The sequence below is a fragment of the Meriones unguiculatus genome, chromosome 6 (assembly GCF_030254825.1).
Source record: "Meriones unguiculatus strain TT.TT164.6M chromosome 6, Bangor_MerUng_6.1, whole genome shotgun sequence".
NCBI lineage: Eukaryota > Metazoa > Chordata > Mammalia > Rodentia > Muridae > Meriones > Meriones unguiculatus.
Window position 1 is genome coordinate 51,300,884 of NC_083354.1, and position 71,063 is coordinate 51,371,946.

General features: G+C 48.6%; 1 protein-coding gene across 3 annotated transcripts; it reads left to right on the forward strand.

Moving 5' to 3' along the window:
- The first annotated feature begins 3,003 nt into the window (after positions 1-3,003).
- Positions 3,004-53,579, forward strand: Mras (muscle RAS oncogene homolog). 3 transcript variants are annotated; one of them, XM_060385448.1, is made up of 6 exons: positions 3,004-3,182; positions 28,083-28,293; positions 45,899-46,052; positions 47,486-47,585; positions 49,297-49,376; positions 50,572-53,579. In XM_060385448.1, the coding sequence occupies exons 2-6, from the start codon at positions 28,101-28,103 to the stop codon at positions 50,669-50,671; spliced, it is 627 nt and encodes a 208-aa protein (XP_060241431.1). In that variant the 5' UTR covers positions 3,004-3,182; positions 28,083-28,100; the 3' UTR covers positions 50,672-53,579. The 3 variants fall into 3 exon arrangements, with proteins under 3 accessions (XP_060241431.1, XP_021492279.1, XP_021492278.1); XM_021636604.2 differs by having other exon boundaries at positions 3,004-3,171; XM_021636603.2 differs by lacking the exon at positions 3,004-3,182 and adding an exon at positions 3,442-3,828.
- Positions 53,580-71,063: the final 17,484 nt, after the last annotated feature.

The window sequence follows — 71,063 nt, forward strand, 5'->3', positions numbered from 1 at the left end:
ATAAGAAACTGTTCTGGCTCCAGAGAGCAAGAGGGTGCCTCTGGGAGGTGTGGATTATGAATGTCCCAAAAGGAACTCCTGTGAGGCTGGGGGAGGGTTAGAAGGGATTGGCAAACCCCACAGAAACTCTGAAAGCAGACTCCAGCAGTTCCTGGTACTACATCTTAAGTAGAGGAGGTAAGACCTCACCATAGCACAAAGGCCAGTCAAGGGTTAACTGGCATGGGGCTCTTCAGACCTCTTTTGCTAGCCTACACCTGGTGCTTCTGGGTCACCAAGATTCAATTCTGGCCACAGCCTGAAGACACTGTACCTGGAACAAGGATTGTTTGCTTATTCACCTTCCTGCACCTCTAGCACCAAATGTTCACGAGTGACTTGCCTGTCCAGGCCACAGGCATGGCAGGAGGTGTGTAGGCTTTGTGGGTGGAAGAGCCTATCTTTAGGTCCATGGGCCGTCCATGGGCTGTGTGTGTGTGATTGGACCTGCAACCTCTTTACATCTAGACTAAGTCTGGTCAGGCCTTTTGCACTTGTGGGCCTGCAGAAGCTCCCAGCCTGGAGCCTAGAGAAAGACCTGAAGGTCCTGCCCACTCCAGCTGACCCATTAGCTCCTGTCTGTTCCCATCCGGGGGTGGGGGTGGGGCAGTGAGAGCAGCATACCTGCTGTGTCATTAGCTGGGTGGCCTCATTGTGTATCAGGCCATCAGCTCTGACCTTTCTTCTAGTTCAGAAATTGGCTCTTGGCTCACTGACTGGCCTCAGCCCTCCAGGCATGAAATCTGGTCTGAGCTCTTTCTGGATCCTTGGCCAGAAGTCTGGTGTGTCGTGCTTCAGACACACCTGATCAACCATGCAGATCTGCTGCAACACTTGGAAGGGCTTCAGCTGAATCATGCCTCAGTATACAAGCTCTTGTCTCATATCTCTTAGCCTGGGCTGGTGGATTTAGTTTTACACACACACCCATCTTATGACCTGGCTGGTAGATCTACATTTACACACACACACACACACACACACACACACACACACACACACACACACATCTTGTGACCTGGCTTAGTCAGATCTCACTTAATCCCTCTGCATCTTGGGCTAGACGCTTTTCTCTGGACTCCCGCACAGCCCCGAATGCCTCTCCATTGCCTCTCCATTGGGAGGTAGGTCCCCATTCTAAGCCCAACACTCAGTGATATATCAGTTCCTCCAGAACAGACTTTCATAACTAGCTTTTGCTGCTCTCTCAATCCTGTTCTTAAAAGGCTGTCCGACAGCTACTAAGCCTCAGCTTTATCTCGGGGTTCAGGGAGCAGGGGAGACAGCCTAAATGAGATAATCCATCCTGAAAACTCCAGACTCACTGTTGAAGGCTCCCAGGAATGCACCAACTAAGGTACATGAGTCCCACTTCTGGGGAGACATGAGAAGGTTTCTGTATGGAAACAGGATAGACCTAGCTCTGCCCTTATGAAACACCCACCTTCCCTGAGGCCTGTGGTAAATCAAAATGAGAGGCAACGGCAGGGCAAGACCCAGGCATTCAAGTTGGACTTCTGACCTTTAAGCCCCCACCCACTTTATTTACTCCCTACTGCCAGTGAAAGACACTTTTGAAGGCACCTGGTGAGTTCCCTGCCCTGGGCTTCTTGAGAGCAGCAGATTACACTGGAGGCCTGCCCTACACAGAATCTCAGTCTGGCTTGGAGGATACAGGGATTTGAGGTCCCCTAAGGCCTGGGGTGAAGAGAGGCACTCAGAATGTTAAGGCAGTCCTGGATGGGAAAAGCCCGCTCCAAGTCATCAGGGTTCGTGTGTGAAAGAATTTCCTCAACGTGACCCTGGAGTGGAAGTGGTGCTACTGGAGACCCTCTCTCAGGGGTAGGGGATGAAATTGGATTGAGTCTTAGAGCAAGAGACGGCTTCACCCCACCGGCGTGGCTAGCACCTAGAAGACACACAGTCACAAGTGTTGGTAAAAAGAGGAATGGAGACAAAAGCTGTGTCTAAAGTCAGGCAACTCCCTACCTGGGAACGGAGGCTGAGACAGCCTGATCCCCTCACAGCTCAGCCTACTCAGCAGGTTCCAGGTCAATGCCACCCCATCACAAAATAAACAATGGCAAAACCCAGAACAACCACAACCCCCAGCCATACATCAGAACCAGGCAAAACGGGGAACCGCTCATGAAGAACAACGCCCAGTGTCGCCCTCTGTCTTCCACAGACAGGTGCGTGTGCGTGTGTATGTGTGCGTGTGTGTGTGTGTGTGTGTGTGTGTGTGCACACAATCCACACACAATCCACACACATAAAGACTGGGGAGACAGGTGGGAAAATAAAATGCTGTGGCTGCTTAGGAAACAGATCTCTTCCCCCACCCTCAAAGTTACCCAAGTGACCTGGCAATTCCACTGGAGGCGTATGAAATCAAACTGTTACTCTACAGTTTACATAAAAACTGTAAAGTAACACTCTCGCCACTTTATTCCTGACAGCCCAAAGTGGAAGAGCTGATAACCTTCGACTGTGAACGGCTAAACAAACATGCTTCACGTCCGTACCGTTGGAGATGAGTCTGGCTCAGGCGCTTCTACACGGGACCACATACATACATCCAAGCCTGAAAACACCGTGGAAGAAGCCAGCCACTGAGATCACATGCTGCATGACTCCATTTATAGAAAATGTTCTGAATAGGCAAATCCACCGAGGCCGAAAAGCAGATTAGAGGTTTCCAGAGGCTGGGAGGAGGCACGAATGAGGAGAGGTTACCCACAGAGGTTTTTATTTATTGGGGAAGGGAGTAGTGACCAAAATGTTCTGGAATTAGATAATAACTACGATTGCACAACTTTGTTATACCCAAAACTCACTGAAAATGTGCGCTTTAAAAGCGTACATTCAGCGTTATGTGATCATATCTCAAGTCTTGTAAAAGGGAGGGCTAGGGTGGTGCTGGTGGTGAGGATGCTCCGACAGGGTGGAACAGTCGCGCGAAATGGTGCACGGCTGTCGCCTCCTGTCCAGTCTGCTGGCCAGTTCGCAAGAACTTTGAGGCCTGAAACCTTGCACCTAGCTAACACAGGCCCTAGGCCCTCTTAACTCTAGGGTCCAGGGGACAGGAGTCATCTCGGACTGGGGAGGCGTCCCCAAGTCCTGAAGTTGCTGGTGAGTTAAAGGTTAGAGCTCCGACTCTTTTACAGCCTGGGGGGTGGTGGTGGTGCGAATTCCCGTTAGGTGTCCCAGGCTCATCTGCGGCTCACGGGCTAGCAGGTTCCCTCGCCCGGTGCCAGCTGTCCCAGCGCCCCCAGTGGCGCCGTTCTGGGGTCGTGGCGGCCCCCCAGAGGCGTTGGAGGCGCGGGGTGCGCGGTCGCTTTAAGGCGGCGGCGGGGCGGGGACGGCGGCGGCGGCGCCCGGGCTAGCTGGCAGGGAGCCGTCAGTCGGCGGCGCGGGGCCCGAGGCGGGCGCGGGCGCGGCGCTCCCTCCTCCCGGTGCGAGCCAGGAGGCGGCGGCCGAGGGCCGGAGCCCAGCCCGGGCGGGAGCGCGCGGTGAGCCGCCAGGCAGCCCTGCGGGGAGGAGGCTGGCGGGGCGCTTTGTTCCGGGGCTGGAGGTGTGGCCCGTTCGGCGCCCTCCGCGCTGCCGCTGCGCTGCAACCCGGCGCCCCGCTCCGGGCTGTGCGCGGCCTCTGTCCTTCCCACCGCGCGTAACGGTGTGCCGCGGACAAGTCGCTCACCACCCCGACCTCAGTGGGGAGGGCCCGGCCGCTCGGGTCCGTTGACTGTAGTCACCCATCCCAACCCTCAGGGGTTCCTCCTCGGCTGCCCGGTAAGGACTCGGCGGGGAGGTGGGCTGCGGGGTAGGTAGGGTAGGGGCTTAAAATGGCGTTAACCAGGGTAGGGGGTCTACGGCGGGTTGGCACGCTCGTGTGGCAGCTTGCTTCACGGACAACTCTGGACTGCGCCCCCGGGTCGGGTTGCTGGGGCCTGCGCTCACGCACTCAGATGATGCGGCCCGGGTGCCCACCAATGTGTCAGGCTCAGTCAGGCCAGCTCCTGTCCCGCCCGGAAGGCAGGGGCGCAAACGGAGTGACAGCGCAGTGTGGTCAGCGCAAGAGCTCGACAGCCCCTACTCCAGGGTCAGGGAGGACTGTCTAGAAGAGCAGATGTGGGTATCTGCGTGGACCCTTGACGTCCGGTTAGAACCCCCTGCAGAGCTCAGGTGGCTTGGAGCTTGGGGTGAAGCGGGGACGAAGGCAGCTTCACCTGGGGTCCGATGAGAACGCTGGGACACGGGCCCCCGGTGGTGGGGAACCTGCTTCCGCTAGGATGGTTTTTGCTCTGGACCCAATGAGAGAGCGTGACTTCTGAAGCTCAGAACTGTGGCCTTCAGAGGTCTACCTGGCCGAGGAAGTAAGCAGAGGAGACTTAAAAAGCAAAGCTCACAACCACGGGGCGCTGGATGGGGGCTGGCCAGTCTTCAAACAGGACGCCTCAGAGAGGGGCAAGTGGATAGACAACCTACCCAGGGTTGTGCTTTTGACCCTGGGTCTGTTCTGGCCTCTGGTGAGTGAGGGTCCGCGGTGCTGGGGTTTAAGGCTAGTTCAGCCCGTGTTGTGCATTCATACAGCTCAGCAGTCTCCGCATCCTGCAGGGGTGGGCTGATGTGTGAGGTGGCGGCTGTGTATATTATTAATAACTGACACATGTCAGGGCTTAGCTACGAACAAAGCGCCTTCACTGAGGCGCTTCTTAAGAGTTTCTCCTGCTCCTTTTCCCAGAGAAGAAATCTGAGCTGCTGACATTCTGTAAACCTTATTTCCTGTAAATTGCAAGTCCCTGCTGACTGGGGCTGAAAATGTTTCAGGCCGTGGTGGTGTTTACTCTTGGGTCTGCACACACTACCCAGCAGGCAGTTAGCATCTCTCTCTGTGGTTTATGGCACGGTCTGGCCTTTCTATGCCAGGGTAGGAGGTATGGGGCTCTGACGCCCCCTGGGGGGGGTGTTTCAAGGTCAATCTCTTCTTTGGTGGGAGGTTTAGCAAGTCCAAGGCTCTGATGGAAACTGTCACCCCCAGATGTGACCTTGACATTTCTTTGTGGAGAGGAAAGGCCCTCTGGGGAGGCAGGTGACTGACTAACCTCTAGAGCCGTCGCCCTTGCTCTTGAAGAAAGCAGTTTCCATAGCCCCGGCTGGCCTGGAGCTCTGTGTAGACCAGGCAGGCCTGGAACTCACAGACATCCTCCAACCTCTGCCTCCTGATTGCCAGGATTAAAGGCACACACTACCACACTTGGCTGCATTTATAAGACTTTGTGTGTGTGACAAATGTTAACTTTTATTACTAGTTTTAGGCACACGTAATCACATCCTTTTATAAAGTGACAAGTCACTGTCGCCCTGAGATTAGTCCCTGTGTTCCAGGTTTTATCCAGAGCTGGGGAGGACTCCGGTGAATCGAGTCCTTTGAGTCACTGGTCCTAACAGCACGTGTTTACCAGCCTCCTGGGTCTCCTCGGTTCTCAGAAAATTGTGATCTCTATCCTGTATTTGACACATGTTGTTATCACTATAATCTTGTCAAACAATGAAAAGTCCCAAACAGTGTGCCTCCCTGGTTCCTGAAAACATACTACTCCTGAGTATTGTGTAGTTTGTAACAACCGTACTAAGTGGAGATTAGGTTCTCGTGCAAAGCTTGAATGTTCTCTGGTGTCTAGAGGGTATGAGTTCCAGCTCTGAAGTAGCATCACCTTTACTTAGAGATGGGGAAAACAAAGGAGATGGGCGTGAGCTCCTTGCAATTTGGAGCACCTTGTGGGTGCCTATTACACAGGCGCTGAGCAGCGTACTTTGTTGATAAACTCTAAAGCCTTACCCTTCCAGTTTAATATGATGCTTCTGGGCCCTATGGTCCAAACCCACGGAGATGCATTGGGCTGCAGGTAACAAAACTCAGATAACAGGAGGCTAGACACAGCTCAGCTCTACCGAAGACACTCTCTGCTCTTGTGAGATCATTGTGCACGTTCATCAAGTTATCCTGTGGGACAGATAGTGAAGAAGGCTTTGGCTCTGGAGTTTACAGTCATGCCTATCATAGGCCTTGAGATGCCACTTTTAAAATATGTGTGTGAGAAGTCAGAGAACATTTGCGTGTGTTGGTTATTGAAACTGAAGGAAAAGTTCATTTTGATTCACAGTTTGAGAATACAGCCCCCCCCCCCCCACTTTCTATCCCTACCCCTACTCCTCCCTGGCAGAGAAGGATGTTAATGAGAATGGTTCTAGCTGGGATGGCAAGAATATGAGATGGCTGGTTACACCACAGCCATAGTTAGTGAGTAAGAGAGATGAATGTGGGCTTTCTGCTTCCTTTTTAACTCTTTAGTTCAAGGGCATCAGCCCATAGGGTGGCATTGCTTGGGTATTCTTTCCTGCATGAAACATCAATAGAAACACCCTCCCAGCTGTGCCCAGAGGTTAGATTCTTAGATCACTCCAATCTTGTCAAGTTAACAAGACTAACAGTCATAGCATATGACTGGGGGCGATTTGAATATTTGAAAATGAGTCATGAATTGGCCATCCCCGGTCAAATGCCCATTGCTTCATCAGTGGTTTTTGGAGAGTTGTCCTGTGGCCCTTTATCCCAGGTAGGCACTATTCATCTCTAGAGTGTCCTGAAAGGACAGAGATGGAGTCCAGAGAATCTCCAGAGACTAGGATACTACCTCCAGGCTGAGATAAGGTCTGTGCTCACAGCCTGCAGCCTGCCATGTGAGGCTCTGAGAAAGGGAGCTGTGTCATCACTGCAAAGGCAAGGGCTAAAGTCCTTACTGCCTGCTGCGCAACCCACAGTGGCGTCTCTTGTCCTCTAGGTAGAATTCGTACTCCTTGAGAGCGTCACCTCACCAGGCCCTACGTACTCTGTCTCCCTGCGTGAAACGTTTTAGCTGGCCTGTGTGCTCCAAGATAGTTTTCTTCAGGCATTTCTCTCACGGGAGTCATGAGCAGCCATGTGAATTTAGCCTGTTACTGTTCTTTAATATGCCTGGCAGCTTCATCAGATGGGCTTGAGGATGGCCAGATGGCCAAATGAAAATATGGGTCTCCCCAGCTGCTAAGGTGACACAATAGGTCTCAGAAGGGCTTATTTATTCTCTGTCTGGAGAGCCTGGCATGAGGCTACCTCTCAGTGGATGAAGGTCACGGTTTATATTTGGGTTGTTCCAGTAGTGAGATTTCTTGAAGACCACCAAGATTGGAACTGATTCGGTGGCAAGCAGTGGTGGGCTAAAATGGACAGGATGGGGAGCTCTAAGCTCGGCCCTGGTCCTCTGAGCCTGTCCAGACGGCTTGGGTGGATCTTGTGCTGTGCAGGCCCAGGCTCTGTCTGTGGCTTCTCTGCCCAGGGTTGTCATGGGGATTAGATGAAATACACAGATGAAATATGCTGGGAGGCTGTAAAGGGCCACGAGAATAAAAGCATAATCAGGGCTGTAGCCATATCTCAAATAACAGAATCCTGACCCAGCAGGCCTCTCCGGCATATTTACTGCAGAGTCACACCCAGCACAGCCATTTCTCATCACGATGGGAGAGATAATTTATGATGTGGCACGGACAGGTCTCCCTTTTGAATAGTTACATAGCTGCTACTATGCTTTATTAAAAAAACCCTGCAAGCAGGTATCACATCAGACTTGTTTTTTTAAATGGATATTTTGGTCAGATTAATGCTACAGAAAAACTTAGAGCCAGGTGTGGTAATACAATCCTGGAATCCCAACACATAATGTAGAAGCAGGAAGATCATCACCCTAAGCTTTGGGCTACATGAGAGCAACTGAAAAACGACAAAGAGGGCCAGTAAGATGGCTCAGTAGGTAAAGGCACTCGCTGCCAAGCCTGTTGGCCTGTATTCAATCCCTGAGAGCTACATGGTAAATGGATAGGACTCATTCCTGCACATTGTCCTCTGACTCCTGCACATGCACACACCCATAGACGGATAAGCAAGTAAACAAATGAAATGTAACCAAAACAAAAAAAGAAGGAAAGAAAATTTATTGGGGAAATAGAGTACTTTTAAAAAGTCTAAGTTTAAGGTAAAGATTCTCAGTGGACAGATATGGCCGTTGGGGAAGTTGACCCCCGTATAGAGGCTATGAAGCTTTCCACAGAAGAGTGCTACATCTGTGACAGCTCTTGCTTCAGCTGGACCCTTGTGGAGACAGGGCACGCACTGCCCATTAGGGTGGTCTGCTCCATTGGGGGATACACTCACTGGGTCAAAGTTACCCCTTACCCCGTTCCACACAAACCACTCACAGTCATGCGTTTTTATAGAACGGACAGTTTTGCTTTCTTCAGCTTCTCTTCAGTGGCTTGGTTTAAAGATATCCTGTCTGTATGGCCATCTATATATCCACCCACCGACCCATCTGTCCGTCCATCTGTCTGTCTGTCAGTCTACCTGCCCACCCATCTATGGACCCATCTTCCCTTCAGCAAAGACCTGTGGACTTGCCCTGTCCTGTACCCTTCGAATTTACCGTCCCGGAACCTCATGACGGTGTCGCTGGATGCTGCTAGCCTTTCACGGTTGTGGAAAGCAGGATTCGGAAGGGTTAAGCGGGTCTCCATAGCCATGAGCTTACAGATGCAATGCCAGGGTGGAGTCTGAGTGTGTTCTATTTCAAGCATACACTACTTCTGTTGCACCTGCTGTTCCCAGAACTGGAGGACCAAACAACAGTCCCCTCTCTGCTGGAGCTCAGAGGTCTGATTCTACACAATCAATACCACAGGGGCAGGGGCCTGTAAGGAGAGCGGTGGAACACTTTTTTTTTTTCCTTTTTCTTTTTATTTTTTTCTTTTTATTTTTTGCATGAAAACACTGTAGGCAGTAGAAACTACAAAGGTGAACCCATGGCTGAGTCACAAAGGGCAGGGAGGATTGACTGGCAGTAACCCTGACTCCATTAATCCTACGGCCACTGAGGAACCCCTAAACCACCTGCCTACTTTATTGTTTTTAGTTTTGAAAAAGAAAATATAAAGGCTAATGGAAATAACACTCTGAAACCATGACTCAGACCGAACAGGTCTGACTATTTTATCTGCACTTGATCCTTTCCATGGTAGCACAGGACATAAAGCAAGAGCCTGGTCATTTGGCCTGGTGAGTTTGGGCCTAGCATGTGCCTGTTGAGGGCTGGGCCTGGTTTCAAGGAGTTAGACCTCTCTTTGCCCTCATACCTAGGCTAGGGAGGCCTCCACTGAGGACGCTGATGGAAGCATAATTCTCCTCAGGTGACCCTACTGGGAAGTAAGGTGTGTGCATTGCTGGGCTTTGACCTTTCTCAAAGGTCTTTTTCAAGCCCATCCATCCATCCATCCATCCATCCATCCATCCATCCATCTGTCTGTCCATCTTCACAAACACCTGCTTTGATCACTGGGTTTTGGAGCATAATTTAGTCACCAGTGTTCTAAACGATCTGTAATTTAAATGGAGACTGGAAGGGGAGGTTGGAAAAAGAGGGGAAAGACTGTGATTCTCTTTTTATAATCTAATGATTTGTGAAGTCCATATAAAACAACTGGTGACAAAGTCCATAGTATATATAGGAGTGAGCTGGGCATGGCGGTACATGCTTGTAATCCTGTCACTTGGGAGGTCAAAGCAGGAGTATCAGGGGTTCAGGACCATCCCAGTTACATAGTGAGTTCAAAGCCAGCCTGGACCTCTGAAAACTCTGTCTTGAAACAAAAGTATAAGGCCGGGTATAGTGGCTCACACCTTTAATCACAGAACTTGGGAGGCAGAAGCAGGTGGATCTCTGTGAGTTTGAGGCCAACCTGGACTACATAGTGAGTTTTAGGACAGCCAGGGCTCTCTAGAAAGAAGCTGTCTCAAAAAACCAAAACCAACCAACCAAACATATAGGACTAGCTTTAAGGAAACAGACATAGTGGAGGCGTTTTCTGATCGCCAGCTCTGCATGTTCCTGTTTTTCCTTTAGAATGGGCCCCCGGTGCCCTGCAGAGGGCTCTCAATTCTGCCCAGCCCCATAACCAGCTCCTCAGCTGCAGGGAGTGGGAGCTCCTGGTGACAGCTGGAGGCAACCTCTCCTTTCCACCCACAGGCTGACTCCGAACTGGAGACTGGCAGGATCCTGTTAGCGTTCAGCTGGGGATTGAGTGAGAACAGCGGAGCGCTGCTTCGTGAAGCTGTGTGCTGGCGACTCAGACTGTTGGAGAAGGCCTTCCTTAGTGGCAGCTCTTTTGGAATGTGTCACTCATGGGGGTGTGGGGGTGGGAGCTGAGGTTTGAACTAGTTTCATGATATGCCATGGGGACCTGAGGGGGCTCTCAAATTCTCATTATATTCTAATGAAGATAAAGCACCTTATTATTATGTTTTTTGAGTTGCCAGCAAGAGCTCCTAATGCTGGGTCCTCTTTCACCTGATGGAAAGGTTATAGAAGACGCCAAGGCTGAGGGTGGAGACCTCAGGAGGACCTAGAGTTTGTCTCACTGTACAAGTGGCACCAGGGAAAGCAGGTTTCGTGTATTATAGAGCTAAGTTCTATCTGATTATACAGAAATACATGAATGTCAATTTTCAAAGAAAAAGTTTGGGTTTCCCAGAACCAACGCCACATACCGTGTGTTGGGTTACCCATAATGCACACCAAGCGCCGAGATTAAAAATATTTGTGGTCAGGCAGAGCTGTGCGCAAATTGGTAGAACCACGAGCAGTTGAGCTCTTTAAGAGCTGACCACTGAGGAGAAAGCTGGGCAGAGGCTCTAGCCTCCCAAAAGCGTTACATTCATTTCAGAAGAAAAATGAATTTCAAGTTATTTACTGATTTTCTTTTTCTGTTTTCATCCTTTAAATTTCAACGCAATTTCTGGGATATTCACCCCCCCACACACACACACTTAGATAATTACAAATTCACCTCTTTGTGTTTTAATTAACACGAAGCTTCAAAGGCGAGATCCAGAGCATCTTCCTCAGCCAGTACCATCCTCTCAGGAATCACTCCCAAAGCCCAAAATAGCCTTTCAAAGTCGGCATTATTGGAGACGAGGGAAGATGGGTGGAGACGCTGTCCCAATGCCTGGGAGACATAATTAAAAAAAAAAAAAAAAGTGTATAGGATATGTCTCCTCAGCCATCCTCCCATAACCACATTCCTCAGGTTGATATTCTTGGCAGAGAGTGAGAAAGGTCTTCGACTGCTCATACCAAGCCCTCTTCCCGCTGAGGAAATAGGGTCTACAAAGGTCAGGTACCCTGTTGGCAGTAAAGGCCAGCTGGCCTCCCAGCGTCCTGTCCACTCCACCCCAAGCTCCAGCCACCCTCCGTAAATTGTGGCCTGAGTCCACTTATCTGGGACTGGGTGGGTGTTTCCTGCATGTTTAAGATTTTATGGAGGAAATAAAAATAAAGGAACAAAGCTTTTGTTTTCTTTGTGGACTCCAACTGGGGATGGCTGGAAGGCGGGAAAGGGGTGCAGGAGCTGGTCACTTGGCACCTTAACAAAATAACCATTCTACCAGGGAGAGCAGTTCACAGGGACTGTTCTATTTAGGGTTGGTGTGGGTGAATAGGAAAGATGGGCAGAGGGTTTGGAGAGAGTCTGCGTGTGGGTGGAGTGTAACAGAACAGGGTGGAGTGGCTTCGCCCCAGGCGGGGTCTCCAGCAGTGCCAGGCAGGGGTCTGGGGCCACCCAGCTAGGCTTCAGAGCAGCCAACCTGCCCTCAGGGACAGACTCTCTGACTTGCCTTCCTTGGGAGAAGTCTCCGCTCTTGATTTTTCCTGCCCACCCTCATTTGTCTGTGCAATCTGAAGTGAGCCCCGCCACTTCTGTGGGCCTCCCTTCCACATGTGTAGCGGAAGAGATGGCCCCAGCTGCCTCCTGTTTAATCTGATCCAGTTTCCCTGGGGCCAGGCCTCCATTCCACAGGTGTGGGGGAGATAAGCACCCAGGACTCCCCAGTTCTTCCCAGAGGAGAACTGAAGTTCTCCAATGGTGTCATTTTTAAAGATTGCCGAAGTGTCAGAAAACCAAACCAAACCAAACAAAAAAAAAAAACCCCTATATCCACAGTGTTTCTGAGCATTCAAGGGTGAGGACTGTAATGGTTGGCTGACTGACCTCCAGGGCCAGCTACTTGATGGGCCCCATGTGCGTATAGTAGGTGTGGCTTCTTTATTCCCTAAGCCCTACTGACCTACCACTGTTACACAGTAGGCTTTCCCCGGGAGCTTAGGAGAAAGGGGCTAGTCCACAGTTCATGACAGAGCCAGAGGTACAGTTGAGTGGCATTCATTCTCCTCTTACTTGGTCACAGCCTTGGAGAATTTCTCCAGTGGTTGTCTCTCTCTCTTTCTCAAACCTTGTTTCCTAGCTGAAAATTCCATACTTCTATCACTTGAGTGCAGGGCTGAGATGACAGTCTGTTCTAGACTGAGCTTGAGCAACACCCTTAAAGAGCTCCTCTAAGCAGAATTCGGTATCCCAGACCTACAGTAAGAACACAGATGCTGTAGGATGGTTACTAACATGATTAAAGCTAGCATAAATCCTGAAGTCAGCCTAATGACCACACCAGGGATGGGTGTTGTTAGGGTATTTATGAAGAGCAGAGGTGACATGGGTCCACAGATGGTCACTGAGCCCCTGCAGGGATGTGCCTTGACCGTCAAGTGGGGAGGCCACACTGTATCATCTACAACTAAGCATTAAGTACCAGCATGTGAAATGTGGTCAAGGTAGGTCACAGGGTGCGCTGGGAGGACCTAACTGGAATCTCACCAAGTCCAAGACACATTAAGAGTCAGGGAAGGATATTATGGAGGTTTAGTATGTGGCTAGGGTTTAATAAACAGGTGTTATAACAATACACACTGGCCATAGGCCACAGCCCGGGTCTGCTTCCAGCTGGTTGCCGCTCTCTGTCACTCACCAATAGTTTTGCACAGTTGAGACTTTGCTGAAGATTGTACAGCTAGAAGAGGGGCAAGACAGGTATTTTTTTCCCCACGACAGGGCCTTGTGTATCCCAAGCTGACTTCACACTTGCTCTGCAGCCAAGAATGACCATCCTCATCTTTTTGTCTCTGCTTTTCAAGTTCTGGGATGATGGGTATAAGATGCTCTGTATGGTTTATGAAGTGCTGAGGATTAAACCCAGGACTTGTGCACGCTAGGCAAACTTGACCGGCTGAACTACAACTCCGGACCCTAGATGAATGACCTTTATGTAGAAAGCAGGGGGAGCTAAGTGTGGAGGCACACACCTTTAATCCCAGCACTTGGGAGGCAGAGTCAGGTGGATCTCGGTGAGTTCGGGGCCAGCCTGGTCTACATAGTGAGTTCTAGAACAGCCAGGCCTACATAGTGAGACCCTGTCTCAGAAAAGGAAAAAAAAAACAAAAACAACAAAACAATGAGAGAGAGAAAGAAGAAGAGAAGAAGAAGGAGAAGGAGAAGGAGAAGGAGAAGGAGAAAGAGAAGGAGAAGGAGAAGGAGAAGGAGAAGGAGAAGGGAAGGAAGGAAGGAAGGAAGGAAGGAAGGAAGGAAGGAAGGAAGGAAGGAAGGAAGGAAGGAAGGAAGGGGAAGCAAGCAAGCAAACAAGCAGAGGGTGGGAGACTGGCCACCAGTCAGTGATGGCCTTTGGTTGAGTTTTGCCTTGGGCTAGGCCAGTTTGCCTGTTCTTCCTCTGCCTTCCAAGTCAGATCTGCTTGGTTAGGGAGGCAGAAAGGAAACGAGCAAACCATAGGGGTTGAAGGGTGAGATGTAGCAAGTGGCCCCAGCTTTTTCAGCTAGAAAGCTTAAAACCCTGAGTTTGGGAGTCACCAAGAAAGCACCCCGCCCTGCCTTGAGCCCTGGCTGGACCCACAGAGCCAGGCTGCTGTCTTCCTCCATGAGCCATTCCACAGGCCTCCCACAGGAAAATCCCATCACCCGCTTCGTTGCCATGCCCAGCTCGTTTCCAGGAAGTTTCCCCTTTATTTGGCCCATCCATCTGGTTACTCTTTAAAAATGGAAATTAGATGGCCTCGCTCTACCTCTGGAAAGAGCCTAGTCCCAGCTTCTTTCTCTTTTTCGTCAAGCATTAAAAAAAATTGTTCACATTGTTAGATAATGGTGTTTACTGTTTTGAAAATAAATGAGGAAAACAATATCCTTTTTGAACATGCCTTTTGCCCTCCACCTCCCTGGGTCTGAGCCATTCTGAGGCAGGCTGGGTGCCCTCTGGGTGGAGAACACACCCCTGGAAATTTCCCTTCAGGCAGAGGAACCCCTGTTGCTGTGTGGGGTCAATTCCACAGCTTTCCTCTTTTGGCTCTTTGCAGCCAGATCCAGGCCAGGCCAGCAGTGAAGAGTCATCTGTCCCAAGCTGCCACAGCCCTAGGATTGTGTATGTGATGAAAAGGGCCAAGGAGGTAGCCACTGACCCAGGGCAGAACCATTATGAGGTATGGGGGCCATTTGTCTGGCTTATACAATGTGAAAACCTTTTAAGCGGATGGACAGTATTTTAAAATCTGGAGTTCTCACACAAAAACTTAGACTTCGGGCTACCCTAAAAAGGTAAGCTATCTGTCAGGAAGTGGAGGCAGAGAGAAAGCTCCAGGCCAGCCTAGGCCATTCAGAGAGACTCTGTCTCAAAAATGGCCTGAAAGAAAGCATTGCCCTGCTGCAGACATTCTCTGGCTGCAGATCTCAGCTGGGTCCGAGCCTTTGAGGGTCTGCCTTCACCCCCCTTCTCCACAGTAGCAGAGGAACCTGATGGTCTGCTTGGCACGGAGGGCCATGCTCCTTAAAAGAAACAGTACGGCCATGTGCCCAAGTAAGAGCTTTATGGCCAGACCTCAGCTAGACATGCAGCAAGCCGCAGAACCCTGTCCTTTGAGGTTCTGGGGCCAGTAAACAATGGCTGCCACTACGTTTTCCCCATGAAACTCCACAGACTAAAGTAAAGCAAGAGCCTCCTCGGGAGGAGGTGGAGTAGGGCCCAAAGAAAGAGGCCTTTCCGAAGTTCAGTTCAGAAGGGCCTGTGAGGAACAGGATGCTCCTTCAAGAGAGGTTGGAGGGAGTTCAGTTGGAAGGTCCTCACTAGAAGGCTGCCTATGGGTACCAGCACCCTGGACATTGTCCCTTACCCCTGAGGATACCCTGCTGGGAATTAGTGGGAGCAGAGACTGGGGGGAGGGGTGCCGAGCAGAAGAGGGAAAAGCCCAGGAGGCTCTGTGTAGAAAGCTTCAGACTCTCCTGCACAATTTTCCAGGAGAGTCTTTGTGCTCAAGGGCAGCTAAAGAGCAACAGCGCTGAAGGGTTGGGAGGACACTGCTTAAGAAGAGAGCTGAAGTTGGAGGGACAGACTGTGGTCACTGAGTGGGCAAGCCATGTGCAGCAGGGTTTCCAGGCCTTGGCTTTGAATTTGAGGTAAGCGGAAGAAAGGAAGGAAGAGAGCAGAAGAGAGTTAATTTGGAGCAGAAAAGCGGGCAAGGGGCCTTTCTGAGGGGATGGGAATGGATCCTCAACCTGTGGTTTGCGACCCCTTCACAGGGCTCCCCCTAGACCATCGGAAAACACAGGTGCTTGCATTATCATTCACAACAGTAGGAAGTTAATGGTTACGAAGCAGCAGTGACATAATTTTATGGTTGGGGGTCACCACAAAGTGAGGAACTGTAGTGAAGGGTTGCAACGCCAGCAAGGTCGAGAACCACTCTGCTAGCTGCGGCTAGTCTGTGCAGGGTGAGCTGGGCTGAGCTGTGGAGCAGCAGTGAGAGATAAAAGGACCCATGAGACAGTTCAGCTCAGCCAGAGCTGCAGGCAGAGCAGGCCTGCAGCCTGCTTGACTGTAGTGGGGAAGACCCTAAATATGGGGACCCCTTCCTGCGGAGTGACCCCTAGGTGACCTCCCTAGTCACATGCAGATTCCTATGGCAGGCTAAAGAAATTCTGCCCGTTAGCTGCAGGTGAGACTACCCCAGCACTAGGAAAATATTAACTGATACCTGCCCTCTCCCCCAGAGACTGAGAATAGGGATTTACAAAGCAAACCAAGTTGACCTCTCTCTCCTCAGCGTCCACTCCACCTGGAGCCTCGCCCTCACAAAAACCTGCACCCCAGGGGCTCTGCTCCTCACCTTTGGGCTGAGATCCTCCCATTCCCTCCATCCTTGATGAGGTACTGGGGACACAGCAAGGCTGGGGGCTCCAGAGGCCAGATGAGGCCCATGGCCCTAGGCTCTAAGGATCCTGAGACATTGAGGCCCCTGTCAACCCCTCAGCTCTAGGAAGTTGTAGTCTTGCAACTTGCCAGGGCTCTGGGGGGCAAAAACTTTAGCCTCTCCCTTTATTGACTTGTGCTTTTTGGCAAATGCCTCAGTATCTCTGACTCTGTTTGCCCTCCAATAAAATGGAGTAGCAACCTTCCCTTGGCTTCTGCCTCAGGCTTGAGTGACCCTGCTGGACCTTGTCTGTGTTACCTGTATCTCTCTCCTTCCTGACTCTCCAATCTTTCTCTAACCCTACCCGTCTCCTCTAAGCTTCTAGTACTCTGAGTTTGCACTGTGCAATCTATCCAGCCTCACGAAGGCTCGGCTGGGATTTGCCTAACTGCGTAATCTCCCCATGGCCATCACAATGTGTTGGAGGCCCAGTGTCAAAGGGCAGCCTTGCAGCAAGCCTAATTGCACGACTGTGTTGGCCTACAGGTAGGAGAGGATCTGTGGGCCTCTAGCATGTGCAGGCTTGCCACAAGCTGACCCGCCCAGCCCTGCAGCCGTGGTTCCTTCATCACTGGATGTTTCTTGAGAAGCCACTGTATGCTATTGCCCCAAGCTAAAGGTACAAACATAAAGATCCCCGGTTCTCCTCCCACCCTCGCTATTCTAACTCATCACATCACTTTCCACACGCGGTCCCATCTTTGGGCTTAGAGCACTCAGTGGTTTCATGCTTCTGACCTTCATAGCTTTGCAGCAGCTCTGACCCTTACCTGGGACGTGCTTGTTCCTGCTGTTTACCTGGCTAATATCTGTGAGCTCTGCAAGGCTCCATTCCGGTATTTTCCTTTACCAGGAAGGCGTCCCCAGAGCCCCCAGCACGGGTAAGATGCCCCTATTCCCAGACCCTTACATTACAGCATCAGTGTATAGCGCAGTGGACCTCAACCTGTGGGTCGTGACCCCTTTGGGTGTCGCATGTCAGGTGCCCTCCATATCAGATATCTACATCACTGTTCCTAACATAGCAAAATTGCAGTTATGAAGTAGCAATGGAATAATTTTATGGTGGTGGTGGGGGACCGTAGCATGGGGAGCTGTATTAAAGGGTTGCAGCTTCAGGAAGGTTGAGAACCGCCGGTCTAGACTGTGAGCAGATGTGAACCCTGAGAAGCTGGCTGTGCTGGTTTCTCACCCAGTCTTCTCTTCTCTGGACTGTAATTTGGCCATTGTTTTTACATCTTGTGGCTTGTCAGCTTTTAACCTTCCCAACGATACCCTCTCTAAAACATAAGATACCCGGAGAGGGCATGGTTTTCTGGTAGAGAACACTGGTATTTAAGATCTTGAGGGAGTCACTGGTGAACATTGAACCACTAAACAATGTGCTATCTTCTGCATGCTCTGCAGTGAGAGTAGCTGTCTGCAGAACTCTTGGAGGCAGGCAAAAGATGGCCTGGCTCCTGTCAGTCAGTCAGTGAGCACTCGGGGGCTTGCTGTTCTTGGGGGTTGCTGTATGCATAATTTCGGGTTGAGACGGATGGTCCCCTCTGGCACAGAGTCTGCAATGACTCTAGTACAGACTGCCATGAGAAAGGTCCAGTGGTGGGGTAGTGAGGAGCTGAGTGATACTGTTCTGTCCTCTGTTGAACCGCTAGTTTGTAGACCATCCCTGAGCAGAAGAAGGGACTTGGAGGAGCAGGGGTTCTTTCTACACGAGAGGAGACTGCAATGGTTTTGAAGGATGCTGATGATGGTGATAATCTGGTGCTTACTGGGGAGTTACTCTGTCAGACAAACAAAGAATAGGTACCTTTTCCCCTAGCATCCTGGGGCCAAGGGCTGCTGCCATCCCCACTTTTCCCAAGGGTGAGTGGTTGTCTGAAGTTACAGATGGTAATCCATAGCGCCTGTTCCTTGTTCTGGAGTTCCAGGTGAAGGAACTTGCTGCTCCTCCCATGGGAGGATTTGGCCCTATGACTCTGACACCCCCTCCCTAGCTCGCTTCTGTGGTCTCTCCAACACACCTGCATTTGCTGACTCTGCCCTGGCCTGACTACGCACACATATGTCCGTCCTCTTACCAGCCACAGGGGGATATCCAGAGTGGTGAGCTGGTGGTGGCTTCAGTATAGCATTGCCCTCTTCTAGCTGGGAGACCTTATTTTAACTTCTCTCATGTCTCAGTTGTTTTTGTCTTTTCTTTTCTATTTTTTTTTTTTTTTTTTGAGACTGGGTTTCTCTGTGTAGCCTTGGCTGTCCTGGACTTGCTCTGTAGACCAGGCTGGCCCGGAACTCACCGAGATCCACCTGCCTCTGCCTCCCTGAGTGCTGGGATCAAAGATGTGTACCACCACACCTGGCTTTTGTTTTTGTTTTTGTTTTTAATTTTAAATCACATTTATTTGGCTCATGTGTATCTGTGTGTGCATGTGCCACTGTGTGGTGTGTGTGTGTGTGTGTGTGTGTGTGTGTGTGGGTGGTGTCTTTGTAGGTCAGAGGACAGCTTCTGAAAGTCATTGCTCTCTTTTCACCACGTAGGTCTCAGGGATTGAACTCAGATTGTCAGGTTTGGCAGCAAGCACCTTAATCTGCTGAGCCATCTCATTGGCCCTGTGTTTCTGGAGCTGTAAAATTGAGTTAATCAAACCAGTACTTGAGAATTAAGAGAGTTCACTAAATGGCAGATTCTCCCAACAGTTTCCAACGCATTGTTCATGTTAAGCGTTGGCTGTTGACACGATCATTACTGTCATGACTGTAGCCAGAGGTTTCTGCACAGCGCTTGGAGACTCAGTGCCCTGTCCAGAAGACACCTTATACTTGTGAGGGGGACCCAAGTGTTAGGGTTAGTCTGATGCTTGTATTTTGATGCTAGTTACTCGCCTGCACAATCTGGTTACTACCTGGATAAACCTATCCTTGTTGTGTAAAACCGCCTAACATTATACCTGATTGGCTGATAAAAGGTCTAAAACATGTACAGGGCAGAATGGGGGAGGTGTGGCTAAGATTCCCGGGCTTTGGGTTCAGGAGAATCATGGGAAACAGATGGACAGGAAGAGAGGAGGAAAGAGTACACCACGATGGGTTAGTATGGAGAAGGAACCACACGGGCCGGGAGGAAGGACTCCAAGAATGGCATGAAAAGGTCCAGATGAAAAATATAAGCAAGTATCTTGGAACTGTGGATGGAGGGTAGCCAAGATAGGAATGGTTAAGGGGGAGGGCACTGGATGGGGGCTGGGAGGTGGATGGTGAGGTGATTGAGACAGTGTAGGTAGAATATCTGCCCAGCTCAAGGTAAATAAGGCAATTATAAAATCTAACAGATGTCCGTGTCTTATTTGATTGTGATATCAGGTTAAATAATACCACCGTGATAATCATAGGGCCAACAATAAACATTATATGGCCTAATACCATTTAAATTTACAACAACACCCAAGTATTAATGGTTATGAGAGAAAAAACCTAAGGTACAGGGTGAACAAGGGTACCAGGCCCCTCTCCTTGCTTGTTGTCCTCTTGATAGTGGAGAATATAGGCAGAAAAGGGGAGCTATTGAGTTAACAGAAGACAATGACAGTCACCCAGACATAGCCAAGCAAGATGTTCCTAAAGTCCCTGAGCCCTTCCCAAGAAAAGGAAAGACCACTATATGATGTGGTTAGGAGAGAACAAGAAAAGCAGTGGGTTAGACCCAGGATGCCAAACAGATTTTCTCCTGTGTAGTCACCTTGGTTCTACCTGTCAGGAGCACTAGGTAGGAAAAATAACTCTTAAGAGGAAAGAAGGAAGGGAGCCGGCACCAGTCAGTGGCTTCTGCCATGGCTCTAGGAAGGAGCATCACTCAGCCACACATTTGTTATATAGACTTGGGTCCTCGGTAGCAAGAATGTACATACATAGCTGGCTGGTAGGAACGGAGGGAGCCGGGTTCTAGAGGAGAAGAGTGGTCCAGGGACAATGCTGGCTGGGTTGGCACAGATGGCACACAGAGGAGAGGGGGAAAGTCTTAGGGAGAAATGCCAAGTGCCCCAGACTCCTGGTGGGTCCTGCATGACTTGCACTCAGCGTGCAGGTCAGCAGCTGGGGGAAGCATCCCATTTCTGGGAATTGTGCAGAAGGGAAGGGCAGCTCCTGGAATGCAGAGCCATTTCCTCCACATGGGTTGGGTCGCTCCCCCCCTCCAATGTGTCCTCATCCCCCAGGGCTGGGCACACCCAGACATCACAGGGGTGAGGTTGGCTTCCCAGGACTGATTCAGTTCCGGGTGAATGCACTCTCCCAAAGAGCACCATTCAAACTCAGCGGATCCTCCTCTCCCAGCCTGCCTGCTGGGCTCAGGAAGAATCTTGAAAATAGTATCAATAGAGAGAGGCAGAAGAATGGTGAGTTTCAGGTCTTCACTGAAGTTGGTGGCATCTTTGGGGTACCTGTGCCCTTTGCACTGGCTTCTTATCAATCTTGGTCTTGGTGTCCATGTCAGAGAAGCCGTCACAGGATGAACCATGGCTCTGGGATAGTGGATCACAAAGACAGGTGCAGTTGTGTGATGCCGCAAATGAATTTAAGGTCAGTTGACCGAAGAATCAGGTGGCATGGCTCTTCTAAGCCCAACCTTTGACGTCTGATCAGTCCACAGCACTAAAGAAAAAGCAGCTGTTATCCCTCTGGGCACTGTTGGTTTTAACAAGGATTATATGAATTTACTTTTAAAGCAGTGCTGGATGTGGTTGCCAGGAACCCCATAAGCCCCTTGACCGCGTCTCGTGCCAGCACCAATTCTTTTACATGCACAGCTCTCTTGGGGGCTAGTCTTCCGGCAAACATGCTCTGAGAGCTCTCTAGAGCCTGAGGAGAAGGGGGCAGCCTGTTATCCTGAGCATCTTTCTTCACCCCTGTGTGCGGGTGCCCTCAGCCAGACCCACGCATAGGCAAGGAATTGAGCTAAGTCACTGAAACCTAGTAGGTTGGAAGAGAAAGCGGGATCAGTCCTTTGTTGCACATATACCTTTTCTCAGGCACCTTCCCTGTTATTGCCCCTGGGCTCTGTTCTCCTATGTTTTAACTAGAAAAATGGAGGGTGTAAGACATTAAGAAACTTCCACATGGGGCATCGTCTGCCCAGCTGCAGCATCAAGACTGCTGCTGACCCCCTAGGCTTCCCATACTGAGAGCCACTGAGTTTTTGTTTTTGGTTTGTCTCAGATGTACCCACCACACTCTATCTATCTATCTATCTATCTATCTATCTATCTATCTATCTATCTACTTTTATTTTATGTGTGTGAGTGTTTTGTCTGCCTTGATATCTGTGCACACATGTGTACCATGTGTGCCTGAAGAAGGTAGAAGAGGGCATCAGCTCTCCTGAACTGGAGTTACAGATGGTAGTGAGCCACCGTGTAGGTTCTGGGAACTGAACTTAGGACCTCTGGAAGAGCAGCCAGGGCTCTTAACCACTGAGCCATCTCTCCAGCCCCCCTGTACCCACCACATTTTGAAACTGGCTGATGTGGCAAGTTATACTAGGCTCACCACTCAAATACCTGCTTCTCGGGGGTGTGAGCTGACCTCACACTTGTGGGAGAATAGGGTGGGCATTGTGTCCTTTCTTGGCACAAGAGAAGGCAGAGACAGCAGAAGGCAAAATGAGGCAGGATGGAATGGCTAGTGAATGCACAGAACCCTTCAGCCCTGTGAAGGGCTGGGAAGGGGTGGCTGTAATCCTAATAGAGCTGGTGTTCTGCTTAGGAAGGTGGTTCTGGAATCCAGGAAATAATTTCATGTAAAATGGTGTTATGGGTAAGGAGAAAAGGGGTATGGGGACATAAAAACCAATGACAAACAAAAAGAAAAAAGAAAAAAAAAAACCCAACATACTTCTCAATTTAGAGATGCCTGAGGTTTTAATATACATGTCATTAAAATCAATTAAAAAAGCAACATTGCCTTTTAGGAGGAAGTTTCCAGTGTGAGTAATGGTTTAGGCTGCTGGTGCAGCCTGTGGGCTGGGCGGGGCTCTGGGAGCAGTGGTTGCCATGGGAACCAGCTCAGCTGCCTTTGCTGCCAAAGGGTGGCTGTTCCAAAAGTTGGTTCCTACGTGGAGGGGGCTGGAACCTCACAGCCTTTCCCATGGAAACAATGTCCTAAGTGATGGGCAACATTCCCACATAGGCCGTAATGGAGATGAGGTGGCAGCACGACTTCAAATGAGGGCCGCGAGTCATGTCCCTGAGATGGGGATGCTCTCGCTTCTGGGAGCAAAGTAAACAGGCGAGAGAGGAAATGCTTGCGCACCCTCCCCAAGCTCGGCGTATTTCATGCCGTTTTATCTCATGCTCAGCACAGAGCCGAAGGCCATGAAAAGTAGCTTGCCCAAGGTTATACAGCTGGTCAACGGACAGAAACAACAGACGATGAGCGGCAAACTGGACACATGCCTACCTCAAGCTACCTCCGTACCCTCAAGGGGCCACCTGTGTTCCTCCAAAGTGAAGAACAAACATTCAGCAATGATTTCTACTAGAAGAAGAGCAGAGTATTATGAATATAAGCAGTTTACCCCATAGCTACTATTGAGCAAACTGATTTTGCAGTGGTAACTTTTGTCATAGCCTTTGGGTGGTATTTAAGAATCTCTTTTCCTAAACTGTGCAAGATCAGCCTACTCATGACTGTTTTTCTAAAGACTTCGTTTGATGCTTTTTCCCCTGGCGGGTGAAAAACATGTCAACCCCCCCCACACACACACACACCAGGAGAAGCCTCATAGCCAAAACCACTTCTGTATTGGGGGGACTCCCTGGATCCATTTTGTCCCGGTAGCCCCCTCTTCCGCCTGGCTCACACTTATTTCAAAAGTGTCCTATCTGTGGGGTTCATCTGAACCCTTGGATACAGTCCCAATGTCTGGTGGAGAGGGTTTCCCTGAGTCCTGTGTGTGCAGAGGCCCAGCTCCACGGTTGGCAGGTTGTCTAACTTTTTTTGGCAATGCCAATGCTTAAGCCCTGGCGCATCCTTCAGCCTTTGCTGTGCCAGGCTTTGCGAGGACAGAGGGCAACAAAGGCAGCCCAATGCCCTTGGGTGCATAATAAGTGTGTAGAAGATTCCAAGTGTGATGGTCGCCTCCGCATGGGGACCGGTTGGGCTCAAAGCACAAGTTGGAGGCTATGTCTCCCCTGGAAAGTGTCCCCCGGGGCCTGGGCATGCTACAGTTGTCTGTGTCTCCTCTGCACACTGCCATTCTGTGTACACTGGACGTTTTATGACTCTAGCGAGCAACAGGAGAGCACAGGCTAGGGGGGGTGAGAGCAGGGCGGGGCTGCTGCGCATGTGCGACTGGAGAGGTTACTGGGGGCTGCTGCGGATAGGTCGCGGTTAAGTGCTCAGTAAAGCAGCCTGGAATGACACAGGGTGACCCTGTCTCACTGAGTCCTAGTTAGAAGGAAACTCCCAAGAGAAAAGAAACCATGACCTGATGTGGTTCCCTGTACCGCCCCCCGCCCCCGCAACCTCAATCCCTGAGATCAGAGCACCGTAAAAATGAGGGGGCCTGCCATACCACTTCCCGCCAGCTGCCTGAGCAAGGAGAGGCTGTTTATAGCAAGTCCACAGGTGATCCTGCTGTGGGTGGTCTGAACGCTGAATCAAAGGTCAAGTTCGTGCCCTCTGTTGCTAACATGTATCTTAATCTTACCTTGCGCTCTTCCTCATCCTTTTCCATCTGCTAAGTGGAGCTTGCTCATGTGGCTTCCGGAGGAGAATGGAAAAGTGTCTCTTTCACCAGCAAACACTTGCGCTCTGGCCCAGTACCGTTGTCCACCGGGGAGAGGACAGCAGTGGCACCAGGCTCGGCTGGCCTGAGAGGCAGAGACAAGGATGTTTGTCCTTCCTGCCTGCCCCTGTTTCTGTGGTCCTGCAGCCCCTGTATGGGGTGGCTCTGCCAATGGAAACTGTAGCTCATCCCCATTGTTGATTCTAGAGCTTCGGCTACTGCCAGCTCCACCCTGAAGTGCTTAAATGAAAATGGAAAGGATATTTTCAGGTAGCCCGAACATTTTAGTTTGTGAGGGACATCTAAAATAGTGCCAAATTTTTCCAAATCTATTACAGTCATCTGTTGGTATTCAAGGTTGGGGGTAGTGGGGGTTCAAGACCCCAAATCTGTAAATTCTCAAGTCCCTTACATAAAACTTCACAACACCCTTACATATACTTCAGATCCTCTCTGCATTACTTGCGTGTCCAATACAATAGATCACTATATATAAACAGTTACATCATGCTGCTAAGGAGTAACGGTCCATACATGTCAGGAGAGAAAAAGATCTCTTAGGCTAGTCTCCAATTTACTACCTTGAACTTCTGCCCGTCCTGCCTCTGCCTCCCCAGTGCTGGAATCACAGGCTCGCATCACTCCATCCAGGTTGCAGGTGCTGGGGCTTTAGTGCATGCTAAGCAAGCACTCAGCCAACTGGAGCTACAGAGCCAGCCCCAAATACATCTTTTTTTCACATGCAAATAACGCTTTATTAACATAGCATGTACAAGCTATGAAAGGATGATCAGCTTTAGATTCTGCATTGTGAGACAGGGGTAGAAATTCAACACCCAGGGCTGAGAGAAAGCTGGAGACGGGCAACAGAGCCTCGTAGACGGAGGGGGTCCAGGTGTGGCGGCTTCTCTGGTCCTGTCCTCACTGCGGATCGTCTGTCAGGCTAACCACGCAGTCCAGACTGAAGGGGAAGAGCCTTTCCGATCTCAGACAGCTGTCCTCAGGAGCAGGAGGGGAGCTTTAGGCTCACAGTGACGGTTGGTTTAGTTTAAGAAGCTGTTAATCTTCTCCAGCTTTTCTCTATTCTGTTGACAGTTCTTAAAGCCTGCCTAGCAGCCTCAGGTAAGGCCGGGTAAACTCTGGCCATTTTTGCTAACTAACGGTGTTAAAACCCGTGATTTCCCGTCAAAGGCCTTCCGCCCATCTCACGCCCGATTCTCTGTTGTCCCTACCAACAAAAATCAGCACGACCATTCTATTTCTCCAAAACTCCCCTCCCAAAGAAATTTTAAAATAGTAGTTGTGACCCGTGGTTGGCTGAACCTGTAAATGTGGGTCTCATGGCTAAGGGGGTTTGACTGTGTATGTATGTGTCTCGTGGAAAACAGACACAGGAAATCAAAGTGTCCTGCAGTCTGATACTGGAATAGTCACCTTCAAAACCTTGCTGTTCGGGGATCTACCCCTGGGTGGGAACAATCATGGGTGGTACCTTCCTGGAAGAGAGGCCCTCTACCTTTGCTGTGTTTAGAGAGCTGGTATTTTTCTGTACCTAAAGTAAACCTTTTCCTAGGTTTGTTAACCAGCCCGTTTGGTTTTGCTTCTGTGCACCCATGTCTGTATGTAGGCAATGGGGTTTCCTACGTACCCCAGATTTGCTTGAATTTGTGACCCTGCTCCCCAGGGCAGGGATTACAGATGTGTGCCTCCACACCTCGCTGGTTACCTGACTGCTCTGTGTATCTATTTTTTTCTCTTTTCTTTCCCCCCACATTTAAATTATTCATACCTACATCCCAACTTCACATAACCCCATTCCTAACATTTTCGTGAAGTTCCCTGATTAGATTTTTTCCCCCTTGCAATACGTTCTCACCTGACAGAGTGTAAAAGGGGGTGGACCCCTTTTTAGTTTTGAGCCGTTTCTGAAAGCGTAGTCTCAGCCCAGTTTTGATAGGTTTATAATCTCCCTGCAGAAAAGCATGTACTTCCCCTACACTCTGGGGGAATCCTGAATGTCAACATCAGGTTTCAGCGACGGCAGAGGACCCAGCAACCTCTCTGGCCTTTAGCCACATGCAAATCAACATGGCCACATAACCCACATTTTTGTTAACACCCTTTTGGTCACAGCCTAGAACTGAAGATCTTGTAGGGCTGTAAAGAATTACAAAAACCTTTCAAGCTAGTCTGCTAGTCTGATATAGGAGAAAACTATGCCTCGGGGTAGGGTGGGGCACAGTGGTCTTCCTTGTAGTAGACGCAGGAACCCCAGTCCCTTGTCCTCTGGGTTACACCCTTCTGTACCGGCATAGGCATTTCTGCTACACCCCAGCCTCTCCCTTCCCCAAAGCAGCACTGCTGTGTTTTCTCTTCATCCGTACAGAGATAGGAGCCAGCTTCTACTCCCTCCGTGCCTAGTTTCTATCCTGCTTGGGCATGGCCTGCCAGCAGGAGGTCCTGCTTTTCCTGGCAGAGCCTTCATCGGGCAGCTTTTGTCCCTATCAGCACTCCTAATTGTTCTTTTAAAAATACTTTTACTAATTCTTTGAGAAGCACTTGTAATACATTTTGATCATATTCACCCTCTCCTCCAGCTCCTCCCAATCTATCCTCTCTACACTCACCTCCCTACTCACCCAACACTGAGACTTTCCTCTTCCTCCTCCTCTTCTTTTTGTCCAGTCCAGTTCATGTTACCCAACTACTCTTAAGCACGGGGCCTGCCCTGGTGTGGTTAACTAACCAGAAAGCGGACTCTCCTCCTAGCAGCTATCAGATGCCAATAGCAGGATGGAGAGGTGACTCAGCAGTTAAGAGGACCCTGGTTCAATACCCAGCACCCACATGGCAGCTCACAACTGTCTGTAACTCTAGTTCCAGGGGATCTGATGTCCTCACAGAGACGTACATGAAGGCAAACCACCAATGCACATAAAATAAAAATAAGTAAATCATTCAAAAAGAGAGAGACACACATACACATACACAAATACCAAGAGATCCTCAGCTAGCAGTGGAATTTGGTGTCCACCTCCCCCCACTGCCTCCACACTGGGATTTTCCCGGGCTTGAGCTTGCCCGGGTCATGTGCGTGCTGTCACGACTGCTGTGAGTTCATCTGTGCAACCTTCCTATTGTGGATAGAAAAGCATGTTCCTTGAAGTCAGCCTCCACCTCTGACCCTTACAAAGTGTTCCTCCCTCACCACTGTGTGACTTTTGCTGCCAGCCTGCAGGAGGTTGACGGCACTCCCGCTGTTTTGCCCCATCCATGACCCCCACCTGCGTCATTTTCTGGGCATTTTCCGAGACACACCGTTTCCCAAGGTCACCTGCTCTTCATCTATCTCTTGTCACTTCTTCACAGTCAGTCCTGACCTGTGAAGGCCCCACCGTTCTCCAGAACCACGGCCCCACATTCCCAGCTCTGCCTTAGCTCCCACAAGTCTTTGCTGGGGAAGGCCAGCCTGTGCATTCCAGAATGTTTGGTGACAACTGTGGCCTCTACCCACTAGTGCCAGTGATGCCCAGAAGTACCCCAGCATTGGAAATATCCTTGGGCAGTCGAGAGAACGGCCTCTGGCTAAGAACCATCTCTTCAACTAGTTAGTGTCCCAGCTTAAGTGAATGGATGAGATTTCTTTGAATGCCGGTCTGACTTTAGCATGATAAAGCGCAAGTCTGCGTGTGAGGAAACGATGGCAGATTTGAGTTGGGAATGGCCTCCCAAGGCGCGCTGATTCACACAGCACCTTCGTCCTCTGGGCTCAACAGCCTCCGGTTTTCTCTCAGGGCATTTCAATTGATAAGAGATGATTTGAAAGGTGAACCCTGGCGTCTTCTATCCCTGCTCACAGCCTAGAGCCCTCTTCCTTACACGTACAGTTCTGGGGCAGGGGCTAGCATTTGTACCTTTATAAAAACCAAACCCATAAATAACTCTCCCTAATCAGGAAAGAAAACCGATGAATATCTTCCCCCAGTCCAAAAAGAAAACACCCCTCCCTCATTCCATGTGTCTTTCTTCCCTAGGTTTGACTACCAAAAAGCATGGCAACCAGCGCTGTTCCCAGTGACAACCTTCCCACGTATAAACTAGTCGTGGTGGGAGATGGAGGTGTGGGCAAGAGCGCCCTCACCATCCAGTTTTTCCAGAAGATCTTTGTGCCTGACTACGACCCCACCATTGAAGACTCCTACCTGAAGCATACAGAGATTGACAATCAATGGGCCATCTTGGATGGTGAGACCTGATTACAACCTTGCATGGGGTGGGCTGTTACGTGGGGAGGATCAGAGGAATTAGAGAGGCTTTACTGGCCCAACGTGGTTTTCTGCTTGCTGTTATTATGGGGTGGTTGCTCTAAGGCAGAAGGCAGCTACCAGGGGGAATTCTGGATAGAGATTACATCTTGATGGAGTGCTGAAAGACCTCAGTGGCAATGAAAGCGGACACTGGAGGAAGAGGCCAGGCTAGAATCCCGACAGCTCAGAAGTGCTAAGTTGGGTGTTGCTTGCTTGAGCAGAAGTACTGATGAGCAGATAGAAAAGTTTCAAGCTAGTGAAAGTGGGGAAATGGAAAATTTCTCCTTTTTTAGATTTATTAAGGAAAGCTGAGAAAGAATTACCAAGAATAGGAGGTGCTCAAAATACCTAAAAATTATTTCTTAATAACCAGAGTTTATTTAGTCCCTTTATCGGGAGATCTTAACATCTGGCATTGTCTCCTACTCCGGTCAAAATTAGTGTTTCTCAAAGGGTGGTGGCCAAGGAGCTTACTAGAAAAGTGAATTCCCAGGCCCCTTCTTATTCTTAAACTCTGAGGATAGAGGGCAATGTCTTGTGTTTAGCACACCGTGTAGGGACTACTGAAGCCAGAGGCCACTGCTCTAGATTCCCAGTGGACATGGTTTCCTGCTGCCCAAGTCGCTTTCCTGAACAAAGGCCCGTTAATCATAGGATGCTGGTCTAAGAGGAGAGCCATTGGCTTACAAGGTTCTTTCAGGTAAATGTCGTTAGCAAATATTTTTCTCGGTCTGTATCTTGTTTTCCATTCTCATAACAGTTTCTTTCAAAGACTAGACGGTTCTGTTTTGACGGTGTCTAGTTTATGAGTTCTTTTACAGAGTGTGCTTTCGGTATTTTGTCTGAGAAGTCTTTGCTTAACCCAAGGTCACAGCAGTATTTCTCATGGTTTCTTTTGGAAGTTTAATTGTTTGGGGGTTTTCATTTAGGTTTTTATCTACTCTATATACTTCGCCTGTGAGTTTCTCGTTGAAGAGATTCTTCCTTCCAACTCCCAGTTGCCTTTGACCCTCTAGTGACAACCAATTCCCTGTGAAATTTGTGTTTGATCTGGATGTCTGATTTAAGACAAATACTACTGCCTTAACAGTTGTAACGTTATAACGAACCCGCTAGTCCCGAGAATGGATATGCAAATTATAGATTCCGTTCAAATTTCTGGTTTTGTTTGGGGTAGTGGTGAATTTGTATGCAATCTGAAGGAGTTTTTGTAGTGTTGGGTACTGAACCTGGGACCTTAACACACGCTAGGGAAGTGACCTAGCCCTGAACCACGTCCTCAGTCTTGAGAGCTGATGTCTTAGCTGACAAGGCTGAGCTTTTCAATCTGTGAACACACTCCATTTAGTTAGGCCTTCCTTGATCTTCGAATTGTTTTGTGCTTTCAAATACATAGGTCTTTTATGTACACTTTGTCAGGGATATACTTATAACTGCATTGATGTCATAATAAATGTTTTTTTTTTTTAAATCTCAGCTTCAGTTGTTTGCTGTTGGAATATAGAAATTTTTTTTAAAAATAATTTATTTCTATTTTATGTACATTGGTGTTTTTTTAGAATATATAAATTTAAATGATCTCTAATTAATTTAAAAATTAGTTTAAGATAGCTTATGAAGTAATTGGTCTCATTTTGGCATTTTTTTTTACATATATGTCCAGTATGCTTTACTGTAATCCATCTCCCCCACACTGTGTTCCCTGTAGCTCCTGAGCCCCTCCACTGTAACTGAGTTTTATATGTTAATCATATAACTGGCTGGTTATTAGCTTTAGTGGCCCTTTGTGAGACTTGTTTTTGCATAGATGATCATGCTATGGTAAAGGAAGTTTTCTCCCCCACCCCCACACCCCAACTCTGGATGGTTTTTATTTCTTTTTCTTGCCTTACTGAAGTGACTGGAATCTCCAGTGCTATGCTGAGTGACACAATGAGAGCAGACATTCTTGCCTTGATCCTAAGGGGCGTGGTCGGTCTTTCGGCATTAGTCTGTTGTTAACCGTAGATTTATTTGGTGGAGATGCTCTTTCGGGTCAAAGAAGCTCCTTCCCCTAGTTTTCAGAGGGCTTCCAATCAGGAACAAATGCTGACGTGATCAAATGCCTTCTCTGGCTGAGACAGTAATATGGCTCTTCATTTTTTAGTTTCTTTTTTTTTTTTTTTTTTTTTTCATTTTTTAGTTTCTTAATTATTGCGTTTTCCCCTATTTTTTTTTTTTTTTACATTTTAATTAGTTTAATTTAGTGAGCGTGTGTTTGGTGGGGGATTGGGGCATGTGTTCATATATGGAGGTCAGAGCACAGCTTGGAGAAATCCGTTCTCTCCTTCCACCTTGTAGGGCCTGGAAATTGAGCTCGTATCATGAGGCTTGATGGCAAATGCCTTTCATACACTGAACCATCTTGCTGGGCCTCTTCTTAACGTGCAGCTAATTTTTTTAATCCCTGAAATAAATAGCACATAGTTATGATGAGTTGATGATGAGTTTCATATACTATTGGCTTTAGTGTGAAGTAATTCAATATAGAAATGTTTTGCTTGTGTTCTTGAGTGTTATTAGATCATATTTTTATTATGTTTTATTATATAACTTTAGTATGAACGTAATGCTGGCCCTCTAGAATGATTTGGAAATTAGCTCTTCTTTTTCAATTTCTCTGGGAGAGTTTAATTTCGTTCTTACATGTTCAGTAGAATTCACAGGCAAGACCATCTGGACAGCAAGCTTTATGGAGAAGCTTTTAAACAATAAATTAAATGTCTTTAATAGACATAAGGGCATTGAATCACCTCTTTGTTCTTCACTGAACCTTGGTAGTTTGTGATTTTTAAGAAATTTGTTCAGCTTCTCAGAGTTAGAAATTTTATTGGCATAAGGCTGTTCATAATATCCTTTTATTATCTTTATAGTACTTGTAGATTCTACAGTGATGTCATCTCTCATTCCCGATACTTGTAATGTATCTTTTCCCCCCCTGATCAGGCATGGTTGGGTTTTATAAGTATTGATTTTCTCAAAGAGCTAGCACTTGCATCCATTGATTTTTCTCATTTACTTCCATTGATTTTCACTCATAACTCTTCTTCTTCTTTACTTACTTTGGATTCAGGTTTCTCTTGTTCCCATGTCCTTGAAGAACTGTCTTGCTGCTTCATGTGTGCTAGTCTCTTCCTGGGCTATGATCCTTCCACCTTAGCCTCCCAAGCAAGCTGATATTGTTGATTTGAGTAAATTTTTTCCTTTTCTTGGGATATTCTTTTGGCACAATAAAATTCTCTGAATTACACAAATTGTAATATGCTATGTTTTCCTTTCTTCTTCCCTCCCTTCCCTCCCTCCTCCCTCTCCAAGATAGGGACTCACTATGTAGCTCTAGCTGTCCTGAAACTTGCTATGAAAACCAGGCTGGCCCGGAACTCACAGAGATCTGCCTCCCAAGCGCTAGGTGGATTAAAGACGTGTGCCACTGCAGCTGGCTTGTGTTTTTTTTTCTATCCAGTTCAAATTCTAATTTCTCTTTAGATTTCTTCTCTGGCCCATAGGTTATTTAGAGGCATCTTATCTAGTTTTCAAGTATTTGGGAATTTTCCAGAGGTCTCTCTGTTCTTGATCTCTGATTTCAGTGTGTCAGGGAACATACAGTACATTACTTGAGGTCTTTTTCTTAGACTTGTCTCAGTGCCCGGAAGATGGGCTGTCTTCATAGATGTTCTCAGGGTCTGCCGATACTGGATGGGACGTCTGTGAGCGTCTCGCAGATCACACCAACAGATAACGTCGTCCGAGTCTCCTGCATCTTCACTGGTTTCCTGGATACTTGTTCTGTTATTTAGTAAGAGGAGAGTGCTGCACATCAGGGTATAATTGTAAATTTCCTTATTTTCTACTGGGATTTTGTCTGGTGCAGTTTTTTTTTTTTTGTTGTTTGTTTTTAACACTTTGTTAAATACACAGACATTCAGGACTGATACAGCCTCTTGGCAACAGGCCCTCCCATCATATTAAAATGGCTTTCATCATTCCTGACTTTCCCCTCTGTGCCCTGTACCTTGAAACTCCGAGGACCTTGAGCTGGGTGCCTGCCCTCCGTCTCTCAGCATCACCACCCTTCACCGAAGGGACTCGTGCTATGGTATAAGGAACACATCTCACGTGGAACACGCCAGCCTGTGGGGGCTTGTCTGCAGCATGAAATTTCGATCAGTTTCACTGGGTGACAGGGAGACAGGTGTGTCCCTGCTTGAGAATTTGCATGCTTTTCCTGCAGAAAAGATAAGCTTTTGTACTTTTTTTTTTTAAAGCAGGTCTCGTGTATGGCATGCTGGCTTTGAACCTGTTGTTCAGCTGAGGTTGAACTTGACTTTCTGATCTTCCTGCCTCCTCCTCCCAAGTCCTGGGATTATAGGTATATGTCAGGCCTTCTGACATGGTAGGCAAGCACTTTACCGACTGAGACGCACTCACAGCCTAGTCAGTGACACTTTATTGGGGAGGTCTTCCATGACCAAGACGTCTACACTAGTATTCACCCACCCCTGCTATTTCTGTGAACAAATATTTTTAATAAATAAATGAATTATCAAATCCTGAACAATGTATATGCAGTAACAGGTTCGACAGATTCGCTACATTATCTTGTTTTTCTAATTCTTAGTGAAAACATGTATACTCATAGCTATTAAAAATTTACATTTATGTACTTTCTTTATTACATTTAGTGCATGCATATGTGGTCATGCCTTAGCTGTGGCCCACATGTGGAGGACAGAGGATAGCTTGTAGGAGTTAGTTTTTTCCTTCCACTGTGTGGGCCTAGAGATTACTAAGGTCATCAGGACTGGGGGCACATGCCTTTACCATTCAGCCATATCACTGACACCATTTATACACTCTCTACACTTTCTTTGCTGTTGTTGTTCTGTTGCCTTTTTTTCTTTTTCTTTTTTCAATGAGGTCTCACTATGTAGCCTTGGCTAGCCTGGAACTACCTGTGTAGACCAAGCTGACCTTGAGCTCACAGAGATCTGTTTGCCTGTGTCTCCATATTACTGGGATGGAAAGTTTGTGCCATCACAGCCAGCTTGCACTTTCTAAAATACCTGTAGGCCCCATATATTGGACTATGTGCCATACTTTAGGACAGGCTGAATAAAATAGGTGGAGATGAGTTTCTTTACGGCAGGTTTTATAAAAATCCTTTACTGTATAAGTGTATATCGGGAGCAGAGTAGACTGTGTTGTTAGGATTTCTCAAAAGAACCATTTTTGGCACTTGGCTTTGGGCTGCACGCCACGGAAAACATTCAGAGAAATACTGCATAATAGATACAGAGGAGAGTACTGCCTGGTACAAGTTGTGGCTCCGTCAATGTTATTTCTTTTTATTGCCATGTAAGCTTCTTTAATGTTTTTCTAAGTAACTTTGAACATTTGCTTCTCAGGGAGGAAAAGAAAAAAAAGCATTTTCCAGAGTGCCTTTTAGATGTTGAGATAACATTTCTCAGCTGCAGAGACAGCGGAAGCATGGCCGCAGCAGTACTTTTGGGGCTCACATTGGTAAGACCAGGCTTGAGGGTCTTAGGGTTTTTATTGCTGTGATGAAACACCGTGACCAAAGCAAGTTGGCGAGGAAAGGGTTTATTTGGCTTAAACTTCCACATCACAGTCCACCATTGAAGGCAGTCAGGGCAGGAAGAGTCAATTAGGGCAGGAACCTGGAGACAGGAGCCGATGCGGAGGCCATGGAAGGATGCTGCTTACTGGCTTGCTCCTCATGGTTGCTCTGCCTGCTTTCTTATAGAACCCAGGACCAACCAGCCCAGGGATGGCCCCACCCACAGTGGGATGGGTCCTCCCCCGTCAATCACTGACCAAGAAAGTGCTCTACAGGCTTGCCAATCAAATGGAGGCCTTTTCTCAGTTGGAGGCTTCGTCTTCTTTGATGACTCTCTACCTTATATCATGTTGACATAATACTAGTCAGCACACTTAGCACAGGGCATTGCCCACCCCGTCTTGCCTAAGAGTAGACACTAGGTACCTAGACCAGCACATTCTACAGTGTAAGGCCTCCCATCCTAAAAAAAAGGCTTAAAACATTTCAACGGAGCATGGCTTTAAAAAGGATGTCCCGTCTGTAGAGAACCTTAATCAAAGGCCTGCTATATTTAAGCCTGAACATAACACTGACCATTTCTGGGGTCCGTTTCTTTCAGGGGTTGGGGGGTGGGAATCGCCATGGTAGTGATGATGTCATTGGGCATGACTGCTGGAAAGCCTATGAACACTCTCTTTACTTCTTACAAATGCTGTTGTGGTAGCTGCTGTTGCAGATAAAAGTTGGGTCGAGTGTTACGGTTCGTGTGCGGAGTACCTCCCACAGGCTCTGTGCTGAGTGCTTGGTCACCAGACAGAGGCAGCATTTTTGGAGGTGGGGGCTACTTGGAGGAAGCAGGTCACTGGAGGTGTGTCTTTCAAAGTTCTACCCCGTCTCCAGACCCTCCCTTGCTCTTCACATCCTGTCCACCATGAGAAAAGCAGCTATGGCCTCCATACATTTCCGCCACCCACCGTGATGTTTGGTCTTAGCACAGGCCCGTGACCAACAGAACCAAGGACTGTGAGGGAAAAATCTCTGAATAACTCTTTCCTCCCTTGAGCTGGTCTTCTCGGGTGCTTTGTCAGTGCTGGTGAAGCTGACTGCTGCTTTTGAGTTTCTGGCAGCCAGCTCAAACACCCAGAGACCACCACACACCGCACAGTAAGTCGAGCAGGAGAATCTTCTCCAATGTGACGGTCAGTTCTGGTGATGCCCGGGATGGGAGATGAGCTCCCAGGGAGAAGGCACACAGCTAGATTGTCAGGAGTCCATCCCATCCCTGGCCTGTCCCCCTGGGCTCCCCATAGCTGTGGTCATGTTTGCGGGCACTCACAGGAGGACGGCTCCGAGGTCCCGCTCCCAGGACAGTGGCTCCCAGGGTTCTTGCTACATCACAAACCTGTTTCTTGTTTTGTTTTGAGGAGCCACACTGGCACTGTCCTCCCAGAACCTGGAGGATGGACACAAAGGTTCATTTCATTCCATGTCAGTGCAGCCCCTAGGCTTTGGAGCAAGCTGGCTCTGAATTCTTCCCCACAAAGGCTTGAGGCCCTCATCTCACAGCCTACAGTAGGGCTGGAGACATCTCCTCTACAATCTGTCCACCCCTCGACTGTGGGCTTCCCTTCAGTGCTTCCTCCTGACTGTCTGGCATCTCTCCTGGTCTCTTGGACCCTTCCTTACCCTGGCTTGTACCTGTGTGCCTCACTTCATCCCAGTTCTCTCATTTCATGAGTCAGGAAGCCCTGAACCTTGAGCAGAGTCTTGGAGTACATTTGAGGTTTTCTGTTGTGATATATGTATGTATGCGTGTGTGTGTGTGTGTATATATATATATAAATCCATTATTAGAACTACATTTAAATGTACAGGTATGTGTTGTTCAGTGCATTATCCTTGCCCTGTGACCGTCTTCACTGCCCATTCTAGAACTTTTTTTTTTACCTCCCCCAGTGACACTCATACCTGCTATACACTGACATCCTTTTTCATCCAGTCCATGACATTCACCATTCTACTTCCTGTCTCTGAATGTGGCAGCGCGACGTACCTCACACACATGCTAAGAATCTGGGACTGTATACTTGTCCTTTCACAGCTGACTTCTTTTATTTAGTACTGACTCTCCTTCCTTTTTAAAGCCGAATAATATCTCATTGCCTTGTGTGCCGCTTTCTGCTGTCATTCCCTCTAAAGATAGACATGGGCCTTCCCCTCTTTTGACTGTTATGAAAAGAGCAGCTATGACTGTGCTCTGTAATTCTCTTTGGGTCCCTCTGTTCAGTTCCTTGTCTTAGCAACGCCATGTCCCTGGTGATTCTGCTGAGCTAGAGCCTGGAGGCCACTGAGCTCATCATGTCATGGACCCTTGCTTATACCCAGTGCCGATGGAGAAGTGACTTGTCTGGAGCCACACCTGGCCGATGGCTGACTTGGGCCTCAGCCTCTGAACCCCACCAAGCATGTCCTTCATCCTCTCATGTTGATTTCTGCTTTGGCGCAGGCTTTAAGCAAAATAGCTGGTGACACATACCTCTGCCCACTTACAAGAGAAGCAAGTCCTTCTGGGCCTCCCCTCCCCACATGGCTCCAAGCTCACGGTCTGTCCTGCCAGCCTTTGGAACTTCCACTGTCACAAAACAGCAAAGAGCCCTTCTCCAGAGCCTTCCTGCCCAGGAGCCCTCAGACACAGCTCACAACCTTGCTGTTCCTCGCCTCCTTAGCCAGGGCTCTGTCTCTGTGGAGAGCAAAATCCTGGCCATCTGTCCTCTGGCACTCTCAGAAGCCAGGACATTTCCACCCAGGCTTGTGCCCAAAACTAGACACAAGTGCTCTTGTCTTCTCTTGGGGGGCCTGGACCTGGCTTTTCCCTGAACATTTGAATCCACATTCTTTCTGGAGAGCAGGAAGAGAGGAGGACATGAGAAGGGCAGGAAGGAACTGGAATGATTATTTAGAGATTTTTCTGAGCTCCCAGCAGTCATTTATGTTCACCACCCCCTGGCCAACATTACAGTGGGCACATCAAATGGTCTCCGAGCAAGAATGAGAGTACAGTAAGAGTCTGCCTGTCCTCTACCCTTTGTCCTCTTTCCCAAAGACAGTCACTTGGGGAATTTCCCTCTTTCCCTGTGAGAGCAAGTGTGACCACTGGCCTCAGGTGATGAATCCAGCCTTACAGGTCTGTGCCTGACCCTTTCTCCTGGCTATGTGAGCCATTCCTGCACGAACACTTTCAATAGCCTGGAACTCTCTGACACCCAAGGTGCTGGGAAGGGGGTGGGTGGGCAGGGTTTTCAGGTAGAGAGCTTCCCTCATATAGGCCAGCTCCTAAATCCTTTCTTGCTGGTGATTGGCCCTTAGGGTTATGCTAACAGAGGCTACTGACCAGATCTTCCTAGCTGGCCAAAGGCCAGGGTCAGGGCCTCCCAAAGATTGTTCCTGCTGGTCTGGTGACAGCTCTGCTAGGTCACGTGGGATGCACAAGCTAAAGGGTGAGATGAACTGGCCTTGCAGTAAACACACTCCCTCTGCACAGCTAATGGAAAGGAAACTAGCAGGTGAGTTGAGGAGGTGGCTGGATGGGACTGATGGCCTGGAACAGAGGAGGCACATGACCACCCTGATGGTTTCAGGCTTGCTCTGGATGATGTGTAGAGGAATAAAACTGGGGTTCAATGAGGTGGTAGCCTAGGGATATGGGAGAGGAAGCAAGAAGAAGTAGATTCCAGATATAGATTTAGGAAGACGCACAAGGTTTGTGGATGGAGATTAGTCATGGGACAGGGTAAGAAAAAAGAAATTATGAAGTGAGACTGGGAATCAACAGATTAATTTTGGACTCGTCAGATATGAACTGCCTTTCATATGAAGAGCAGAATCAGGTATTCCTTGAGGAAGAAATGGACTTAGAAGTGTAGACAGACATCTACCAGCAGGAGAGGAGGATTAGAGCGCGGGATTCAGAGAATGGGAAGCTGATTTTTTTTCATATGGTTTTTATTAAGATATAATCCACAGCCAGGTGGTGGTGGCATACAGTTTAATCCCAGGACTCAGGAGGCAGAGGCAGGAGGATCTCTGTGAGTTTGAGGCCAGCTTGGTCTACAGAGTTTCAGGACAGCCAAGGCTACACAGAGAAACCCTGTCTTGAAAAACCAAAGAAAGAAAGAGAGACAGAGAGACAGAGAGACAGAGAGGAAGGGAGGAAGGAAGGAAGGAAGGAAGGAAGGAAGGAAGGAAGGAAGGAAGGAAGGAAGGAAGAAAGAAAGAAAAAGAACAAAGGAAAAAGAAAGAAATATAATCCACATGCAGAATTGCAATTTTTAGCATACCGATTGTCTTAGTTAGGGTTTTACTGCTGTAAAGAGACACCATGACCATGGCAACTCTTGTAAAGGAAAACATTTAATTGGGGCTGGCTTAAACTTTCAGAGGTTTAGTCCATTATCATCATGGTGGAAAGCACAGCAGCGTCCAGGCACACATGGTGCTGGAGGAGGGAAGAGGTCTGTATCTTGATCCACAGGCAGCAAGAGACTATGTACCACACTGGGCGTAGCTTGAATATAGGAGACTTCAAAGCCCACCCCCACAGTGACACACTTCCTCCAACAAGGCCATGTCCACTCCAGTAAGGACACACCTATTCCAACAAGGTCATACCTCCTAATAATGCCACTCCCTATGGGCCAAGCATTTGAACATGAGTCTGTCAGGGCCATATCACTGCACCTATCAAAGTTGAGTGCCCATAAATCAACAATCAGTTCACAAATTAATAATCACCAGAGTTACAACCATCAATTCTGGACCTTTTCCATGCCCCTTCCCCAGACATTCATACATGAACATCCACTCCTCATCCTCCCTCCCCCGAACCCCAAACTCTCCAATCGACTTTCTGCTCTTACCTCTTCTATGCATAGAATCATATAGCATGAGTCTTCTGCGAGTGGCTTTGGTGCTCTGAAGGTTCCGTGAGTTGCAGTAGACACCAGATTCTTCTCTTTCGAATGTGGCTGATGCACTGGCTGTGCCTACTGTTTCCTTGGTTCCTGGGGCTGTCTCCACTTGGATGATACTTGAATGATTCTTGGCTCTCGGATGGATAGTGTTGCCGAGAACACTCAGCTGCTTGCTCCTCTGTGGACTTAACGTTTTCAGTTCTCCTAGGTGTCCTGCTGGGGGTCATGTGTTTATCATTGCATCCCACCAGCAATGTGTGAGGGGTCTATAGATGTAAGCTGAACTGTTTCGGGTGGAATCGTGAAATTTGTTCTGAGTAGGACTTGTGTCTGAGGTGAGAATGGAGGTGAGAGCTAAGGAGTACTTACAGGGACTAGGAGCCTAGCTGGCCACGGCCATGTTAGAATCCTTAGGTGCTCAGGACTCTGTTAAAAGCGTCAGCCATGCCTCTTCTCTTCCTAGGTCTGCGTGTCCGCCCAAGGGTAGGTGTGGAGCCTGGGGAGAATGTGGATGGAGCCAGCTGGGAGTGGGTATTGGAAGAATGGCCTCAAGCCTTCCACGGCTGCTAGCCTTGGGCATCTGTCTTTGCCCTCCCTTTCCTACCTGCTTGTCATCAGGCTTTGGACATGTCCGGTTAGCTTCTTGCTCATAGGCAGGTAGGCATAAGGAACTAGATAGGAGTGAGAGCTCAAAACATACTCCATGGCTCATTAGCACAGAAACCCGAAGCTTACTGGCCTCAGCTTGCTTCGGTTTCTTCACTTGTGAAAGGCTGCCCTCCAGGCTCCCGTGAGGTGGAACAGGGGTTGTGGGGCAGCATTGTCCCTCTCTGTCCCTCTCGGCTACCAGGGCCCCTCGCAGGTTCTGTTCTGCCCCCATCATGCTCCCGAGCTCTGGCTATGCTGCTGAGGCCTCTGCTGCCCTCTGCAACTTCTCCTCTTTTCATTCCTGACAAATACCCGAGAGAACAGTTTAAAAGGAAGAAAGGTTTGTTTCCGCTCGCGGCTGTGGAGGGTTTGGTTGGCAGTCTGCTAGCTCCACCACTTTGGGCCTAAGGTGAGGCAGAACACCATGGCGGCAGGAAATATAGAGCAGGAAGCTGTTTACCAGGAAGCAAAGAGAGGGAGAGAGGTGGGGAGGATGGGGACAGAGGCAAGAGTCCTTCAAAGGCCTGTCTTCAGTGACACCAACCCAAGAGCTGTTGAGCCTCATACACACCTGCCCCACAGTCTCCTCCCTCCGTGCCCCTTCTGGAAGAGTATTGGTACGGTGAACAGGCATCTCTGGGGCTGGTAGCTGTGGAATATTACTTGCTGTTGCCCTTTAAGCCATCGTGTTGAGGAAGCTGGTATCATTGCCAGAGGGAATCCTCCCCCATGGTGAGGAAGCCAGCAGGAGGCTCTGTAAGACTTTGGCTCTTTCGCTGGAGGTGCTCTGAGGTGGTCTGGCCTTCACAGCCTTTGCAGTTGAAAAACAGCAGCCCCCTTTGCTGGGGACAGCGAGTGGTTGGGGCGCCCAGCCTTGCTGCCAGGCACCCAGCCTTGCCCTGTTACACACCTGACCCAGAGAAGAAGCACAGTTCTGACAGGAAGGAACAAGCCTGTCGCCATGCTCTGTGAGGTGTTGTGGTTTGATGCAAACCTATAGCTAAGGAAGGCACAGGCTTTCCCACCAAACTTGCCTGAAAAACCGGCTTGATGGTCCTCCCTTCCTAGGGTAGAACTGGGGAGCCCAGAAAGACAGCAAACTCTAGACATGGTCTTTGGGGGATATTATGGTCTTTAGACATCACTATCTTTATTGTTCTGTATTCTGGAACCCTTGTTTCCTCCTGATCAGTGCCAGCTGAAAAGTCAATTTTTAGTGTTTTTCCTTAAAACGAAAAAGGCTGCTTCACCAAGGTCATGGCATTTCTTGCCTGAGTACTGGGATGTGCCTTGTGCTTCCCACACCTTTTCAAGTCCTCCTTGGAGCTACATCTGGGGGAAGACCCAAGGGAACAGTACCTGGCTCCTGATCTCTGCCACCCACTACAAAGCGTAGACAGGAGCCAGGTCAGGACACACAAGTACAAGGAACTGAGTCACGGGCTGGAGGAAGACTTCAGGGGGGAGAGTCAGAGGCCTCCCATGAGGGAGACCTTCTCACAGGTCTGCCAGAGGGCGGCTGGGACAACCAGAGGGGAGGGGAAGAGGCTTTCAAATTGGAGGTCATAGCGTCAGCCCGTGTTTGGAATCTGGACAGCTCGTCTGGATCCAGGTGGGTAAACCCACAACTAAGATGAATAAAGAGGAGGAAGAAAAGAGTGGAGGAGAAGGAGAAGTAGGGGAGAGAACGGAAAAAGAGGAGGAAGGAAAGGACGAGGCAGCCTTGACAGACACAGCAAAGGCTCGGGCTGGCACCCTTCAATACTGGCTGTCCACCCACCTGAGACTTGCGTAATGCTGGGGTGTGGGACTGGATCTTCCAGCATCCTCCCTGCCATCCTGCTGCACTGGCGTTTTCCATCTGGAGACCCTCCCTGCCTCCTACTTCTGCCCGCACCACCGCACACACTGGCAGAACACCTCTCCCCCCCACAGTGAGTAAGACTCTCTGTCCCCAGAGGCCTCCTACCTGCGGGAGCGAGCCGAGGCATGAGGAGCACAGGCATAGTTACTTTCTCGAGAGCCCTAACCTGGGAACCCGCAGCCTCCCCTAGGAAGGTTGGGTAGCATGTCGTGGACTGGGGTCTGCCCCAGGTGTTCCCAGGCATGTGAGTCAAAGCAGAGGCTGCCCAGCAAAATGTCACCTCTTCCATCCTGGCTGCATGTCCCCTCAGGCCAAGCATAACTTTCAGCCATTTTTGTCTTCGGTTTTACACTCCGTTGTTACTGGTTTATGAGGCTGTATGTGTTTGATCGTTCCTAATTTTCTATAATTGCTAATTCAGTGTTATTAACATATACTGTACAAAACAATGGGCTTTGTTATGACACCTTCACATGTATACAATTACTCCTGTTATCCTCTCTAGTCCTCCCCTACCCCTACCTTTTTTTCTCTTTTCAAAGAATGTCCTTTATACCTGTATGTGTGTGTGTGTATGTGTGTGTAGGAGATAGGGTCTCTCGATCATGCAGACCAGGCTGGCCTCAAACTCACATTGTTTGCCTGCCTCTGCCTCCCGAGTGTACCACCACTCCTGTCTTTTTTTTTTTTTTTTTAAATATAGATTCCACATATGACAGGCAACGTGACCTTCACCTTTCTGAATCTGGCTTATTTCACTTAGCAGGATGACTTCTACTTTCATTTTTCTGCAAACAACAGTATTTCATTCCTCTTTCTCGGCAGAACTGGAGCAGTGGCCTAGCCTCACCCAAGCATGTACCTGAGTGATAACGTCTGGGCCATGCAGTAGTTCCATTCTCAGTGTTTTGAACAATTTCCATATTGATCTCAGCATCTGTTTCTATTCCATCCATCAGTGTATACAGTTCCTGTTACCTGCATCTTTGCCAGTGTCTGTGGCCTTTTGCTTGCTGACAGCCCTTCTGACTGGGGTGAGATAGAATATCAGTAAACTCCTGATTTACACTTCTCTCATTGTTAAAGATAACATATACTTTCTGCAACTACTTTTTTTTTTTTTTTTTTTTTTTTTTGAGACAGGGTTTCTCTGTGTAGCTATGGTTGTCCTGGAACTCACTTTGTAGACCAGGCTGGCCTTGAACTCAGAGATCCGCCTGCTTCTGCCTCCTGAGGGCTGGGATTAAAGGCATGTGCCACTATGCCCAGCCCAGCTCTGTATCCACTTCTGAGAACTGTCTCCTATGTGAATTTTAAAGTGTTTTTTTTCCTCATTCTGTGAAGAATGTCATTGAAATTTTGATAAATTCAATACTTCCGCCATCTTGTTTCATAGCTATTTTTAAATTAGGATTGTTTTTGCCTTATTGCATTTGTCCTCTATGCTTTGTTCTCTCTTTATCTCCTCTAAGAAGTTTGAGGTTTTATTTCTGTTCTTCAGAAAGTTATAGGATAGACATGAGTGTTCCTACTTGTATTTTTCTGTCGGTATCAGGATATAATCAGGATCTGGAGCCTCTTCCTAAACAGAGTGAGGACTTCAGATGAGGTTAAATATCCTTTAACCATTACCAGAATAAGGACATCACATTAACACCAGAGTTACTGAGGCTGGGGAGATGGCTCAGAGGTTAAGGGAATGTACTGTTCTTGCAGAGGAACCGAGTTGGGGCCCCAACACTCATGTTGGGGAGCTCACAGCCTGTAACTTCAGACCCAGAGCATCTGATGCCTACTCATATGGGCAGTGTACTCGTGTGTCCAGACCAACACACATAAACACATACACATGTAACTAAAAATAAAAATTATTTAAAAATTAAACTAGTGTTTTCCTCCTCTTCTCAACAAGCTTTTTTTTTTCTTTAATACCAGAATCGTTTCAGATTTTACACATTTTATATTTGGAAATAAAACATTGCACATTTCAGAGCCCTTCAGATGTTGGACTTGCTGATTAGGTCTGTTCAACCTGTAACCTGTTACTGTCTCCTGGGCCCATCTCTAACTCATGAGCTGTCATAGTTTTTAGTTCTAAATTACCAGGCATTCTCAGGCTCTGTATTTGTGCTGCTATGATTTGAACCTAGGACATCACACATGCCAGGCAAATGCTCTAACACTGAGCTATATTCCAGCCCCTGTCCCTTTTACCTCTTTATTTTGAGGCAGGGCCCTGTCGAGTTGCCTGGGCTCAACTTAAGTGTCTCATTCTCCCTCCTTGGCCTCGTAATTAGCAAAGAGGACAGACTGGACTACCAAGCCTGGCTCCCACAGTCTTCTAATTGAGCAACAGTTTTTGTCTTCATTCAGATGTCGGCTCTTTCCTTTGCCTAACACCATTCGTAATGCCACTCATCTTTCTCTTGTGTGGATTTCGTTTTCCCTTTGATGACATATTCACCAAGAGTTATTTTAGAAAGCATTGGGAATATTCCTGCAGGGTCAGATATGAACGTTTTCCTTTCCAGAGGGTTTTTGTGTACTTATTGTTGATTTGAAGATAGAACCTCTTATAGCGCAGGCTTGCCTTGAACTCCCTATGTAGCCATGAGTGACCTTGAACTCTGTTCCTTCTGCATCCACTTCCCAAATGTTGGGACTACATGTGTGTTGTAGCTTCAGAGGAGTCTCTTATTTCCAGGTTCATATTGCACTTTCTTTCAAATGATCTCTAGGGGTTTTTTTTACATATATAATATACACCTTCAACGTCTGTGAATACATTAACTCCAGTATTAGAATCATGATTTCTGATCTCACATTCATCCTTTCCTATGCACATAAGCCGTCAGACCACTTTCATCAGTTTGGTTCATTGCAGCTTAGAGTAGGGTTCATTTAGGAAAAAAGTCAGAGCTGGAGTAATCCGTTTGCCTTAGAATCTGGGAGTTCCCAGATTCCTATTTCTGCGGCTTTCCTTGCTACATGAGAATCTCTCGCCTCTTTTCTCCTCAGGATCTGACCTGAGGTGTTGCATGTGGTCAGCCAGGCTCGGCAGCTTGTGTGAGACACTGAACCCCATGGGCTCTGTCTCCCTCCTTGTGTTCTTCACCTCAGTTGCACAGTCAGAGAGCATCTTCAGTGCAGCTGTGTCTTGGAAAGTGTTCAGCATCTGGTCCCTTCTCTTCCCAGCATGGTCTAGCGACTGTCCATCATGTCTCGCCTGGATTATCCTAGAACATCCTAACTGGTTCCCTGCTTCTGTTGGCAGCTTGCCCCCTGATGCCCTAGCATTTGACGCTCTAGCTTTGGCCCGGTGTCCTCTGGACTGTATCATTCTTTGCCCACATTCTGCACTGGGCCTCACCATGCCCAGGAAGAGGAAGGGCAGAGGGCAACAGACACTTATGACCTGCCCCCCTCCCCAGCATCACACATTGGACATACCTCTATCTATGAGTTTTGGGAGTATTCCCTCTTTTGGAATGTTGCTCCCCAGGTCATGTGGCTCTGATCCCTCCTGCCTTTAGTCATTGCTCAAAGGTCACCTTCTGAGAGGTAGCTTCCTGACCTATCCAGAATGACAACAAAGCCTGCAGCCACATTTCACCTCATTAGAGTGACCCTCATACTCTGTAGAGTTATGTCAACCATTCAACCATTTACCTGCCTGACTGCTGGAGTTTTGGCCTCTTTCACCCTGTAACCAAAGGGCCTACAGCCAGCCTGGCACAGAGCAGGCCCTCAGATATTTCTTAAATGAACAGCCTCACATTCCTTAAATTATTCAGACACAGCGTGGGTACTTTCGGGGGTTGGGTCTCAACTAGACGGGACACTGTACGTCAAAAAGAGGAAGAGTGAGCATCAGGGGTCCGTGCAGTGGGAGTGGTGAGGGTGGCTGGGAGCTGCAGTGGCCCTCCCCACCTGATTCCTGTCCCAGATGTCCCTTCCTGCCATTTCCACCCAGGATGTGGGCCTGACTTTTGAAGTCTACTCCTTCCCCAAGGCCTGCATGAAGGTGTCTGTCCACACAGGCCTTACAGAGGCCCTCCTGACTCAACCGGTTTCTTTGGAGCTCTCCGTACCTGAGAGCTTCCCGGTGGAGGCCCTGTCTCCATATATGTGAAGGAGGAAACAGGGGGCACAGAGGGTCAGACATGCCCCAGAGAACCCCGGTTTGTAAGGGCTAAACTAGGAATCCGAGCCCAGCTGTGGGGTTCCCCAGAGGGACTTGTGGAGTTGATCTCTGGATTCTCTAGGCTGGTTCTTCAGCCATAGAATCGAGGTCCGGGGAGCACGGAGGTTGACAGGAACCAGGAGATGCCTTACAGGGAAGCAGCCTCTGCGGTGGCTGGAAATCCTCTTGTGAGAACTACTGGGGCTGAGCGCAGCAGGAGCCTGGGAGCGGGCCCAATGGGATGGAGGGCTGCCCCCGAGTGACCTCATTCCTCTCCAGTTCTGGACACAGCTGGACAGGAGGAGTTCAGTGCGATGCGGGAACAGTACATGCGCACGGGGGACGGCTTTCTCATCGTCTACTCGGTCACGGACAAGGCCAGCTTCGAGCACGTGGATCGCTTCCACCAGCTCATTCTGCGCGTCAAGGACAGGTGAGGACAGCAGACACGGTGTGGCGGGTGTGTGTGTGTGTGTGTATGTATGTATGTGTGTGCGCGCTCCCTTCTCTTCTCCCTGGCTTATGGAGGCACAGGGTTCCCTCCTCCTCCTACCTCCCTCCTCCTCTTCTCTTCCTCTCCTTTCCTCTCCCTGCCCCCTACAGATTTCTCTGCTATTTCCTCTAAGGCAGTTCTCAGCCTGGTGGTCGTGACCCCCTTGGGGAGGGTCGCTCATCAGATATTTACATGATGATTCGTAACAGTAGCAAAATTCCGAAGTAGCAACAAAATTAAATGTGTGGTTGGGGGTCACCACAGCGTGGGGCGCTGTACTAAAGGGTTGGCATTAGCAGGGTTGAGAACCCCTGCTCTTACGTCTCTCCTGGCTCTTTCCTTGGTTCCTAAGCTGCTCCCAAGCCGCACCCCCTCATATTTTCATAAACTATCTCTCAACCAAGGAATCAATGCTAACATCTTTGTTTTCCAACTCCAATTTAACCAAATTGCATTATGTGCAAAGAAAAAAAAAAAGGGAATTTCCTCTCCAGGACACGCCAGAATTGATTAAATTGCATCGGACTAGGAGATTTACAAGTCTCTGATGAAAGGCTTTTCTTTTCCTTCACATTCTTTAACAATAATTAAATCACCTAGCGTCTGTTTTAAGCCCATCTAATGCCGCCGTCAAAGAAGCAGTGCGAAAGAAAAATTAAATGAAGGAAAATAGCAAGCTCAGATTAAATCCCAGTAAAGATGGAGAAACCCAGCCCATTACTGTTCCACAGGAAAAGGGGCTTGTAACTTTACCTGACAGGGACACACAAGTCACCCAGAGCAAGCTGTGATTGATTAAAAGAGAAACCCTAAGTGGTCCAGTGAGGGGAAAAACCTTAATTTACTTGCTAATCAAAGAAATAAAAAGTAGCATATTTTTGTGTGTTTCAAATTGTACTTTTTTTTTTTAATATGAAAACACAGGGTTTTTAATCTGACCAGTGTTGCCCCAAAATGCCATGGGCTGATGTTTTGTCCGGTTTCCATGTCGGTACGATGCCCACACTTCCTCTTCTGGGATCCAGTGTCGTTTGCTGCAGGGTTTGTGCAGTGACAGCTGCGTGCCGGCCTCTGTCCCTGGTGCTCTTCACGAGTCCTGGCTGAGAGGACTTGGAAACCCTGCGTGGTTTCTATGTCAGAGCACCCAAGAACTGAAAACTGTGTCTGGGGAGCTAGGCCCCACACCAACAGCCTCAGGCCAGCCTCAAGGCTAGCCTGGCAACGGACCCCAGACTCCCTCTGCCCAAGCCCTTATCTCCTCCGGAAAAGAGGAGGCCCACTGGAAAACTGCTTTGGGGGTGGCCTGGCCCAACATCGCCTTGAGGTGATGGTACAGAATAAACCTCACGTGGCTCCCGTTCTCCTGTTTCCAGGGAGTCCTTCCCAATGATCCTCGTGGCCAACAAGGTGGATTTGATGCACCTGAGGAAAATCACCCGGGAGCAAGGGAAAGAAATGGCGACCAAACACAATGTAGGTATTCGTGTGTGTGTGTGTGTGTGTGTGTGTGTAAGTCCGTATGCTATTTCTTACGCAATGCTGGTCTTTGGAAATGAGACTAAGGCCTCCTACGGAGCAACTGGGCTCCACAGAGAGGTCACTGGGTGAGTGTGAAGTGATCTTATTTGAAACAAGCCGCAGGCCCGAGAAAGCAGCCTCTGAAGCCCTAAGAGGCTCTGGCGTGTGGACAGCTGCCTGCAGGTGGCCTGTGGTATTCAGCGTGCTCCTTCCTGGCTGAGGGCTGCTCTGCCCGGGGCATCGTATATCCACACTGGGCTGTGAGGAGTGGTGGCTCTACCGCCTGGCACCTGGTAACACTGAACCACTGCCATCAGCTCTGTTCGCTGAGCCCGCCCGATGCCCAGCACTGTAGGAGCCCTTACCTCAGAGGGTTAATTCAGCCAAAGCAGGAATAGGGAGACAGGAACACCAAGCAGCCATCTTGCTGTGGAGGGTACTGTTTTTTTTCAGCATTATCAGAGGCTCAAATAAAAACGTCAAAGGCCTAAGCTGGGCCCTTTGTGTGTGTTTGTGCTCCAATAATACCTCTGCTTGAAGCCAGGGCAGCACAGGAACATCTGAGCCCACTTATGGACACACCCCTGTGTGTCCTGGGCAAAACTTCCCACTAACTGCTCTAACTCTGCAGCTTGCTCTGCCTCCCTCCCTCCCCATCCATTTAACGAACAAACGATTTATTTTATTCACTGTACTTTAAATGTATTAGAACAAAGAGCACTAACTCAGGAAAAATTTTTAAAAAGGCACAAGAAGTTGCAAAGTCCTTCGGTCTAACCTCTAACCTAGGAGGTCAGGGCATGTTTTCCTGAACTCTCAAGCCTTGTGGGATGAGAACTCCCTGGTTTTCTGGTGTACCTATCATAAGACCTGGAATTGTACCTTGCCCTCCCAGAGCCTTTGTTCCACTCTGCCCATCCAAGCTTTGGGCAGCCATGGACCCGGGGCTCCTGTCAGCCCCAGCTCCCACATGCTGCTTCCTATCAGCGGAGAGACTATCTCAGCAGCATCCTTGGGTAAATATGGCTGAGCTCTCGGGCTTATAGACACAGAGCAAACAAGATTAGGGCTGGGTTAGAGAGCTGGGGTAAAAGGCCAGAGTGACCCAGGTCCAGAATTCTTCTCACATCATACCTCTCCTCAGCCTTCCCCACTGGAGTTTACTCTGGAGGAGCCCAGGGAAAAGGTCAGAGGTCACCCCTGAAGGAGGAATGAAGTAGAACAAGGTATGCTTCAGTGTGGGAAGCAAAACGGTTTGCTCCTGAGTATAAAAAGACTATTTGGATTCTATTTTAGGGAGTTCTTAAGTATCTCTGTGACTAGAGAACAAGAGGGAGAGAAGCCATTAGAGGAACTCGCCAGCCTTACGAAGCAAGAAGCTTTAGTGCCTTGTGAGGGTTCTGTTGGGTCCACAGACCCTCTAGAGTGTATGGTTTTGTTTTGTTGTTTTCATTTTTTCAAGACAGGGTTTCTCTGGATAGCCCCAGCTGTCCTGGAACTAGCTCTGTAGACCAGGCTGGCCTGGAACTCACAGAGATCTGCCTGCCTCTGCCTCCAGACTGCTGGGATTAAAGGTGTGTGATGGCTTAGAGTATACATTTCAAAGGTGGAAGAGAGCTTCATGGGTTTTGTTGTCAGGTTGACCAAGATGAGCTTTGCCTTCCAGATCCCATATATAGAAACCAGTGCCAAGGACCCACCTCTCAACGTGGACAAAGCCTTCCATGACCTCGTTAGAGTAATTAGGTAAGCATCGTACGCTCCCTGACAGCTTTGCCCCTCCCTGGCAACAGCCTCCAAGGTGGAAATGAATGAGCCATACTGCAACCTGAATATAAGAGGAACTCAACGCCTGTGCTGACAGCCCCTGTGCTGGGCCAGGGCCGTAGGTTCCAAGACTAGTGTGTCATTTCTTGTAAATCTTTGCATTTTCCCTCAATCCTTTAACCCCACCTCTACACTACCCCCAGATATAACCAGGTAGAGACCACAGGCACTTTGCAGAGATCAGGCATCCTGATCCCTCAAACCCAGAGCTTTCAATGAATTCAAAACAGCAAAAGAGCAGGCCCCACTTTGTGCAGCTGCCCTGACTGTGCAGGCCCTGAGGCAGTGCCTAGAATGGCCACATATGGTTCCTGGACTCAAATTCCAGAGGCAGCCTATGGGTCTTCAAGTGTGAGCATCCTTGAGAACAGACTAGCGAATATTCCCTTAAAAATTTACTCACCTCAGGTTGGATGACCGAAGCTGCCTCCTGGCTGTGTGACCCGCTACCACCCAGTCCCTTTTCTAAACCTTTAACGTTCCCAACAGATAGACTCCTGTTCTCAGTACCATGTGCGGGTGACTCAGAGGCTGTTGGCCAGCTGTGAATCAGACCTCTGCCTGGAATGGTGTCTTGGTCCCCTGCCGTGTGCACAACCCTGGCATGCACCCCCATACTCCACAGCCTGACTTCATCCTTTTTCCTCCGTGCAGCCCTCAATTTGGGTTTGTACTGGCAGTCGGGTGTGCTGCCAGTGATGCGCTCACCGCCTAAAGCTGCCATGTATCGATTATGGGCCTGTGGCACGAAAGGCAATGCCAACAGAAAACATGGAAGGGCTTTTGTACGTGGCCAGTTATCTAAAATATGAAAGGGAAAAAAAAACACAACAGACTCTAATTCCATTATAAAACATGATACGAATAAGTCTACAATATACATAGCTCTAGTCACCATTTGATGTCACTCGTTTACACGGTCAGGGGATTCTCATTTTTCCTTCTCTTCCTCTCAGTCTTCTTGCACTAAGAGATGCCACATAGCCTGGTCTCCTTGAGTGGCCATGACAGCAGCACCTTCAAGCTGTCCCTCCACCCTGGGGCTGTCACAGAGAGAGGATGGAGGGAGAAAAAGGCTTGCTCTGACATCTTTCTGCTCTTCGTTGTTCAACAGGCAACAGATTCCAGAGAAAAACCAGAAGAAGAAAAAGAAAACAAAATGGCGAGGAGACAGGGCCACTGGCACTCACAAACTGCAGTGTGTGATCTTGTGACAGCCTGGAGCCCTGGGCAGAGCGACCGTGAACTGCCAGCCCCTGGGACCACCCCACTGCCTAACTGCACTGAGAACCATTTCTAACCACAGCCCTCAGCTCTGGGCTGGGCACAGGAAGGGAACAAGGGAAGAAGAGCAGGAGCAGCCAGGGTCTGGCTTTGCCGCCTCTCCCAGGAGACAAGCAACAGCTTCCAAGCCCTTCGTGTGTTGATTGAGCCCAGTTCCCAGTCTCTTGGCCGGTGTGTTGTTTCTTCTAACTACATAGGGCTGGTTTGCCGTGGAAGTGCTTATCCACATACCATGTACCAGACAAGCCATGAACAAGCTTCCTCCCCGATACTGTCCCCCAGCGTCTGAGCTCTCATGTCTTTTGTAGATTTTTAAATTATTTGAGTAATGATTATTTTATTAAAGAGGTCTGTGTCCACTGCCTGGCAAAGCCCCAAGTGTCTGGCAGACCTCCGATCCATGTCTGGAACAGTGCTGTTGTGTCGTTAACTGAGTGTTCCTAGCAGTGCCAAACTCCACGGAGGATGAAAGACTGAAACCGAAGTTAGGGGAGCCCATATCAGAAGCCTGCAGAGGAGTCAAGCCCAGAAGCAAACAGACCCCAGAGGCTGGAAGAGAGGGAGATGGCTTCACCTAGAGGGCTTGGAAAAAACACAGAGATTAGAGAATAAAATCCCTACCCCCACTGCCACTGATGTGAGGGACCCCTTCACCCCTAGAGGGATTTCCTTATCCTGAGAGTGTGAGGCATGCTGACTGGCTTCGAGAAAGTGCTCTTTTGCATTTGAGGCAGTGGGTGAATTCTGTGTTCGGATGTGGTCAGGGCCCCGAGCGGCTCAGATGTGTGCCTTCTTGCTTGCTCGCATCCCGTGTGTTGCGGTGCCTCTGACACAAACGGGCAAACGTCACACCATCCAGAAAGCTCTGAACTGAAAGCACTTGGTACTATCATCATCGAAGCATCAGGACCTGAAGCCATTTCCGTCTGAGTCAGCTGACTATTACCTTTGTACGCCCAGCCAATGAGCAAAGCCCCTCTGCCATCGGCACTATGGTTGCCTTTTGGTGCAAACTTTCATTGCCCTCTCCTGTCTTAGCTCAAAGGGGAAAGGAAAGTTGAGCTGATGACATGGTACACACACTCACTTCAGCAGGGACACCTCTGGACATGAGGCACCCCTCCCTCTCTGGTGCTGCTGGTGGGGTAAAGATTTTTTTTTTCCAGCTAGGATCTACTATGTGGAGGGACAGCAGCCACAGGGTACCTTGTGAGAGGGTCAGAAAAGGAGGCAGCATAGTTGGTGAGCTCATTTGCTAGCTCACCTCGCAAAACAGGATTCCCACCAGGTGGCTGGGCTGATCTGCAGAAAGAAACTCACGGAAAGAAATCCCAAGGGAAGCGAGCACCAAGTGGATTTCCAGCCTCACGATTCTTTACCAACCCAGAAAGTCCTAAGTCGTTCACACCCAGGGTTCGTCCGCACAGAAGGCCTGATCCAAGGGGCCATTCTGCTGCAGAAGAAAAGGATCGACGCTTTTGCCAGCCAGAGATCAGACTTCCTACTTGTCAAACTGCCACCCTTGCCCCACTTTTTTTTTTCCTGTTCCTAAAAAGGATACCAGAGAACATTCCAGATGAGGTACCTCACCATTTTCCCAGATCCTGTAATACTCATGAATATTTTCAACACTAAAAGGACCAGGTTTTCTCCAGCCTTAGGCTCCATAGCAGCTGCCGCCTGGAGAGAGGGGACGGACAGAAGCTAGGTCGGGATGCTCTCTCAGGGTGCTGAGACGGAAGGCCCTACAAATCAGGGCAGCAGCCACTGCCAGAGAGGCCCATTTCCTACCACCGCCACCAGCACACCCCTGCCTCTGGAGCTGTACCTCCACTGTGCTGGGCGGGGCCTCTCCCAGGAAGAAGGGCGGTTGCCTAGACTGAAGCCCCGAAGGTTGGCCATTCTAACTGCCCACCTCCTAAACTGACTCCCCATGCAGACAGACAGACTGGCTGACACCTGGCCTTCTGCAGCGTCTGATTCAGGGCTCCTGTAAGCTTTCACCTCCCTGAGTTACATTTCCCCCAGAAGTGACTCGGGTAGGGAACACCCCAGAATTAGAAATGAGCCCTTGGACAGAGACTCTTCAGTGAGGCCCATAAAGTATGCTCAGCACGTCTCCGTCACCAGCTGACAGGGGCAGTAGGGGAAACCTGGTTGGCCATAACACTAAATGACTGGGGACTCCCCAGGTCTACAGCTGAGTTGACATCCTGAGGTCCCCTCTAGTTTTTCATAAACCTGTGTCCCGTAACATCCCCTGATGTACACACCCTCCCTGGAATCCACTCACCTGTGTGCTCTGATTTTCTCCCACTACTCTGACACCTCCTTATAGGCTCTTTTTTCTCCCCCCGCCATACCTTCTCCCCCTAAATAGGGCTAAGCTATGTCTCCTCCCTCCCCACAAGCACTTTGCCACACAGGGGACACCTGGACATTTCCCTTAGGAGTTTCCCACCTCCCCGTGGCCCTCGCTGTAGGGAGTACCCGATTGGGCTTCTGTGGCCTGTCTTGCCTGCCAGGAGAGATGACCCACTAACCCATGCCAGCTCTAACCCCCGAAGCCCCTCAGACCCACCACATAAAGTCCAGAGGCACAGAGGGGTCCCTTCTTTCAGCGGCCCACCCGGTTGGAGACCCCACATTGGGTTGGGGTTACGGGGAACGCCAGATACTTGAAACACTGAGCCCTTTGAGTGACAGTATTAGCAGGTGGCCATTGTCGTGAAACGAGAGTGATGCCTGGATACCTTGATGATGCTTGAGCCTTTTATGTAACTTTTTATCAAGTCTTTGTGTATCTCTACTTATTAATAAAGAAACAGAGAAACGCTGTCTTATTTTCTCTTACTCAAAATACTGCTAGTTCTTAGTTCTTTTACCCAAACATACTCCTCTCCCTGAACGCAGCCTTGGGCTTAGCCAAACCTAAAGTAAGGAGGCCTAAAGTAGGGTTACTGGTGGCCATGAAGGCACCTCCTGCAGGAGCTCACTTCCACAGCTGCACACCACTTGCCCCTCTGTCTTTTATGGGAGACTGTTTTCCTGTATTCAAAACTGAACTCCTGGTCTCCCCTCATGCCTGTTTCACCCAGCTCTTTGCTTGTAGCTTTTAAATCCAGACTCTTGGATTTGCCCTTCATCCATGTGTCCTGTAAGCAAAGACTGTTGATCTCTCCCCGCAAGAACATATCTAGAGTCTACCCTTTCCCCCACTTCCCCCGCTGACACTGGGGCTGATGCTGCAGTTGTTCATGTTTTGCTCTAGTCTTCCCACAGTTCATGCTAACACAGACAGCAAAGACGTTCTGAAGAAATTTAAAGTGAATTTATGTCTCCACCTCTGTCTATCCCACCCTCCACTGTTGTGGCTATAAACGTGTTTTTGTTTTGGTCCCAGGTGTGGGGTGTGGGACTGATTGCAATGGTCCACAGCAACTGACTATTTGCCTCATGTGGGCTCTGAGAGGAGCTCTTTGCCAGCTGCAGACAGTTTAAATCTGAGGATTCTGGAGAGAGAATAAATGCCAGAGCTCCGAGAGTGAGGTAATTGGAGAAAGAACAAGGCTGTTCCTGCTTCCCCCTTGATGCTCCTGGTTGCTGCTGTGAGACAAGGAGTTGGAGATCTCCTGAAATGAGGATTGGACTGGCACCAAGGAACCCGACGACCCTAACCAGCAGGAAGCAGCTAAGAGAACTATGCCCCTTCTCCCACTAACCCTTTCTCTCTCCTACCTAGTGTTGGGGTGTTAGAAGGGATTGGGGTGGAGTACGGAGAAAAAGATATAAGAAACCGTAAGTAAAAGAGTTTTTTAAAAAAGTACAGCTACATTTCACCCTGTAGCTTTCCCATCTCATTTTACAAGCATGGCAAGGTGGTCCATGTCATTACACACAAGTAATGAATGAGTAGATGGCCATTAGCCAGAAGAGAAGATCAGCCAACTAAACTTGATGTCAGACACTGACTGAGTTCTGAGCCCCACAGCAAAGTCACAGAGAACATCAAAACCCAGGAGGTTGTCCACTGACTCGTTGAATCCAGGGGAAGTAAGCACCAAGAGGATTTCCAGCCTCGTGATTCTTTACCAACCCAGGAAGTCCTAAGCCATTCACACATTGAATCCACTAATTACACACTATTAAAGACTAAAGACTTCCCTCCTGAGTCTAATCTATAAAAGCACGAAATCACTCTCCCTCTCCCTCCCTCCCTCCCTCCCTCCCTCCCTCCCTCCCTCCCTCCCTCCCTCCCTCCCTCTCTTTCACTCTCTCTGTACGGTCTATGTACAAGCTGGTGCACCTGCTCATGTGTGCGTGTGCTTTTGAAGGTCAACATCAGGTGTCTTCCTCAATTGCTCTCCAGTTTGTTTGTTTTGAGACAAGGTCTGTCACTGAACCTGCAACTCCTCCAACTGTGCTAGGCTGGTTGGCCAAAAAGCTCTAGGATCTGGCTGTCCCAACCAGTGCTGGGATGACATCTGTGAGCCCCTCACCCAGCTTTTCACGGGTGCTGGCATTCCACTCTTCATGCGCACACAGCAAACACCTTGCCAACGGCCAACAGAGCCTCCTTCCGTCTCTAGTAGGACTCTTTGAAGAGTCCACTTTGATTTCTGCGGGAGAGGCAGTGGATAAAAGGCTCCAGGGTCACAGACACCAGCATTGTCGTCACGCCACAACTTTTGACATGGCCTGGGCCCTGTCTCAAGATCCCGAATCCAAAATCTTCGTTTTCAGCAAGATCTCAGTGATGTGTGTGCAGCATTCAGCCCAGGTTTGCTGCCTCTGGACCAAACCCCACCACATCCATTCAACCTGCATCAGTTCTCAACCCATTAGTCTTGACCCCTTTTTGGGGGTCAAACGACTCTTTCACGGGGGTCACCAAAGAGCAACATAAAAGACAGATATTGGTATTACAATTAATAGTAACAGCAAAATTACAGTTATGAAGTAGCAACAAAGTAATTTTATGGTTGGGGCTCACTATGATAAGATCAACTGTACTAAGGAATCATGGCATTAGAGCAAGGCTCAGCTGCAAATAGCTGTTAAGAATCTGCCCACCAGCCAGGCACCGTGGCACACGTGGCAGGCGGATTGCTGTGAGTTCAAGGCCAGCCTGGACTACAAAGCGAGTCCAAGACAGCCAAGGCTACACAGAGTAAACCCCTGTCTCGGGAAAAAAAAAAAATCTGCCCAGCAACACCATGTCGCCTATAGGCATCCCATGTAACTGTTGATTATAGAAAGATTTTGCACAAAGGACTAATGGGCTCCCCATGTTTTGATTTTGTGTTTTGTTTTGTTCTGTTTTGTTTTAACTCTTGGGTTTATCATAAAATGGAAGAAATTGCTGGCTATGATGGTGCGTGGCTAGCATGCAGTCTACCTGTCTGGAGTTTGGAGTCTGGAGGTCAGCCTGGTCTGTATAGTGAGTTCCGGGCTAGCAAGGGCTACAGAGTAAGACCTTATCTCAAAAATAAAATAAAATAAAGTAAAGTAAAGTAAAATAAAATAAAATAAAAAAAAAAAGGGTAGGACAGGGCACAGCTGACCACTCTCACTCCCACCCATCTTTCTGCTCAGCTCCAGGACCTATGCCTGGGATGACAAACAGAGGTCAGGTCCTGGGATAAGCGTGTCCCTTAGAGCATCAGCCTCAGCCTCAGCGGGCCATTAACTTGCCCCGCCCTACGCCTGCAGAGCTGAAGCCTTGCACTCTGTGTTTGACAAGGTCTTCATGGCGCTTGGATGTCCCCTAAAGTTTGGGAATCACCAAACTGGGCAAGTGTGGGCCCAAGGTTAAAGCTTCCGCCCCGTGGAGATAAACAGCGGCAGGCACTGTTCTCACCCGCAAGGCAGCTGTGGTCTCACTGGGTGCCGATGCTCAGGTCATTCCCCTTCGCTTCCTGCATCTAATTAATAAGGGCTCCCCAACATCTGGAACCAGAGACCCCAGCCTTAACTCCACGGAGTCACAGGTGGGGTGGCTGACACCTTGAAATCATGTGCAAAATGGCAGCGACCCCGTCCTGTCCCCTTTTCTGGGTCTGTGACATGCGTTCTGTGGGGTTCTCACCAGCACACTGGGTACCGCTCAGGGTGAGGGTGCAGCAGCCTCCTCTCCAACGCCAGGGTCTTCCGGCAGTTTCATAGCCCCGGAGGACAGGAAGGGGAAATGAAAGGAGCAAAGAGCCCGGCTCCTCTGAAGAAGAGCTGACAAAAACAGTTAACCGAGTGGACATGTCCCCGCTTGCCCTCCCACGACATCCTGCAGGAGGGGACGGGGTCAGGCTGCCTTTCCCCCAGTTCCCACTACCGTGACCCAGTGTGTGACCAGCATGACTCACCTACCTCTTTCCCCACTGTGAGTGCTGGTGACTGAACCCAGGACCTGTTCATGCTAGGCATAAATTCTACCACTGATGTAGATTTCCAGCCCCACAGGCAACTCTTATTTATATTTTCATTAAAGCAGGTATTCTTTGAGGCTGGTCACAGGCTATAACGCTATTTCATTTGTCTATGTGCTTTGTGTTTTTATGCCCTCGGGCCCGAGGAAGGAGCGATCACCACAGATACCAGCTTCTGTGCCTTAAATCCCAAACCATCTTACGTTCAAATGGGCTTTCTTTGGCTCCTAGTCTCATAGCTTGTAGGAGCCCCAAGGTGGCTGCAAACTTCAAATAGTTTTCCAGCGCCATGCATGATCTCATGGTGCTCTCTGCATCGGCCTCTATTCCGAAGCCTCTCTTCCCAAGTTAACCCCTTCCGCAGTCTCCACAAAGAAAAGCCCACCCTTGTAACCACCCCTGATCTTCGCTGAAGACTTGGGAGCCCTAAGATGGCCTCTCGATGGACCTTTGCCACCAGACCCTCTCCCAGCCTAGCTCCTCCCCCGTGTCAAAAGCCCTCTCCTCAAGACCCTTTGAATGCAGGCGCTTTTTAAAAAAGCCACATCCCACAATTCCTTCCTAGGGCGAAACAGCTGGGTGACTTAAAGCCTCCAGTTTGCTTGGGCAAGGAATTTTCTGGATGTTGGGTTACCATAGGTCCAGGACAGGCCTAGTGTTAAGAATGAAACGCCTGCCCCGTTCTGGCATAACAACTCCAATAACTGTGAATTAGTTGCAGGCCCTAGCCAATGTCACCATCCCCTCTGCGCGCGTGGGGGTAATTAGAACACAGGCTTGGGGTTTAGCAGCTTTAATTCGCTTTTTAAACAAGTCCCAGGTAGTGATATAGCTCGGAGACCCATGAGTTAGCAAATCCAGGGGACACACAGGGAGCGAGCATGGCTGAGCACTGCCTGTAAGACACTGTCCCACTTCTGCACCCGCCCCCTCTCCTCATGACCACCCTGTCTTGAAGGCGTTGAATAGAAAAAGAAACCGAGGCCAGGAGCGGGCAGGAACGACGGAGCCTGCCAAAGCACCCAGTTCTGCCCCCGAAGCCTGTGCCCTTCCCCGCCTTGACCCTGCCACACTGAAGATGGAGCTAGCCCACTCCCGAGTTTACCCAGGGAACGCTTTCAGTGCGCGGCACACTTCCTCGCCTTCTTTCAACAGAGCTGGATTCAGCCCAACTTCCCCCTGGGTGACTCAGCGTGACCTTTCGGGCGTTAGTGACAGTCATTTTCCAGAGCGTCTGCAACTGAACCTCCACCCAGGGCGGCCTCGCCATGGACCCCACCTTCAGCTCTGTCCCCCTTACAGCCCTTCCAACGGAGACTGCTCGGGCCAGGGCCCCCCAGTGGAGAGTACAGTGGGTGAGGTCCAGAGGGCCTTAAGCGTGTTCATGGCCTCTGGCATTCTGCCTAGAGAACCGGCCATAGCCAGGAACCCTAGCAACTGTCATCGTGGGTGGGAGTAGTTAGAACACAGGCTTAGGATGTAGCAGCTTTAATGTGCTTTTTAACAGGTTCTGGGCAATGGTTTGCTGCTGGTCTGGTACCTGGGAGAACCACGAAAGGAGCAAATCCTCGGGACCCATGCTTTCTTTGAACCTAGTCTCATTGCTTGCGGCAGATCTAAGGTCGCTGCACATTTCAAATGGTTTCCCAAGGTCATGATCTCACAGTGACCTCTGCGCCTGCCTCGCTCCTCAGGTTAACCCTTACCTCATTTTCCACAAAGAAAACCCACCTTCCTAGTCACCCCTGAACTTTGCTGAGGACTTTTAGGCCCTAGGGGGCCTCTCGGTTGACCTCTGCCCACAACACGCTTGGCTACAGCAGACAGAGCCCTGAATGCAAGGCGTGAAGAGAGCAGTTCCTCTCAGGACAGACTTTTGGTTCCCTCTGTGGTTGGCATTGCTGAGTCTCCAGTCTTATGAGTGCTGGGAGTGTGAGGGGCGGTGGCCAGTGCGCAGGCGCTGTCTAGGTGGCACTAGGCCAGCCAGTCTGAAGTGGGAACTCATTGGCCAGCCAGTCTAGCCGAACTAGGAGCTGATTGGCCAGCCATTCCGCCCGGAGTCCACTGGCCGGCCAGCTGAAGGGCGACTCCGGGTTCAGAGACAGAATCTGTCATAATAATAAATAAAAAATAGATAGATAGATAGATAGATAGATAGATAGATAGATAGATAGATGAATGAATAAATAAGTAAATAAGTAAATAAATAATTAAAAATAATAATAACAAATAATAACGTGTAGGCTAGTGTGGTGGCACACACTTTTTTGAGACAGAGTTTCCTTGCGTAGCCCTAGCTGTCTAGAACTAGCTGTCTAGACCAGGCTAGCCTCAAACTCATAGAGATCTGCCTGCCTCTGCTTCCCGAGTGCTGGGATTACAGGTGTGCCCCCCTATCGCCCGAGGGTGGCACACTGATCCCAGCACTGGGGAGGTAAGGAGAGGCAGGCGGACCTCGAAAGAAAAGAAAAGAAGAAACCCAATAAAATCATAAAATCTAGGTTTCAGCCTAAAATCTTCTACCCCCCAAAATGCCACTCTCTCCTAGGAAATAATCAGAGATGCAAAGTTGGTAAAGATAATCTTTGTATTCATAAACCAAAGCGTGTCAAGGACACCGTTTGGGAATGGCCAGCATAACAGGCCGGTGCAGAAATGCGCGAAGAGCTTAAGATCTTCATGTCCTGCATTCTCTAGGTTCGGGAAGTTACAGCCTCTTCTGAAAGACCTGTGGTTCCCTACACGCCACAAGCCCGGTGGCAAAGCTGGATGCGGGCCTCGGTGCATCTGACCCCATTCCTTGCCAACCCCAAGGCAAGGACGTATGCTTACAACATCTCTCTCGGATGATGACTTTATGGACCTGGCTTCCTTCCTCGGAGACTGGAATCTCATCGCTACTCGCCTCCGAGGCTAACGTGGGGACTCAAACGAGCTAATGCATCCTAAGACCTTAGCAAAGTCTCCTGGGCACGTGCTGACAAAGCTACTCAGCTCGCTGTTTCTGTTATTTCTAGTAATGCTCTAATTATTCCCCACTTGACACTCCTGGCCGCTCGAGAAAGCCCAGGGGAGCTGGGACAATGCCTGTCTTGACCACGAGAGGGCGCCATTGCAGAGCGAAAATCAGCCTCTGGCTGCATTTCTAGACTTAGTGAAGGTCAGCCTGCGCAGGCGGTGGGTCTCAGGCCTCTAGTTTCCTTTCTTAGCCGTGCCCTGTGGGACTTCCTACCCTTCTACGGATGCTGGTACCAGAGAAGTGCACATTTGGAGTTCAAGTCCAGCATTTGCACGTGTCAAATGTTTACCAGGGGCTGGTCTAGGCAACAGTTCCATGAGCCCCCAGAACTAAACTTTGCCACCTCAGCCTGGCTTTTCTGGAGACTTTCTACCTAAGGCCCAGCTCCAGTCCCTCACAGTTGATGTCATGTGCCTTCTGGAGACTTTCCATCTGCTTGAGTTCCCCAGGTAAGCACGCCGAACCCGAGGTCCCTGAGGTCCCCAAGAAAGACACTCTACGGACCCACTGTGTCTCGGTCTCTGGAGTGAGGGTGGAAGGCTTGGTGGGTAGCAAGCACTCTTGGGGTGTCCTGGCCTGTGCTCTTCCCAACTTTGGAAGCTGCAGGATCTCTTTCAGAGACAGGTGAGGCTGCTCTTGGAACGCTCCGGCAGTGTCTTACAGCTGGCCTGAGCTGGTCGAGCACTGCACTGCCTGGCAACTTTAAGCATTTTTCCGTATGATGGTACAGAGCACTGCTTCCACTTCAACCTTCAATCTTGATGAAAATCTGTCATGTTTTGCTCTAGTTGCTTAGCGAAGAGCCCCGACTTATGACAGCCCACTCCACAAACTATCAGACAATGAGATCCTGCTGTGATACCATCTCCTTCCAGGCTAGGGGAAGCCGCATTGGCACGAGGAGTAGGGGAGAGGAGAGAAAAGGTAGGCAGTGTTTTCCCTGCCCCGTGAGGCCAGTGAAATCTCCAGATAGGCGGCTGCAGAAAGTGTGAAGGTCCTGTAGAGGATTTAATTCAGCACAGGGCTGTTCAGGCAAGAGATCACATCCAAAGACCTTCTAGGTCTGTGTGATCCAGCTGGAATACAAACACCTTTAATCCAGGAGACAAAAACAAGCAGATCTGAGTTCAAGACCAGCCTGGTATAGAGCAAGTTTCAGCTAAAGAAAAGCTTAGGTCCAGGCATGGTGGTACAAGCCTTTAATCCCAAATAATGGTGGTAAAGTTAGTTAGTAGAAGGAAGAACCCATGTTTGAAAGTGATGTCTAATTGAGTGACAGAAACAGTGACAAATCAGAGGTTTGGCAGCTAGAATATGCCCAACTCTCGTGAGAACAGAGAGGGAAGGTAAAGCTACTTAATGGGCAATGGAGAGAGAGAGCAGTTTTCCTGGGACAAGAATAGGTTGCAGAGAGAGAACAAGCTAGACACAGGTGAAGACAGAATGAGCCAGGGAATGAGAAGGAGCCAGGAGGTTAGAGCAGATTGCTGGAGTTACTTTGAGGTCAGGCAGAGCAATTCAGGAACAGAGAGAAAAGCCAGGTCGAATAAATCAGCTGGGAGAGGAGTTTGAGCCGGAACAGCTGAGTTGAACCAACCAGCCCAGAGCTCAGTACGAACAAGAGAGGGTGAGCTTACTCAGCAGTGACTCTCAGAGGCTGAAAACATTCTAGGCCTGGGTTAGACTGTACGGAAGGCTAGAAGCTTCCGGAACTGGGCCTAGGCTAGCAGACAGAGACAGTAAGCCTCCAAGACAACAACTGATCCAGGCGAATAAAAGTCCTTCTTGTCAGGATTCCTTCCCCTCTGTTCACCTCCAGGAAAGGTTTCATAGTGTTCAGAACTGACCTTCAAATCCAGCACACACTAAGAGAAAAAGGGAGACTCGGTGTCTGAGAAAGCGGCTCCAGGGCTGTCTCTTAATGAGACCGGAAGCTTCTGAAAGATACATTTTATGTGATCTCTATGTGTGTTGGGTACACATGTTGTGTTCCCATGAGCACGCATGTATGCATGCCCACATGAAGGACAGAGGTTTTCTTGGGGAATCCGGAGCTCCCCAGCCCAGCTACACCTGGCCAGCCAACCTTGGGGATCCTGTCTCTGCCTGCCCAGCAGTGGAGTTCCAGGCCGTCGGTACTGGGGATCTGAACTGAGGGTCTCACGCTTTCATGGCAAGCACTTGATTGACCAAGCTGTGTCCACCCCACGCCCCACCTTGATTCTTTTAAAAATTAGTTGCATGGGGATTGAACAGCAGCCCTCAGTGGCTAGCTTCCTTCTTGCTGTGACAGCAACAACAAGAAAAGAGGGAAGGTTTATTTTGCCGACAGTTTCAGAGGATTCAGGACATGCTCACCTGGTCTGGTGTTTCCGGCCTGTAGTGACGCTGAAAGGACATCATGGCAGGGGACATGGGGTAGGTAGAGCCTGTTCCCCTCATGGCAAACAGGAAGCAAAAGAGAAAAGGGTGCAGGATTGAAAAAGGGCCCTGGAGGACTTTCCCCCTAGCGACCTACTTCCTCCAGCCAGCCTCCTCCTCCTAAAGTACCTAGATACCCCAACATAGCACACCACCCCAGAACCAAGTGTCCAACTCATCAGCCTGTGGGAGACATTTCATAGTCAAACCATGACAGGCCCCAGAAGGATATGCCTACACTCTAAGCTCCAGCACATGTAAATTCGTTTGGAAATAGGTCTTGGTGGAAGCGGCAAAGGCTTATGGGCTCCTCTGAATTTCAAGGAGGCCTCGAGTCCAGTGACCAGTGCCCTTATGTGATACCGAAGAGGAAACTGGCGACAAAGGACTTGTAAAGACAGGCAGACATGACTGGGATGTACCTACGTACCAAGGAACCCCAAGGAGTTGCAGAGCTAAGAGAAGCTAAGAAAGGGACAGGGGCAGATTGGAGCCTCAGAAGGGACTAGTCCTGGGGGCCGGAGAGATGGCTCAGTGGTTAATCATGCTTGCTGCTCTCCCAGAGGACCTGAGTTTGGTTTGAAGCATCTACATCAGAAGGCTTACAACTTTTTGTAACTCTCCAGCTTTAGGGTCCTCGGGCACCCACAAATATGCAGCGCATACTCACGCAGGTGTCCATAGGTGCACAAAGTGATGATAAGACCAAAACCATTTAAAGAAGAAAAGAAAAAAGAACCGGTCCTCTCAACCCCAAGACGTTGCATTTCTGGCCTTGACAAATGCCACCTTCAGCCCCTCGGTGGGGAGCTGTCGTGGAAGCATGGAGATGCAATGCAAGAGCACCACTGTGTGTGACTCCATGGCAGGGCATCTGGGAGTCTAAAAGGAAAGGGGGGGGTCAGCAAAACATGACCCAGAAAGAGGTGGAAAAATGTGACGAGCTAAGGATATTAGGAAATCATAGGACTTCCACTGAAGTTTTATCACGGCATAAAGCAGCATTCCGAGATTGCTTAGCAGCTAAGCCTCTCTTCCTCAAGGCCCTCGCCACTCACACTAACAGACTAGGTGGAGATGCCTCTCAGAATGCCATAAAGTGGAAAGTATTTTGTTCTGTAGTCTGGTAGAGCAAGCAGAAAGAGCAGGTGAGAAATTTCATCATACAAATAGATTTTAGGTCAGCCCTGAGAGTAAAGGCACTTCCGCCAACCCCAATAACCCGAGTTTTGTCCCTAGGACCCACACGGTGGAAAGGGAGAAGAACCCCTTCCTCCAAGTTGCCCTATAACCTCTACATGTGTTTCCACACACACACACGTAGAAAACAAAGTAATTGAAATATAATTTTTAAAAGCTCAGAAAATAGATACTTAATAGTAGGATGCAGTGCCAACAAAGCTGGTGGTTTATAAGAAGGATAAGAAGCTGCGGTGACATAAAAAGTATTATGAGCAGCCTTTTCTCAGCCCTCATCCCAAGAGAGACCCCGTTTCTCTGCCAGGCCACTGGAATTTCATGCCCCCATTTCAAGACCCTGGTAACATCGCCACCATTACAAACAACACAGCGCAGTGCTGGGGTTCTCAGGCACACTACGCTGCCGTTGGGAGTCACGCAGCAGCACAGCACAAGACAGTGACACGGCCGACATGGTCTTCCTGTCACCGGCACAGGCACCCCGCCATCACAGCCCTGCTGCTGGCACAGCTGTCCTCGTTCTTGGCTCCTCCGTCCTCCGCTATCTCCACGGCTGACCAGCTGGCTGGAGAAGGTAGCTGAATTGAATAAAGTTCCTCCATATCCAGTAAATATGGTGATGGCACAGTCGCCACAAAAAAACTTGGCAACTGTCCTGAGGTCACATGGTCAAAACCCAGCAGAGGCTGAATTGCAGGATATGATCTAGGAAGTAGATACTGATAAGGATGAACTTCTCAGCATTTCTTACTGTGATGGCTAGAACAGTGAAAGCTACAGAGAGAACGTCCTGGAGGCGTTCCGAGTTCCTGCCAGTGATGGAAATAGTTATTTCAACGCAGCAGAACTGTTTCACATGGTGGCATGTGAGAGCAAAGCGAATAAAATACGAAATCTTCAGAGACACAGAAGTTGATGGAGATGGCCATTTACCACAAAGAGCTTACACAGGTGATGGTCATAAAATGAAGACCAACGTATAAACAATGCCCCCTTCGTCCAGAAGGATGTAACTGAAGCCTTTTCACCTCTAGTGCATCGACAAGAAGGCTATGTATTCATTCTGCTTCTATTTAACAAAAGAGAATGTCAGAAGTGCCTTCTTCGCGTACTGGGGTTCAGTCCTGCTGTGGAAGACTAAGCCTTCTTGATTTTATAATAGACACGCTTGCCCTCCGTGATAAAGAACTTCTTAGGGGAATCCTTAAGATTCTATTTACGAAGTCCAGCAATGTGGCTCAGTAGAGGAAAGAGCTTTTATTCAAGCCTAAGAGCCCACAGTGGAAGAAGAGAACTGACTCCCAAAGGTTGTCATTTCATTTCTTCTCGTGCACTGCACATGGCCCACCACCACATCATTCACAAAGGGTGTGTGTGTGTGTGTGTGTGTGTGTGTGTGTGTGTGTGTGTGTGTGTTACAATCCACTGCAACACAAGGGTGTGTGTGTGTTACAGGGTAATGCAGTCCACTGAAATCCAGGGAATAACTGGAAATTATTTTGAAAACTTATACTCCAACAATTTGGAAAATCTGGTTGAGAGAAATATGTTTCCCAATGTGTATGATCTACCAAAATTGAATCAGGAGAGTGGAGAAAGCTTCAGTAGCTCAAGAACAGGTTACGAGGTTAACGCGGTAATTAAAGGTCTCTCCCCAAGGAAAATCCGTGGATGGAAAGATTTACTGCTGAAATTTACTGGACCATTAAAGAAGAACTAATGCCCATGTGCCTCAAGCTTTCTATAAAATAGAAATGGAGTTGTTACTTCTAAACTTAGTCTGTGAAGCCAAGATCAACCTAATGCCAAAATGTGACAATAAAAGAAACTCTGACCAATGCACTTGATGAACATAGATGCAAAAGTCTCCAACGAAATACAAACCAAATTCAACAACACATCAGGAAGATCACAGTACACAGACTAAACATTGTATTTTGTTGACGTATCTATAAAACCTATTTTAGCATTTAAGAAAAAGATCAAATATCAGGGCTGAAAGGATGATTCAACATATGTAAATCAATAAAAGTAAAACAGTGCACAATAAAAAAACCATACATGGAGACTTGCACACCACATCACAATGGATGGGCAAAATCTGAAAGCATTACGTTGAACATCAGGTTCTTTAAAGTCAGGACAAGACAGATGTCTGTGCCTTAGTCAGTACTTGAGATCTTAGTCACTGCAATAAAGCATGAGAAAGAAACAAAAGGGGTAGAAATAGAAAGGAAGAAATAAACATCTCTACTTAAGAGTGATATGATGCTTTTTAGAAAACTCTAAGGATTCCACCAAAAGACTTTGAGAGTCTATAAGGAAGTTTAGTAAACTAACAAAGTACAAAATTAACATACAAAAATCCAGTGGCCTTTAAATATACCAATAACAAACCCACCGAGAACTAAGTAAGTAATACGACACCATTCAAAATAGCCTCAAAAACAACAACAAAACAAACAAAAAACAACCTGTAACCAATGTGGTGAAAGATTTCTATAATGAAAACTACAAAAATTGAAGAGGCTAGAAAAGACATAAGATGGAATGACATGAACCAACAGAATTAATCATGTGAAATTGGCTATAAACCAAAAGTCATTTTAGCAGATTCGATGAAACGCCCATCAAAATCTCAATAGTTTGCAGAAGTGGGAAAACAATGTAAGATTTGCATGGAGGCACAAGGACCCCAAAGAGCCAAAGTAAGTCTGAGCGAAAATAGCAATACTGGAGGTATCGTAATGCCTGATTTCAAAATATGCCATGCATGGCACTGCAGTAGGAAAACCAGTGTTACATTGGCATATAGAAAGACACGGCACTGGTTCCTTTTTATTGTCAACTTGAAGCCACTGAAGGGTCACCTGGGAAGAGAGGATGCGAGCTGAAGTACTGCCTCCATTAGATTGCCCTGTGCCCATGTCCGTGAGGAATCGTGGCGATTGTTGTGACTGGTGATTTATGGTGGAGGGTCCGCCACGGGCGGCACCATCCCTGGCAGATAAACCCAAGCTGTATAAGAAATCTACCTGAGCAGGTCAGAGAGTGAGGCGGTGGGCAGCCTTCCTGCCTGGCTTCCCTCGGTGGTAGACTGTTAGCTGAAGATGGACGTTAAAACAAACCCTTTCCTCCCCCGAGTCGCTTTTGGTTCAGGGTGTTTTATCATAGCAACGGAAAAACAAACAGAAACAGAAGCCATGGATGGAAAAGAACAGAGAACCCACAAGCAAATCCAATCATCTACCCGCGGTCGGCTGATTCTTAACAAAGCAGCTGAAACATATCAAAGAAAAGACAGCTTCTCTAAGAAATGGTGTTTGGAAAATTGAGTTCCCACGTGTAAAAGACTGAATTGTGCCCATCTCACACTGTATAAAATCAACTCCACGGGCTGGATAAGGTGGCCCCCTCCTGTAATTCAGACCCTCAGGAGGCTGAGTCAGAAAGACTACAAGCTTGAATCTGGCTTAGGTCAAATGGTACGACAAAGGCCAGCCGGAGCTATACAGGCTGACACCATTTAAAAAAAAAAATCTATTCAAAATGGACCAAGGCCCAAAACCTGAAAACCACTGCAGGAACACTCAAGGGAAACACTTCAAAATATAGCCATAGGCAATGACTTCCTGAACAGGCCTTCAACAGTCGGGGAAATAATAGCAACCCAGCAAACGACATTGTGTCAGCTTGAAAAAGGGTCTGCGTGGCACAGCAAAGGAAATAAAAACAGTGAAAAAAGACAGCCTGTGGGGTGGGGGAGCTCCTTGCCAGGGATTCTCATCAGGGCAGGTATGGAATTTAAGAAGTGGGGACACTGAAGGGATAAGGGATCAAAGCAAGAAATGGGCAAAATGAACCAAGTAGACCTGGCTCATTTGTTCGTGGCAAGGTCTCTTCCCCATAGCCTAGACTGATCTTTCCGCCTTCTGATCCTCCTGCCTCGGCCTCCAGAGTGCTGAGGTGACAGACATGCATCATTACACATGGCTGAATGAACATGGTTTGAGGAAGGACAGACATGCAAATGATAAGACGATGAATACAGGTCAATGTCTTTAAGGTTTTCATTATGTGTGTGTGGAGGGGGGAGGGTGGTGTATGAGTCCCTGTGAATGTCAGAGCACAATTTTCAATAGTGGTACTTTTCCCATTACCATTTGGGTCCCAGGGTTCAAATTCCAGTCAGCAGGTTTGGCAAAACGCGCCTTTACCTACTCAGCCACTTTGCCAACCTGTGTTCAACATCTTCACATTTCTTATCAGGAAAATATTAACAACAAAATAAATCACAACCAGGGGCTGGCAAGATGGCTTAGTTAAGAGAACTGACTGCTCTTCCAGAGGACCCAGATTCAATTCCCAGCACCCACATGGCAGCTCACAACTGTTTATTAACTCCAGTCCCAGGGGATCTGACACCCTCACATAGACATGCATACAGGCAAAACACCAATGTATCAATGCACATGAGATCAAAATAAGTAATTTTTAAAAATAAAAACTATGTTGAAATTTCATCACACCCCAGTCAAAACGGCTATTGTTAGAAAGGCAAAACAGAACAAAAATGCTGTCAGATTGTGGAGGCAAAAAAAGCCCTCAAACACTGGTGGCGAGGATTTTAATTTGTCCAGCCATTATGAAAATCAATGCGAGGATTCCTTAAAATAAAAGTGGAACTACCATGTCACGCAGCTATACAACCAATGGTTTCCAAAGGAATCAAAGTCAGCCTATAATTTGACAGACCACCTTTATTGCAGCACCGTTTAGAGCCGCTGAGTTTTGGAGACATCCATCAGCAGATGAATGAATGTGTACAGAATGGAGTATCCTTCAGCCATAAAGAAAGAAACTGCGTTGCTTGCCAGTAAATGGAGGTCCTCATGTTAAGTGAAGTGAGTCTGAATCAGACAAATATTTCAAGTGTTCTTTCCTACGAGGCACAGAAAGAAAGAAAAAAGGGATGAAATAAGAGGGGGATGATTTTGGAAGAGGATCAAGGAGGCATGGGAAGAGATGGGCAGTAAATATTATCAAAGTACATCCTGTGCATCTAAGAAAGTGTCACAAGGCAGATGATGATTTTGTGCAATTACTATGTATCTAAATAAGCACTACCAGAAACCAAGAGGCTTCCTTCTGGAGAAGAAGAGAGGTCAGGAGGTCACTGGAAACTGTTGCCACCCAGCACCAGCTTCTAGCCTGACCCACTTCTCTTTCCTCTTCCAGTTAAGGAAGGAGGTCTTGAAGGGGCCTCTCAGGCAGAGGCCACAGGAGAGGCCTGCCTGGAGAGGCTGCCTGGAGCCCCCTGGTGAACCAAAGAGTCATGATATTTGCATATTTCCTGTGGGCTGGAGGGGACCTCATAGAAGATAGGGGTATTTATGAGGGACTCTCCGACCTTGGCAAGTAAAGCAGCAGGGAGGCAGAAAGCAAGCCTCTCCTGTGAATTGGAGAGGGCGTTGTCTGTAGGAAAAAGCCTGTTCTGGAGAGCCAGTGACCCCTGCTTGTAAGCACAATGCACCAATGGGCACTGCAGCCCACCAAATCCACCCTCCTCATCTCTGCTTTCTCCTCAGGAACCCTGCGGTGGTTCACTTGGGTAGCTCATAGGGTACGAAGACATTTGCCATAATTCTATGTCTGGGTATTTCTGTGAGGGGATTTGGGAAGAGATTAGACTGGGGTTGATGTGCTGACTAGAACAGATGTCCTTTGCCACGTGGGTGGCACCACCCAATCTGCTGATGTCCTGGACAGAACCAGCATTTGATGAAGGAGAATGTGATCTTCCTTCACCACTGAGCTCCAGCGTTTGGCTTCTATCCTCACACTGAGAATCACACCCTCTAGCACCCAGAACATTAGACTCAAACTGAACTACACACCTGGATTTCTTGGGTTCCTAGGTTGCAGATGGAAGATCAAAAGTCTCTTGGGAAGAGGACAGGAACTCCACAAGGAGAGCAACAGAACCAAAAGATCTTAGCACAGGGGTCTTTCCTAAGACTGATACTCCGACCATGGACCATGCATGGAGATAACCTAGAACCTCTGCTCAGATGTAGCCCATGGCAGTTCAGTGTCCAAGTGGGTTCCATTGTAATAGGAACAGGGACTGTCTCTGACATGAACTGATTGGCCTGCTCTTTAATTACCTCCCCCTGAGGGGGAAGCAGCATTACCAGGCCACAGAAGAAGACAATGCAGCCACTCCTGATGAAACCGAATTGACTGGATCAGAAGGAAGGAAAAGAATGCCTCCCCTATCAGTGGACTTGGGGAGGGGCATGCATGCAGAGGGTGGAGGAAGGGAGGGATTGGGACAGGAGGAAGGAGGGAACCACAGGGGGATACAAAGTGAATAAAGTGTAATTAATAAAGAATTTAAAAGAAAAGTCTCTTGGGCCTTTTGATCACACTAGCCAATTTCTGATCATGGATTTCTATACATGATTGGTTCAGTTTCTCCAGAGAATCATGACTAATGCAGCCTCCCAAACAATACTTAGAAATGAGTTGAAGCCACTGTACCCATCGCATATTTCTGAGCTGATGGTGGTACAGGAGGAGAGAGAAAATTTAAATCAAATGGAAGTTATGAATTTTAAATTAGATTGAAAATAGGACTTCATTACTATCTTTATTATTGAAATGAAACTGTTCTTAAACCAGAAAAGTTTGTAGATCTCTGAAAGGTGGCCACAATTTCTTCCAGGGGAGAAGAGCACACACAGAGGTGGGCTTGAGGGGTAGTGGGGACAGTTGAGTTGCTCCCTGGTGCTCACCAGGAAGCCATCTGAACCACAGATGGCTCTATAGGCATGCAAGTACAGCCTGGTATCAAGACGATTTTTTAAATCCTGGATTTATATGCATAACTGTCAGGAGAATTATATTTAGGTATATGATGCTAACATAAAACCCTAGAGAAAATAAGAATAATAAAAAAAGAAAACTGCTTACAAATTCAAAGACAAAGTTATCCCAAACCAACAATATCACTTTTGTTTTTAAAATCCAGAGAAGCACATAGAAGACGGAAAACTGATCATCTCTAACTGCTTAGATGAGTGGTTCTCAACCTTCCTTTAATACAGTTCCTCGTGTTGCAGTGACTCCAACCAGAAAATTATTTTCACCGCTGCTTCACAACTTTAATTTCATAGAGGAGTGATGTCTCCGTTCCTAAGACAGTCAGAGATACGTGTTTTCCAATGGTTGATAACTGCCGGCTAGATCGAAAACACC

Bases quoted from the DNA above. Each gene is read 5' to 3' on its own strand.
- Mras (XM_060385448.1), top strand. From the start codon at position 28,101: ATGGCAACCAGCGCTGTTCCCAGTGACAACCTTCCCACGTATAAACTA. The intron at 28,294-45,898 runs GTGAGACCTGAT...ATTCCTCTCCAG, and splicing joins TCAATGGGCCATCTTGGATG to TTCTGGACACAGCTGGACAG. The intron at 47,586-49,296 runs GTAGGTATTCGT...TTTGCCTTCCAG, and splicing joins AAATGGCGACCAAACACAAT to ATCCCATATATAGAAACCAG.